We start from the raw sequence: 72,089 nt of genomic DNA, 5'->3' as shown, positions 1-72,089 counted from the left end.
TGTCGACGATGTCGCAGACACGTCGCCCCTTTTCCCCTGATGATGAACATACAAGACGCACTTGACAGATAAAAAGAAAAAAAAAAGTTGTTCAACTGGCAGAGCAAAATGAACGTTATAAGAGAGAAAATGGGAAAAAACAAGCTATTATTAGATTACTTGTACAAACATGAGAAATGGAAGGGGGGGAATGTGTTGTTGTTGTTGTATATCTACTGTGTTGTGTATTCCGGTTAGTGGTGGATATTCCAGGAAATGGGAGCGCAGTATTATCATTTGCCCATCGTCACTCTGTTTGTGCCTATACGTGTTATACGTTCACGTATCCGTAGTTATAGACATTCGCCCCCGTCTTTTTCTTTCTATCCTTTATTCTAAAATGTCAACTTTTGTGTGTCATGGGCTCCGAAAGTAGGCTAGAAGCTTCCGTCTTGGCTCCACTATAAGCAGAGCTCTGAGACTGCCATTGAATACGCCATAATCAAATCCACGTCAAGACATTACGAAATTCAAAGAATACTGCGAGCGAATGAATATACAAAAGGTGATGTGCTGCGGAGGAGGAGGCGAAACATTGGAGAGAATGGAGAAAGATAGGACTAAGATGTGTCGCGCTGCTCGGCCTCAGCTCTGTATATATTTATGTATATACACAGACACAAAGTGCTCGCGCCTGGACAAAAGAAAAGGCGACACGAAGGAGATGGGCGGCCATGGCACGTCTCCATCATGACCGAGCTGATTCCGCTGTCTGTATGAGATGCAATAACCCAGTCGTCATCTCGCTTGTCCTGTCCTATTCCTAGCGGATATACAATGTACTCTTGTATAACACACAAGAAAGAAGAAGCCGAGGTGACAGTCATCATCTTCTCACCTTATTCTCTCTGGCTGCGCATATAGTAGCCTATATACCTACACTATATATATCTAGATGCTTATCTCTCTCTCTCTACTTGTCGTCTAGAGCTCCGTCATCATTGACTAATACAAAGCAGCTATGGGCCAGCAGAAGCAGCAGCTACTGGGGCTCCTGATGTCGTTTTGTAGAGAGAGCAACTCGCCTTTTGTTCATGTCCATCCTATAGTATACGCCGGAGGAAAATGTCAAGTTAAAAACCAAATAGAAGGAAATCAAAAAAAGCCAAAGGAAAACAATTTGTCATCCTGCCGTCATGATTCCAGGGTACAACATCATGTGTCCTCTCTGTTATATACCTGGAAGCTTGTTTGATTTTATTTTTTTTCTACCTCCCTCTCCCTTCCAAACGTGTATTTGAATATATATAAAGATAGGCATCCCACCACACTTGTTGTTTGTTTATTTACAAAGAATCATCGTCCGGGGGTGCACAAATCAAACTAGAGATGTAACACGGCGGACATATTATCTAGATTTCCAGGAGAAAAGTGGACAAGAAAAACATTGTGTGTTGATTGTCATGTAAGCTGACGACACATGCAAGCAGGTTGGACAGCACACGTATATGACTTGCTGACGTGTGTTGGACACTTTCAAGAGTCTATCGTCGACAACCGGAGAGAACAGTTGAAATCTTTTTAAAGAAATGAAAAATAAAAGACGGCGCTAGAGACTATGTGTCGATGGCTGCTGCTGGGCGATATCTAAACTGTGTAGGTTTACATTTTCATTTTCATTTTTTTTCTTTTTAAAAGAGTCAACTGTCATCTGGTTGGCAGGAGCTGTACAAGAGAGAAGAGTGGGATCCGAGCCGAGTTTATAAAGAAGCTCTCCGTTCTTATAAAGCATCGCCAACAGTCCAACTTACAACAGCTAGAAACACACACACAGTAGATCTCTACTAATGGTGATGCCTGCTGCTGCTGCTGCTGCCTTTTCTTCTCTTTGGCCCATCAGAGACACCCCCATTCTATATCTTCCTCACAGAGCAGCGTCAGGGGACGTTAGAGGAAAAAGGGGAAAATAAAAAAAGTATAGCAAGCCTTCTCTCTCCTTGACAATCGCGCTCTAATCCGCTTACAGAGTCGAGAAGTAGACATCCATCAAGGCATATAGTGCGCGTGTATATACGAGCTAGCTGCGCGTCCTAGCTGCCCTATTGGCTGTGTCTCCCGTCACTGTTGTGTAGAGCTGGAAATATTCGAGCTGTATATGCCCTTTTTCTCGGTATAGGGCCTACAGTCTACATAAATATATACAGCCGAGATATTTGAGGCTGATTCCAGAAGATCCCACCGAAGTGACACGCAGCAGTAGTCCGATCTATAGTAAATGTACTAGCGCATGATTATTTCGAACGGCTGCTGCGCTCTTTTGTTGAGGCTGCATGGGAATGATGGCGATGTGATGATATGTACAAGTCATTCGGCCGTGCGCTATGACTCTCTAGCTTCTTTGGCTGCTGGGTGAGCTCCATATTATATTCTTCAATTCTTTAGCATCAGCCTTCTTATTTCAAAAGAGGAGAGAGAAAGTCTCTAATGATCGCCAAGGCTTATCGCTAAGCCAAGACAAGAACAAGACAAAGAAGGGCTAGATATATAGAAAAGAAGAAGATGAAGAAGAGCAGCTTTAGATTCTATTTCCCAGATATACTATATTTACTGTACGCGCTTTTTCTGCATTGTGTAGATGCATGTACGTATATAAGTATAAAACCTCTCATTGTTGATTCGTATATATATATTTTTTGATGTGGGATAAAGTATGAGACTCTGTGCGAGTATATCTGACAGGATATAACTATGGGAGAAATGAAAGAAATGCCTGAAAATTGACACCTGCCAAAGTAGAGAGAGAAAAAATAAATTCCCAAACCAGCTGTTGGCGATAATAACCGGAACAGAAAACGTGTCTTAATATTGTCGATTGATTTTTATCATCGTCATCATCACCATCGAAAGATGAAGGTGACTGATAAAAACATTCTAATAACTCTATCACTTTCTCTGGATGGACTATGGATATAAAAGGAAATCGCATTCGATACACGAATGGAGATATGAAAAATAGGTTAAGAGTTATCACGACAGCAGAGTTTATATCTTATTTGCCACTTTTGGCTATACGGGAGAATTATGCGACAAAAAAAAATTCGTGCTGTTATTTGTATATTCGTTTGATTGGTGGTGCTGCCGATGACCCGTCACCTTGTCAGTTTCAGTCCCGTATAGATGACTGTAATGTAGCGTGTATATATAATAGCATCATCATCATCGTCATCATCATCGCTAGATCATCATACAGCATATATACCTGGTGGTCAAGTGTGTGTGTGGTGTGTGTCTGCCGTGCTGCTCTCACCATGTCCTCCATCGTCACCGTCGTCCATCATATTATAGCACGTAGATATATCGTCAGACACGGTGACTTGGCAGGAAAAAGTTCAAGATGGCGCCGTATACAGGTAGATCGTCTATCCCTCGAGTGTTATATAGTAGACCCTGTGCGATGCCATACACGGTGGCTATAAGTGAACTCTGGTCAATGTGTCGTCCTATATGTTTAACCAGCAGCTAGCTTTCAGCTCTCGCAGGTCAGTTGAAGAGTTGATGTCTAGCTATAAATGTCTACCTTTTCCAGGCTCTCTTTATACTCTTTTCTGTAGGCTCTATCGAATATAATCACCCGTCAATTACGTTATCGTTTAGAGCTGGGGAGAAGAAAAAAAAAGAGAGAGAAAGTCCAAATAACCCGACGGGTGAGTGTGCAAGGCGCCTACACATCACATTCCCATCGTCTTATAGGCCTATACGCCTACAGGAGTTAGTCTGGCGTATATATATTGACCGCGAGTGCGAATAGACAGCTATAGCCAACACACACACACAGGAGCACTTGACTCTATCGTGCTGGCTCCCATTCACAAACAGCCATTAACTGAGTCTCGCCGTGGGTCCTATATATATTCCTTTAGACCTTCTCTCCCTCTATGTAGACTCAATGAGCTTTACTTTATTATTGTCGGACATTGTATTATATTTTAGTATAGGTAGCCCTGTTCACAGCGTCTGGGTGTATACACTAAACTGCAGAGCTCTATGTGTCGCGGCGGGAAAGGTAAATATAGAAACAGTGACCTGGTGGCTCCTAAGCGATGTAGATCAAATTCTCTCTCTTTTTTAAAAAATGTAAAAAGGGGAAAACAACATTTTGACAACAGGAACGGCGACCACCCTGATGGCTGTGTTATATTGACTCACAAGGTGGTATGATGGCTGTATGTACAAAAATGCGCGGTTATTACAAGCGAAAAAAAAAGCCAATTTTCAAGCGCATCTATAAATATACACAGCGCTTGTCTATAAACATGCCAGAGGCTCTTCTGTATATTTTTATTTTCAATAGAAATCCGATAATTGCCAATGTTCAATATTAGGCGGGAAAATCAATATCACATACATATGAGGAGGCGCATCAATATCAAACAGACTTTGACATAGCCCAAAGGTATATGGCGAATGTAGTAGTCAGATAATGAATCCCAAACGCGATTATGCAATATAGGTCTATTTTAGATCTGTCTCCTCCAATTGGATTTTGAATGTTTCACCATTTTTAAAATGTAGAGTCTTTTCGACTGTTTATTTCTGTCAAATATTATCGATTATTGATCAAATCACGATCGATAGGACTATACAAGTCTCATAACCTTGTCCATGATTACAAATTTAGACACACTGCGTATCCTGTTCGATGCGATCAGTGGTGACGGCGCCAGGTGAATTTACACATGAGACTTTAAGAGAAAAAAAGTAAAAAATAAGAGAAAATAAAAAGAAGGAGATAGAGAGAGAGTTGTGTTGGTGTTATTATGTGTATAGATCTCCTGGCACGCCGGCCCATCATCATCATCAGAGAGTCAAAGAGAGTGAGCGGTTGAGTTGAGTGAGAGACGAGCTTCCACAAGTCCTTGACTCTTTTCTTTCTTCCTTTCTTTCTTATATATATTTCTGACTCTCTCTATGTATATATACATGAACTATGCTGCTGGGCTCTTTACTCTCTCTCTCTCTCTCTCTCTCTCTCGGCTGAGCTCTCATCTTCAAGTGCGTTTCCAGCTACTAGTCTCGCTCTCCTGTTATTTGTTATTTGCTCGACGGCTCGACCAAGAACCCCCGAAGAAGAAGACTCTGTAGATATACTATACGTGTGTATATAGATAGCCTACCTGCTGCTGCTGCTGTACGCTGCTGCCCGGGGTCTCTTTTATAAAACAAATCGAGAGTCCCATCAAGATATAGTGACGCGGCCTTTTTTTTTTCTTTTTCTCTCCTTTTTTTTTCTTAAACTGTACGTCGTCCATCTATACTTAATTCTCTTTGATCTCTCGTCCATCTTCTTTCCCTGCTTTAGACATATGTGAGTCTTCATACATTCATTTTTCAAGATTAATCGTCAAAAGACATGGAGCCTTTTACTTTTATTTGCCGGAATCAACTGCTACTTTTGTATCCAATTTTATACAACTCCATGGGATCAAAATGATTTTCTCTCTACAATCCAGAACGTTTAACTTTAATTTCTTTTTGTATTACACGGAATGAAAGGCCCTGAACGAATCTAGGACGTCCAAAAAGAACAGTGAGCCGGAGAGCGTCTCTATAGAAACAAAAGAGAATACCATATAAGACGGGATCGAATAATCGATCATCAGTTCATCACGCGGGAGGGAGAGAGAAGTTTTATCCGTGTGTGTTGAGCTGTTGTGCGCAGGATATAAGCGTCGATGTTGCAGCGCAAAGATGGCTGCCATTCACGACGACCAATGATCGTCGGGCGACACCGCGCCCCTATACACACCACGTATCCATCTCTCTATCTATCTACCCGTCGTACATACTATATAGGAGCCAAGGAGCAGAAGCAGGAGCCATCATAGAACGGAGGCATCGAGTTCAGCTCCCTATTGACTGGATCGCGTCATCATCATGTATACACATGTATTACATAGAAAAAGAAGAAGGAAAAAAAAACCAGTCAAACATGATGAACGGGAGACACACAAAAAATAACCGGGACTGACTGCGGGCGCTCACGGGACTGACTTTTCCTATCCATCAGCAAAATAAAAAAAAGACTAGGAGAGAGAGAGCTATTAAAGGAGCTGTATACACAGCACATAGATAATATACACGTGGATGATATAAAAAAAAAGAAAAAAAGAGAAAAGTCGACTTGGATGGGTGTGATCAAGTGGGTCTGAAACGCAGCAAAGTAGAGGGAATACAGTACAAGCGGGAGGTGCTGGTGCGCTGTTAAGGGGGGGAGGGGGCTGCTGAAGAGTGAGGGGGGTGAGAGCAACGGCTGTGCACTATAGCAGAAACGGGATAATGAGGCATTCAAGTTGGCCTCTCCGGCACAATTCAATTCTCTCTCTCTCTCCCTCCCACCCATGTCGTTCGTTCGTTCCCTTCTCCCAAGCTATAGAGACTAGATAATATGCGATCGCTCGACGCTATTCGTCGAGCTGCGAACTGCAATTCCACGCCCTCCCACCAACCGCCGCCATATACCCTGGCAGCACACAAACGACATCACATCGGGAGATAACTGCATCTCTGTGTATAGAGACTAGTTTTCATTTGATGCTCCCAACCAGCAACCCATCCATCTGTATCTTTTCATCTGATCACTTTCCCCCAGTCATATAAAGTATAGAGTGGGACTCTCTTTACATGTATTTCTTTCCCCTCTCTTCTCCTACTTCAGTTCGCTATTATTCTATTCGATTTAAAATTCGCGCCAAAGTCGATTCCGAAATCAAATGTCGCCCGTCTTAATCATTTGTCAATGAATATCTTAACTCCAGTTGATTCAAAGGACGATAAACCATTTCGAATTCACTTCCTGTCGTATATTTATTTAGAACTATTGCCTCGGTGGCTTAGATATAGCATTGCGGTTCCTTATAAAAATTATATCCGCTGCAGTTTTTCCCTCAAAGTGCAAGTAGTAACACGTGTCGGCTGGATATTTCTCGATGGGAACGCTCGTTCCCGATGACTCGTCATCGCTTCAAAGTACCACACACACGGGGCTGTGCGAAGGGAATCTATATAAAACGTTGACAAGAGGAGGAAAATACCCCATATAGGTTTTTCCCTGCATAAGTCACCCGTCCACCGCAATGTGTAAAAAAGTTCTAAATTCGTCCCTTAAATTTCGAAAACTTAACGATTCGTCTATCTGCTGTGTGAATAGCCGTCTATTATTTAGACTACCGCGCATCTCTTGTTCGTCGTAATATCGACAAAAGAAAGAAGCCTACCACCATCGTCCTTTTATTGTGTATAGCGTGGCAACTCGGTCGTCGATGCTCACGCCGCCATGTCGTAAAACTCGTTATCACAATTTCATCTACTACCAAACCAAGCCCCCGAAAAGTCGTTTGCAATTTTCTCTCGCCTGCCTGCCCGCTTTATGTTTATTAATACCTTCGGCTCGATAGGAAACGCGGGAGGACGGGCTTTTTTATTACATGCACGTGTTATATGTAGTACTAGTTTTGTTCGGGGTTTTCCTAGTTACATACTCCTTTCCCTTTTTGTTCTTGTCTCTAGCTTTTCACGTCATAACAATCGATCTACCGCGAAGCCAGTTATAACAACGGTCACACAAGACTGCTGCCGAGGCAGAGCTATAAGAAAAATACTAGACAGTCGGAGAGGCAGCTAATAGGTGATGGAAACATATAAGAGTCTCATCAAAGAGGCGCTGCTGTCATCTACGCAGGAAATAAAAATATAAAAAAAGCCCTTTTTATTTCTGTTATGACTGCTAAGTATAGGGTGGTGCGCTGGGTCCTCTCTCTCGAAATATTATAAGAGTTTGATGGAAAGGTGCACAGACTCGTCGTTATGGACAGGGCCGATTATCTGAAACGCGCTGATGCCCCTTTTTTTTATTCTTTCTTTTATATGTGTAACGATGTCGCCGTATAAGTGGTAAGAGACCAGTCGATTCGCCATCATGATTAACGAACGAGACATCAGTCAGAAGGTTTCATTGGCCGCCTAGTATATAGTAACCTCTTACACATTATCATACCGTCAGCTGCTGATGCTTTTGAATATTAACGCCATTGACATATTAGTCTGATGGTGTAACAAGTCACCTAAAGAGGTGAGAGCCAGCTCGTCCAATTAGCGCTAGTGCTCCCCAATGCCCTATATATAGGTATTCCATATTTTTCCATGCTAATGACCAAGCGCATCAGATAACGACGTCCACGAATTAAATCGAAAGAAACAGAATTTCAAAAAAAAAAGGGCGCGGAACTGCTGGCACCAATCAAAAAGAGCCCCGTCGTGATTTGAGGCTAACGAGCGGTGACGCGTTGGCAGTACCATTCATCATCATTCAAATCCGACTATATAACATCAGTCACACATATAGAAAAAAAAAAGAATATCTAGGCGGCTATACACCAGGGTCGATACTGTACATCGCGGACATCTCACCGGTAAAAGCCAAAAGGGGATGACTTAAGGATTGAATTATTCATTCAATTACTATACTCGGGGGCCGACAGGCCATGCTGTGAAGGGGAGAGAGTCAAATTCTCCGTGATGATGATGTAGTCCACCTAAATAAGTATATGGCGCTGCCATTCTATAAGATAGAGAGAGAGTCAGTTATATAAAGCCTCATTAGCCAGGCATGGACTATATATGCAAATTTTCCGAACGACACGACGACGTCTTCTTATACATGGTGACTCTTCTTTCTCTTGATCTCATCTGCATCAGCACGCCCTTCAGCAGCAATAGAATATAACGACGTCGCCCTATGCAGCTCCTTCTTTTCGGATCGTGACTCGGCTTCGTAACATTTCGCCCGAGCTTCTATTCTGAATTATAGAAAAGATCGTATACATATATAGGCTATGCCAGTACTATATGCATTAAGTATGCGCGAGCAGAGTAGATATAAAGGAGAAGAGTTGATGGCCAGGAGAAATCTAGATGCGGGCCCTTATTATTATTCGAGCAAAGTTTTTGGAGGCGGTAAAACCCAAATCCCCGGATGAACGAACGCTGACGTATTGACATCATGGGTTATTTCTTATATATGTTTATAGTCGACGTAGATATATGCGCTGTCCATAATTTATTCCTATAGTCTATCAATAATGACGCTGGTTGTTCATCCAAGCCATTACAGGCTCCAACTGCACTTTTGCGGGCATCACCGGAGTAATAATAACCACGCCCTAAATGCTGACATAACCTCTCTCGTTCCAATGGGGGGAAAGACCAAAAGGGCGATCAACTGATGTATCAGAAATGACGCTCTCCTTTATCTCTAAAAATAAACTAGGAAAGAACTACGATTGATCTCAAAAGTTATACTTGTATTCATCTTTAAGTACTACACTGGTCGACCGCAAAAGTTTTGATTCACAAACTTGGTAAATGTGAAAATTGTCAATGAAAGCGTAGAACTTGATACGAAGTACGAACAAATATAGCTTCAAGCATTAGAGATTAGAGGTCAGCACACATAGAAAGATTGACTATGTACACACATATAGGCCTATACAACCGTGCTTAATGGATTTGAGCTTTAAGACACATGTCCGTACATAGCTCAGGATAAACCATCAGTCAACTCAAACTCTTTCATTTTTAAATGCCGGAAGTGAGATTGGCATCTTCCATGTCCATTTTATTTTAAAAGAAGAAAAAAAAATAAACATTTTTCCAACATCTTTTCTATTGTCTTGTGTTGGCTGCCGTTGATGGAAAGTTGACGACTCGACTCCTGCCAGCAGAAAAAAAAAAGTTTATTTACGCTGAAGATCGGCAATTATCAACCGTCTGCAGGTTGTGTAGTATAGCGCTGAACACTATACTGTCTGTGCACTTAAAAGTCAAAGGTATAGTAGACTTATATCTATAAGAAATAAGAGACTGTACATACAGCCCAGCAAGAAAGAGAGGGGGGAAAAAAAGAGTCTAAAGTGATTTGCTAGACAATAGCGCGCTGCTGGATGTACTGTATAGTATGTAGCTGAGCAAATACAGCGCACAGACGACATCGTCAAGAACTCAAGTGCGTGCTGTCTCTATAGGGAAGCGCCCGGCTTGTCGCCGGCCGTCATTATGTCCGTGTTGAACAAAGCGATTCCAGGTGTCAAACAGCAGTCACTACACACATATGTATACACACCGTCGGCTATATCTGCGTCTATGTACCGGTATATATATGTAGCCATCTTTCTCTCTGTATCAAAAGCGTAGAGAGTGGACTGGTGTGGCAGTTGTTAACCCTCCTTTCTCTTCTTTTTTTTCTTGGCTTTTGGCTTCTCTTTTTGTTGTTGTCTCTCCTCATCTGCTGCGCTAGCTGCATGGCCTCCCTGTTTTCTTCGTTTTTCTCATATTTTGTGTGAAGTGAGGAGGACCCCATTCGTCTGAAGAGTGTATAGCTCTGCTATTAGGAGCAGGAGTCATCAGCACAGCGCGGAGGTGTGTGTGTGCGATGAGGGCGGGAGGAGAGCAAAGAGGAGAGGAGCAGTTCAGACTTGGCGCCACGTCACTCACATCAGCCAACGTGTCCATATAGGCTCTCATCTCTCATCCACAGCAGCAGCAGAACACCGAAAAATATATATCGGCACGCATCAGATGTTGTCGGGACGGACGAACGTGCGAGAACAACTATATGTCTCGACACTTTATATTATGCAGGGGAGCTTCTATGCCATATATTTTCGGCAAAAAGACCCTCTTCTATTTCTGTTCTTTTTGCAGCTGGGCTACGATAACCATCGCAGATATTTTTGACCAGAAAAAAAGAAGTGTTTTTCTTTTCTCTGTAATAGAACACACCAGTGAATGTATGTGGCGCATCGATTCATTTCCAATAATATAAACTGCGACGCTCTGATGAAATGGAATAAAGAGTTGATCATCATCTTCATTTCCTTTCACTTTCTTATTGTACTTCTATATATACAGAGATACAACTGATTTTCTCGGAATAGACCGACCGGTGTGGATATAGACTTTGGTCTATTTATATCGCGAAAAGACCCCCATAATATGGTTCTGGTTATTTTCGTGTACAGCGGATTCAAACGGCTCTTATTTGCCACCGGTGGGTAGGCAATAAAAAACACGTGTTATGACTAGCTTCTTTTTAGACCTTTTCTCTTTTTTCTTTTTGTTTCCAATTTGGTTTTGATTGATTTCCAGATAAAACCGTTACCGGTACATCGGCTTCTCGGTATGCCATGATGATCCAGCTAGCTACTATACTGCTGTATACTACATTATTTTTGAGCGAACCACGCGCTGCTATGTATTTTGACAAAGAGTATAATTTACTTTGGAAAAACCCGAAATGGGGGTTGCAGAAATCCTTAAAGGGATCAATTTTCCGCAATAAAATGAATTTTTCTCCCACGTATAGTTTTTCGTTTCCTGCATTCGCACCCAACGACACCAATAAAAAAATATTTATTTCCCATGGAAATCATCTCAGTGGTTCCCTATAAATTTGATTTACAAGTTCTTTATTAATCCGCAGCCTTAACTTCGTACGTAATTCTACATATTGCCAAAAAGCTTCAAGGTTCAAAAAAGTAAAAAGTTTCTAAAATAAATAAAAATCCTTCCATATTATCTACCTAGTTTCTGTCTATCATCTTAGCATAGTCTCATCTCTCTAAGTAAAAAAAGAAGATACACGAAGAAGATGCAGCACACAGCACACACACGTGTATAATAATCTCTAAAAAAAAGACGTCGAATATGATTAAGAACATAGGCGTCCTCCGTCAACTCGCGCCGAGATAATCACGATGACGACGAGAAAAAAATGAACAAAAAAATACGACGCAGCCGAGCGTGCCGCGATCAGCATCAAGAGCATAGCGCCCGGCCACCAGACACACATCATCACAGTATAGAGACAGGTTGGAATCATCAGAAATATAAGGAGAAGAAGTGATGTTGCTTCCTAAGTGCTTATAGCACAGCAGCTCCCGGGTACTATATAGCAGCACATAGAGATACATAGTGCCCTGTGTGATGTACACGTATATATACATAAATGTGCATCATGCGTCGGTAATGGCCGTTGCTCATCATCGAGTCAACCCGGGTTGGAGTGTGTGGGCGTGACTATACACTCTCCCAGTCTCTTTTCTCTTTCGTTTTTTGAGTATATTTCAAAGCAGTTGGGAGCTCGGGCCATCCATCCATCCATCCATCCAGCCCACCACTATACAAGCGCGTATAGTAACACTGACTTAGATGATTATCATTTAATGATCCCCCCATCAGCTCTACTCCGGTGAAATATATGAAAAAAAAGGATATACATAGTAGCAGCGGGGGGAGCAGCAGAGAAACAAAAAACGGCTGACTTCTCTCTTCACCATTTTCTTCTTTTTTTGATGGCCATCCATATCTTTCGTGATGCCCAGCGCTCCGCCTTATTTCGTTCTTTTTTTCTTTGACTTTCATCCATAGAGCAGGTCCACCTCTTTTCCCAGTCGAAATGAGGGACGGTCAAATAGGGCAGAGTCGCTAGGGGTGAGTGCTGGAGGTTCAAACGAGTCCAGCAGTAGAGGGGTACACAGGCCGATGTGGACGGGTAGATCCGTGTAGACTCTAATATGGATGTGCAGCTCGTCCAGATGATGATGCGTTGGGGTCGAGCCTCTTGACTGTCGACGGCGACGGTGGTCGACACTTGAAAATTTCGTCGCGCGCGCCACTTTTGTGTGGGATATACGCGGACGACGACGAATGAAGAAGGGATAGCATTTAAATTAAGTTGAATAAGTCAGCTAAAAGTCAATTTGATTTCAAAAAGCAGCAGCTGCAAACAGCAATTATTTGTAATTATTTGATAGTCAATCAAATGTCGCGCAGTTCCATGGCTGCTTGATCCCCGCCAGGAAACTCAACTCGGGTTTTCATTTGTTAAGCAAATTAGTCGTTCCGCTCTCTCGACAGTTTTTGAAAACACAAAAAGAAAAGGATTCGGGTTTCGATCGTGACATATCTCGTCTTATATAATCCGCCTGCCTTGAATAACCGATGCTGCTATGGCTCTTTCCCTTTTCCGTCCAATATTTAATCCGAAAGTTACATCAATCGACTCTTGTTTCATTACTTTTTAAAAATTCATATGCAATTCATATAAAACTATATATATACTCTCAGCCATATAACCTTGGGTCTGAAATCACGTAAGATCTCCAATCTGATTCATCTTGCCATATTCATTCTTGACGTGATTTTGACGTGAAAGCTTGAAAGTCGTCTGATTGTCATCATTGAAACGTTGAGTCATATAACGCCCCAATGAAATCGATTGGAAAACCCATCCAATAAAAATATACAAATTCTGCTCATTTCAAGCCTTATTTTTGTGTTTGAAAAATGCAAATCTCGTCATAACACTACTACAACTTGTCCACCAACACACACATTATCAGGAAAGAAAAGAAAAAAGGAGGAGCAATCGATTGTAAAAGAGCCAGCACGTCTATAATCCATCAAAAAAATATATATCTTGATTCCTATTGGGTTATATGGAACATAAAAGTCGAAGAAAAATAAAAGGGCCCGGCTGACAGCTGATCGTCAAAAGTTGAAAAACTCAAGTATTAGACAGTTTTTTTTTCTTATTTTGTTATTCTATATAACAATAACGAACGAAAGAAAAAAAAATACGTGGCCTTTTATGTCTAATCTATCTGCGATGGCGGACGTCGACGTACGTGTAGACTGTAGGGCTCTCTTCATTCTCTCTCGGCGATCGTTGTCTATCGCGCCAGGGGATCGTTGGAGATATATTTATTCCAGGCGTGTTGCTGATGCTGTCTGGGGGAAAAGAGAAAAAAAAGCGGAAAAAAGACACATCAGCATTGTCAGACGTGAGGGCCAGCACCTACATAAGAACACAAGGATCTGAAAGAAGAAGATGCTCCTGCCGCGGGAGCCGCCTATAAGCTTTACAGCTGGGCACGTGCGCCCGATGGTGTACCCCGATAGCGCCACAACCAGACACCGGCCAGAGCCCAGCAGCTAAATGGTCAAAGACGATAAAACATTCTTCTACTTCTTCTTCTCCTTTCCCGACGCATGTAATATGCCAACAATTTTTCTAGAAGGGCATCCGTCAATCTCGTCTCGACCAGCAGCAGCAACCAACAAACCGAGAATAATAATCAGCCCTACCGAATAATAATAAGACCTGAGATAAAGCACCGCCCATTTGGCTCTCCATCGCGGCACAGCAATACTTTACCTTTTTTTCCTTTTTGATCCGGATCAAACGTTATCAACCGGAGCCGATCGACTAGCTCCGATATATCCGACCGCGCGCATACCGCCGCTGATGGGTCAAAACAAGTCCACCCCATCTCTTTCGAAAATAAGAAAAGACGGAAAAACAGTTTGAATGTCTTTCTTCTGTGTAATAATCACAAATTCAAATGGAATTTTTGGACGCCAATTTGTCTGATCCGAACGTGTAGAGAACTCAAGCGAGAATAGATCCGCGGAGCTCGACAGATGGCATTGCTTGATGGTTTTTATTTCAAAATCCCCAATTGATGGAAATCACACAATCCAGAAAAACGGTTGGATAATATAGTAATAAGGTCACATGTTTCAAAATTGGCAGATCCGGGTAATTATCACAAATCTGTTGCAGAGCTGCTGCTCCAATTGGGTTGATAATAATGGTCCAGCATAGAGAGCACGGCCAGAGTTTCTAATCGAATGAGGATTTCCGGCACTATGTAATAAGTATTGGGGTTCCCGCCGTTATATATTTTTCTTGGGAAATATCGAATGAATAATCAAAAGAAAAAGGATGAGCGGTTATGCGATGCATAGATATTTTATATAGGGCACGTGCGTTTTATTCATGTTCTGCCATCTCCGCCGTTGCCCTGTCGGATATGAGCCAAACGCATATTATACGAAATATATGTCCATACGGAGCAGCATCTCCATGGCCATCATCATTATATCCATCATGAGCGGAAGCAGAGGATCGGATGACCCGTTCCCTTTTAGACTCTCTCATTCTATCCTGTTGCCTCTGAATTTTTACTCTTTTTTTCTTCTTCTCATTCCTGATCATCTCTCTCTCTACTCTGCTGCGTGTGTGTATAGCCGTTTGTGTGTGTGTGTGTCTATCCAGTGCGGAAGTACATGCTGTCCGTTTCCGACGGAGAGACGAGCTAGACAGAGAGAAAAGAGAGACAGAACAGGATATCACTGATCATTTCATCGAGACGAATAATAATATGTGTCGCAGAACGAGACAAATACCACGCGCCGTATAGAAAATATGGCGGCCCGGATCGGATGTCATCCGCCAGCGGAAATTAGTGACGTAAAAAAAAATATCTCTCAATCAAATCTTGACAAATAAAATAAATTCATTCATACAGAAGAGAGAGCGCTCCCTTGTCATATATGTTGTGTCCTCGTTCCTATTCACTCTATTTCAAATTATATTTGGCATCTCCTTGTATGGCCTGGTCTTTTTTCTTATTTCTTTCTAGATAAAGGGCGAGCGCTATATTTAAACGATATAATAAATAGACAATCGTAACAATGGAATTGGAATCGTTTTCTCCTCTTTTTCTCAATGATACAGCATCCAAACGAGCAATAAAAGCCTTAAGAAAATACACCCCAGTCATCGGTTGTTGAGATAGAGAGACCGTTATCTTCAACTCTTCAAATTTGTTTGATGTTGATTTCGGTCAATTATAGGAGAAAACTTGATCTATTCTTTGTATGTATATAAATCGCCCTCAAGGGGGAGGAGAGTGGTATTATACAGCCATAATAATATTGAATAATATATCCACTGCCAAAAAAAAATAAGAAAAAAAAAACCCGCGAGATAGAATCTAATAATAAACACACAAGAAAGAAAATCATTTAGTCGCGATGGCGACGTAATGGTCGGTATTCATTTTCGATATATTGTTGGTTTCGATTGTGCGACTTTTGACTGGTTGCTTGGTGTCGTGATTTTTTTCAATGCGCACCGTCGGAGGAGAGGCGCCAGTCACGACCACCGCGATTCCTGGAAATGAGCAGCTCGGGCCCATACCAAAATATACAACAGAGAGACACTGGCCGGCGACGGAGGCTCGACCAAAAAAAAAAAAAAAGAAAAGAAAAAAGAAGCGGGCGGAATGATGGTTCAATCATCGGCTGATTATGGCGTCACGCTCCGCGCGTTCCCTCGTATATATCCTCATAATAAAAGACGGCGCACAGACGATCGACGATAGAGAGAGAGAGAACCCCCGAAACGTTTTGGAAAGGCATAAAGGAAGAATAACAATCGCCCACACTTGTGGGTGTATAAATACGAGGAGGAGAATTCATGGAAACGAGCGAGTCAAAGTGTCAGAAAATAGGAGGAAGAAAATATCTCACGGCGCGTGGGCGCAGCCAAGAAAAAGAAGAAAAAAAGAAGAAAGAAGAAAGAGAAGAGAGGTCACTTGGGTCAAAAACGTCTCTCTCGGCGCGGCCTTATAATATCGGAACGAGCCGTGTCGAGGGGCGAAGGATGATCCGAAACACCTGACTTTTAATAGCCCAAAAAGAAGAAGAAAAAACGGGGAAAGACTTATTGTGGAGAGAAGCTGCTGAGGATAAGAAGGCCCTCCTGGTGTCAGTGCAGCAGCGCAACGGCGGCTTGTGATGCTGTTATAGGCCGGAAAAAAAAGATCTACACACGGACCCATCAGGGACCCTGCTGCTGTGTCTCTATTATATTATAAAGTCTTGCTGATGAATATGCCGTATGCGAAAAAATAAAGGCGCATTCCGGCGGATCAATCCATGTATACAGCCACTATACATCAGAGGACTCGTTATTGTAATAAAGACATTACACAGTATACACCGGGATGTATATATTTTATGGCGTTAAGTGCTGGCCAGCTGAAATGTGGAATTTGTGCAGCGTCAGATATAAATTCGTTGATATTTTATAAGCCTCCAGCCCAGCAGCTCACCTCTTTACTTCGAGTTCATCTATGTGTTTGCTGGAAATGGGCTCTCTATTATAATATAAATCCTCTGCGAGATATTACTATAATAGACCGTCCAGGATTTTTGATTTCTTATTTTTCTGCGGAAAGCAAAACAGACAAATAGTGAAACTATAATTGGTTGGTATTGACTCGTTTCCGTGTACTCGCGCTGGAGCTCCTTTTATTCGCTTCACACGAGTTGCACTCGAGAGCGACAAACAACAAACAAACCACCAAAAACAGCTCAGCACCCAACCTCATCTGATATATAAAGACATCAAATAATAATAAGCTTGGCGGAGTCAAGTATACCATAGATAGAAATACTACAGTTTTCCTTGGAAATTCCATAACTCGCCTTCTCCTTATACATTTCCGCGTCTCTATTTGATTTTTATTCTATTGAGATAAGAGTGTAGATATAGCGCCCGTAGCGCGGGTGTCGGTTCAAAACGCCGGCCAGCCCGACTCGTCGTCGTGTCAAAACAGACTCGAACCGGAGGAATGTTATTTTTCTAAAGCATTATTGCTGATGCTCATCCTGCTGCTGCTGTGACTGGCGTCGATATGTACATCTCGAGTGATGTGAAAAGGAGGAAAAAGTGGCGTCGCCGTCTCTTTACTTTCTATACACTCCCCCCCTGGCGGGTGTTGATTTTACCAAGACAAACAGAAAAAGAAAAGAGAGATAAGAAAACTGGTGCGAAAGGGCACGTCGGCTTACATAACAGCGTTGGCAAACGCGGTACATATACACACAACGGCGTGAGCAGTTATACACAGTTCCCGTACATATCCCAAGAAGTTAATGCGTCATGTATGTATAGAGTAGAGGCCTATATACTCTACTATACATGTTGTTGTCTCTCATTGATCTGCTGGGGAAGAGCGACGCAGTGGAGGGGAGACAACTCAACTTGAAGAGTTGCACATGCTGCTGCTGCTGCTGCTGCTGACGTCGGCGTCGGCGTCGACGTAATACATCGCGCCGAAAAAAATATAACCCCGCAGCCCGAAAAAACATTTGGCTCTTTTTCGTTCCTCATTTCTTTTTTCTTCCGCTGTTGTTGGTGTTGTTGTTTCACGGTCGAGACAAGACAAACAACACGCCGTCCATTTTGTTTTGTCCTTTTCCTCTCTGGGCGCCTTAAGTTTCACGAGCTCTTATAGTATAGAGTTTATAAAGGAGATGACTCCCGCGTTCGTTCTGTTATGGCGACTCGGTTTTCTCAGAGAGACAAAAGTCGCAGTGATTCTTACACGTGGAAGAGAGAGAGAAAGGCGGTTCGTGAAATTCGACACTCGTGGCTTCTAATACGTACTGGCGGGGGTATTAATATTATACCAGCAACGGACTGGATGTTATTGTTAAATTTTTAAAAAGAAAAGAAGTCTATAAAAACGGACAGAGAAAAAATAAATGAAAATAAAAAAGCAAGTTAAATGGGAGAAATTGAAGAATCCATTTGAGATGATTACAGGGGACGATATAAGCCAAGGGTGATGGAGAACCACAGAGTTTTCCGAGCTATACGGTCTCCTCTCTGATAAATAGAAAAAGAGAAACCAGAGAAGCGGCCAGCAGCAATTGAAGCCGATCCTGAGCAGCAACAGCGACGGCCGTCCATTTGGCGCAATCGATATATATTACAGCAGCGCCCGTCGATGGGGATCTATGTACTCTGTCTGCTGCTGCGGTGGTGGTGGTGGTGGTCTCGGTTTATATATCTATAGTAGACTATATTACTCGTCCTCCTTCTACATAGAAGAAAGAAATCTATAGTCAGTCATGTCTGCTCTATCATTTTCTTGTCGGTCTCGTCTCCCATCTCCCAATTGATCCAATTCTATCCGCTATTGTGTGTCAACCAATTTCATCTTTTTTTCTTTTTCTTTTTTCTTTTCTTTACAGACAGGACCGCAAAATCTATAAACGCATTACCCCAACAGGCAGAGAGATAAAAAAGACTTTTTTTTATTTTATTTTCTGCTGCTGGGGTGGAAAGAGAAATTTCCTTCTTATTGATACATTACCATAATTTTTTGATTCAACAATCGGGAAATGTGTGCGCGCACCCCCCGACCACCGTCTGCCATCGCTCGGGCATTATGCGAAGTGTAAACGGAACCATCCAGCTCCTCTTCTCCAGCACCATATCTGTATATATATAGTAGTTAGGTAGGTATATATAAATGCGAGTTATGAAGTTGAAGTTCCATGGCGAGTCGGTCGCAGGAGGGGGGTCGGTCTGGGGCGTGCCAAAGTTTTGGGTTTCTTCCCTCTACATTTTCTTTTTTCTCGTGCCGAGTCCGGGAAGAAAAAACAAAACTCAAACAGCAGAAATGCTGCCATCAACGAGAAGATATTTAACCACTGGCTGGCAGCCTCTGCAGCAGCAGCGTGAACTATGTCTCTCGGATTAGTCACGCCGGAGGATTTATAATATCCATATCTCCCCCAGAAAATCATCGGTGATGAAACGCATTCTTTCAATATGGCCACAGCAGCAGCGCAGTCTCTCTTCGGTTGTGTCGTCATTCATCAAAAAGGAGCGAATATAATCATATGGAAAAAAGGAAGAGTCTGTTCGATCCTATACACAAATTTCTATAATCTACGGTACTAGACGTCGATTCCTATTATGTGCAAGAGGTCAAACACAGCCGGAGCTGTCGTGATTTCACTATTTTTTTCGGGTAGACATCTAAACCGAGGCGGGAGATTCTCATTCCGACTGGTTGATGGCTGAAGGGGATCGGATGACATCGCGTGTGTGTACTGCCCAGCCGGGATTCAACTCACCTCAGCGTGAAAAGCGAAAAAGAAAATCAAATTCCGCGATTGTGGGGGCTGATTCGGTTGGGTTCAATCACCATTCGATACGGACGATTACAATCTCTTGCCATCACGCTTTTGATTATATAATATCTAACCCAAGCGCAACTTCTTCAGATTTCTTTTTTTTTCTTTACATCCAGCCGGAGCAGTGGCATCCGCACGGCGCGGATCATTTCTCTTCAAAAATGGGATACAACAGAAAAGAAAAGGTACACAAGTTGGGGGTGGAATTTTTAATAGCTGATGGTCGTCCCCAATAAGATGATCGAGGAACAGACACCAGCGGGGGTTGCATGGGCAACTGGGGGGGATCCAAACGGATCCATTGATATTGTAGTACGTCTCAATGGTCTAGAAAATAATGCATTGGGAATAATGCGCAAGTTATCATCTCCTTCAAGTCTTATATTCTCATCCGAGTAGGTAGATATCGACCGATGCGCGCACTCCCCGCACAGCTCCAAAGTCCCAGGTTCTACCCCCGCAGGTGGCCGCCAGGCTTATATCAGCCTGGCAAATGAGCGGCCAATGACACAGGCACATTTATACCTACACCGTTTTTTTCTTTTCCTTTTGAACTGTTGACGTCGGTTGGCCCATTCTTTTGTACGAAAACAAGCACTTGGGCTCTACAGGCCATCGAAGCAAATGGATAAACGAATATCAACAGGCGTGAAATACAAAAAAAAAAGAAAAAAAACCCTGTGTAACAAATTTGGCTATTATGCGGCCAGTGGAGCCAGCGGTCGATAAAAGATGATCACGCAGGGCGGGCATGGGTCTAAACTTATGGCGATTATAGACATGTGTAGCTGTTTGCTGCTGCTGGTGTCCAGCCCGATATTACCGAACATTCAGAGCGACCGGAGAACAGCAATTATTATAGTGAGGTACATAATAGAGCCGAGTCCAGTTGAGATATTCACACTGTCTATATACCTATATATATTGCCGCTAACAGGTAGATGTATACAGAACTGCTGCTTGTGCATATCTCTGATATTTAAAGGTGTAATAATCGAGGCGCACAAAAAAGGCCCAGCTTGCCAGCTTGTCCAGTCTCTCTCCCTCCTTCCCCACTCTTATCTTTTGTTGGCCGCGTCCAGCCTCTTTCAGTCCGTCTGGATATTTACGACGACGTGTTGATAGGATGAGAGTCTCTCCAGCCTCCACGCACCTTCCGTCTACTTGTCTGTGTGTGTGTGTGTGTGTGTATCCAATCCTTTGAGCTCAGCCTCAATCATGACAACAGCAACAACAACAACAACAATACAGTTAAAGGGCCAACAACTTCTTTCCCACCTCCTCTTAGTCAGTCCTTAGCATGTCTCGATTATTTTTTTGGGTTCTCCTTTTACTATATACAGATGGGAATTTTGCGGCGCGCGAGACTTAGCTCTGCCGTGTGTGCGTCTGTTTTTCTTTATTCCATCGGCGTCAGGAGCTTGCGGGTTGCGCGCGGGTTCTCAATAGCCCCGTGTCACGCGGGACTTGATGCTGGCCAAGAATTAAGGAAGAATATAATAAAAAGAAACGAAAATTAAGGGGGAGGTGGTGAACACATGCAAGGAGGGTTCTCTCATCTAAAGTGGAGAATAATATATAAAAGAAAAAAAACAAGTTTGTATTTTTCTTGAAAAATATTTTTTTTTTTATATTTATATTTTTTTTTCGAACAAAAGTTAGACTGATGATCCGGCGCAATCGATACGATGATCCAGCACATTCTTCTTTTTCTTCTTTCTTTCTTTCTTTTCTGTTTTTCTCCCCTCGTGCAACATAAACTGATTTGATTCTTTTGCCATCCAATGTTGACTTATTCCTATGCGCAACTATTTCAAAATGATCTCGAGTTCACGGCGGGAGAAGATCTTCTAGAGACTCCGGTAGACATTTTTCACGAGAACTCTATGCCCTATCATCGTGCAACTCGGATTCGAGCAGTCGAGATAACATCAATGTACATTTTCCCTTCTATTTACAGTAACACAGAATCTGTGGGGAGAGAAATCTATAGTTGGAACTAATCAGCATGGGTATAGTCCTGAACGCGCCAGATTCAAATCCGTCCGTACAATTCTTATAATAGCGCAGAGTTCTGGGAACATACAAGATTTGCAATTGATTAGGAAAATAAAGTATTGATATTTTTAAAAAAATAAAAGGCTGGCAGGTGTCTGCCGTGTTCAATACCCATAATCGACACGCGTCTATAAAAATTTGTTTTGCTGTGTAACATCAAATATATTAAATGTCAGGTATCAAAAAAGCTGCTGACTGAATTTTTTTGTTGGTCTTTTTCCCTTTTTTGGTTTTCCATCCGCTTCTTCTTCTTTTCTTTTTTGTTGCTTAGCTTCAGGGACACATTTTGATTAGCCACCTGACAATTTCTCAATCTTCTTTCTTCTTCCTCCTTGTTGTATTTTTCGTTTTCTTATCTCTTTTGTAAACTCGGCGTGTGAAATCATTGGAAGGAAGGTGGAAAGAAAAAAATAAAAACTAAAAGAGAACGAGGGAGGTGTTATGTATAGCGGTCGGGTGGGTGGGGTGAGGAGTTGGGCCGTGAGGTGGTTCTCTATTCGGCGCGGTGATGTCGGTAATAAATTAACGATGATGCCTATAGTGTGTGTGTTGCGCGCGGCTACTAATCAACGGCTATTATTTACTCCTTCTCGGCTGATGGAAATAACCATCAAGAAGCTACCACTCTATAATGCTGCACTGCCACTACCAGCAACTCTAGTATATTCCTTATTAGTATATTCCCGATTTTCTTTTATTTTTCCGACTGGCGGACGTGAGACGCCATTCCGTAAAACAAAAAAGTTTTCTTCTTTCTATATATATTCATCTCGTTCGTATTATTTCCCATTGATTGGAATCATCAAATCAACGAGTGTGTAATACTTATCTATACTCCCCGTTTTGTTGTCGTAAATATATAGACCATGTTGTTGTTGTTGTTGTTGTTGTTATAATGGGAAAACAGGACTATGAGAGGAAGGAAGGAGAAAAAAAAGGGGGAGGCAACTGGCTGATGACACCTGGGCTGGTGTAATTAACACCCCCGAGAGAGTAAATCATCACCCAGCGCCAGCCACAGGTGTCGGTTTGTATGTTGCGCGTGTAATCATATCTGCATTAAAAAGGTGGATGAGAAGAAGAGGAACATATGAAGAAGAAGAAGAGAGTCTCTCGGGTAACGCCAGGGAACATCTTTACAAATATAAAAAAGGGACGACGACTATTACAAAGAGAGTCACTTTTCATCGCGTATAGGACGAAACAACCCCAAAAATATCATCTAAAAAGAAATGAAGAGATAGAATCAGCCTGGGAATCAAGGAAAAGAAAAATGAGGAGACCTAAAATACATTTATTTAAAAAAAAAAGAAAAGAATAAGGATCAAATAAAAAGAATAACCTATCTGGCAATCCCTGGCGGCGCTAATTGAGACCCTTAAATACACAGTCAGCACCGACGTGTTGTTGGGTTGGCTGCTGTTCGTCGTCTAATATTGACTTGTTTCCTGGCTATATACCATGCACAGTACTGTGTGTGTGTATATTATGTTGAACGCTATTATATGCTGGCCTTATGGCTGTATTAGGAGTCAGAAAAAGGACGGGCAATACATTATTAAAGGGGCCGGGCGAGAAGACGAGAGAGAAGAACGGAACAACACACACCTGATATTATGTGTGCAGACATCCCGCTGTTGTTGCGCCATCCAATGTGATCACACCGAAAAAGAACAAAAGACGGCCGAAGTAGTAGTAGTAGTAACTATACTCCGGGATTTTTCCTTGGCAATACAATAAGAAAACGGCTCGTTACCCCGACACAACCAGCTTACAAAGATGACGACCAATTTACGCGGTAACTATGAAACCTCCTCCTTCCTTCCGTCCTTCCCACATTAGCCGCGTCAGGGGCCCCAGCACCAGCAACAACCCAGCGGCCGCTCGTCTCCTGTTTCATCCTCGTCGTAAATACTCACCGGACCCAATTATTATATCCGAAGCTTATTATATATCGCTCTATAATGTTATATAACCTATACGTACGTACGAAAAAAAGCACCCAAAAACACCTGGGTATAATATTTTGATTCGCATTCGCGTCGACATTTGAAGAATTTACGATCGGCTCCTCGGGAAAATCTTGTGGAATTTTTGGTTTCGTCTTGGGTTCATCAAACAAAGAAATGTGTTTTTTCTTTTTAAATCCAGCCGAGTGGATATAAAAACACTAGGGCCAGCAAGTTTAAATGGACAGGAAAGAATGCTGAGGCTGGGAAAAAAGGGGAAAAAATCGAGACCATTATTTAAATGATATGACCGAATTAGGATGAAAAGGATTATTAGGTTCACGCGGGGGGATATCAGCAGAGAGAGAGAGAGAAGATATGAAGAGATGAGGGGTTGATATATTTTTCGTGGAAATTTGTCTGAGCCCCTGTCGTGAGCCGACAAAGTTATCTCCCGACTCTGTTTCACGCCACTGTGGCTGGCTGGGCTTCCGCTGCTGCTCTTATAACCCGCGCGTCTGACCGCACGCACATCGCATTATGCAATAGAGGGAGAACAACTCTCCTGTTACACGCATTGGCGGTTTTATAGCTCCACATATTAAGGATGAGCCATAGAGGAGAGATAGTTCATTACAAGTCGTCTGTATTCCAGCGACCTGCCACCTTTGACTGCATATCATCGGCTTGTAATATTATCAAGAATAAAAGAAGAAAGAAAAAGCGATTTATATTAAACGGACTGGCGTGTGGAGCCGGCGGAAAAAAGAAAAGAGTTATACACAAAATATAGCCGATAGGGCAATATATATACATTTATAAGATTTTTTTTTTTTGTTCCCCAGCCGGCGGGAGTTCCGCCTGTGTATCTGTTATGATGAACAGGCAGCCGCCTCTGTGATTAGCCATTAACACTCCTTCGCAGCAGCGGGTCCGCGCGGCACACACACACACACAACCAGCGCGCGCGCCTTCTTCATCCTCTCTGATGGTATGAGCTAAAACATATTACCTTCATTCCCGGCTTGTTCGATTTAAAATAAAAGATATCTCCTCTGCTCCGAAAGAGAGAGATAGAAGGGGGGACCGTTTATAATGAAGAAAAAGAAGAAAAATGGAAAAGAAAGAAAAAAGATCTTTTTATTTTATTTTATTTTTCTTGAATAAGCCGCCTGATGGGCGTGCTGTTATTGAACTGCTCACACTATTAGATGTAGCCCAGCCGCACAGACACACACAAAAAAGAGAAGATATATAAAGTGTGTCTGTGTGTATAGAAAAGTTTTCATCCCTCCTTTTGCTTATTTCCAAACACAAAAGCACCTGTTGAAATAACACACCGAGAAAAAGAGTTGCTGATGCTGATGTTATTTCTTTGACCTGCAGATTGCAGCAGCCGAAAAGGTGTATAGAAATAGCTGCTGCTGGGCGACGAATGAAATAATGTCAAAAGCTGATGATGCTGGCTATTTCATTTTTTGCAGACTGTAAATAAATACAATCGTGTGACGGCTTATTATACTTATTTTGCTTATTTATTCTTAGACACATTCCTTTGATTCGCCAACTGGAATTTTAATGAAAAAATTTCTTTTCCCCATTTTGTGTTGAAATTTCCACTAAAGTTGGTCCATTATTTTGAGGTTTCAAAAAAAAAAAAGTTCAGTAGTTTCTTATCCGACCGATATAATAGTTAAATACCTGCGTATATATATAGGAAGTAATACATTATATTTAAGGTCTAAAACTTGGGATACCTTTTGTGTCAGGGGGGAAACCAAACGGTTTAATAGACGCGTCCATCCTAGTGGAATGCCATTATTCGTTATAATCATGTTTATTTTGGTTGCTGCTGTGTCTAAGCCCCGATATGGGATTATGAGCCGGTCCGAAAAAGGAAGAGGAAAGAAAAAAGGTGCTGACCTGCTGGTCTGCTGGTGGTGGTGGTGGACTATGGGAAGGAGAGAGACATATAAAAATATCCTGTAAATAACACTGTTTATTAGACGGAAGAAAATAGCTGGACAGCACACAGAAGGAGCTCTAGCAGCTACAGCACAACCCATCCAGCCACACCACAGCAACAACAAGCGGACCGCCGAGGGAAATTCGATCCCATCGAACCGAAGGGTATTGAATGGCGGCAGAATATATATATATATATATAATATAGCTGCCTCCTCCGTGCGTGGCTGAAGCGAGAAAGGTAAGAAAAATTGGAAGAAGAAAAAAGGGGGCGGCCGCGCTATATCTAAACATTTTTTCTTCTTCTTTTATCTATTATAATATAGACGACGACATTAAATTGCTTCTCTTTTTCCTTGGGATCCGATGATGACGGATTAGGTTCGCTTGATCGAGCGCTCGCGCCACAAGCTTCTTGACGTTGATTATCATATCCTACGGGAGGGGATGATTAGGAAACAACGGGCGACACACACAACCAACACAACACAAAATGGAAACCCCGACTAGATATTTATAGAGTCGCTAAACGCATCAAGTGTCGTCAGGCGACACAATCCAGCGCGCTGAACCAGAAGCACACCGACGACGGGCATTATTGCCCGCATATCAAGCAGGTACACACACACTGGGGCTGGCTGGGCAAAAGAAAAAAGAAAAAACCAGCATCATCATTCGAAAGGGGCGCCATTACCATAATGATTATCACCGCGCGCCGTCATCGCGCCATCCAAACTGATTTACGACGGAATACATATTATAGAAGTCTACCGAAAATAAAAATAAAAAAAAGTGGTTTGGTTTGGCTGCTGCTGATGATGTGGCCCGTCGAATCGACTCCGGGCCGTGACCGTCACGCGGAAACCACAGCAGCAGCTATAGTGAACATTAAGCGGGGGGAAATATAATATAAAACGTTGCTGCTGCTGCTGTGATCGAGTTCTAGATTATATAATAACTTTATGTTTTTTGGTGTGTTCCAGACCTCACACAGAGCGATGTGCATAGATCTCACCTTTGCTCTCGGCTGTACCTCGCCAAAAGAAAATGTGGTAGTGGTGGTTATGATTATTACAGAGAGAAAAACGACGACGACGTAGGCAGAATCCATTATCAAAGTCCATTATTATTTTCCCCTCGTGTCGTATAGGCTCCAGAAAATTGAGTCTTGTGTATATCATCAAGTGCGACGTGTATATACGCAATTTGGTACGGCCCAAGAGGCCTCTCTCCCCGATATATACGTATATATGTTATCGTTAGGTACCTCTAATACGAGTAATAAGGTCTGACATTGTTTTTTTTGTTTTTATTTCGGGTGGTAAAAGCACAGCCATTAACTGCTTTTCCAATCACCATTTCGCTGACTTATGTACACATGATGTTAACAAGTTTTCCCGTGTTTATTAACTTTGACCTTTTCTTGTATTTATCTAAGCAATTCCCATTTTTGTAGAAACGAGTGTAAACTCTGATTTGATTGACTGTCTAAACATTAGCGAATCTATTCTTTCCACGAAAGTATGACGTCAATCAATAGAAACCGGAAACTATTGTCTACCTAATGGGGAAGACAAGGTGCTTCCGTGGTGCCTTATTATTGCGTACAGCCATCAATCCCCCCCCCCCCCTTCACAGCAGAAAAATAAAGAAGCGCGGCAATTCGAAAATGACTGTATTTATAGGTGGCGCGGTAATATCTAAGGTTATACGATACATCGAGTGATGGCACATGATGAGCGCCGACTCATTATCCTGGAAGCCCAGAAAAAGGCAATCAGTATGGTATAGGTCTAGATGTATACGTACAGTAGACGGCAAATGGTTTCCAAGTCATCCGATTATTTAGCCGCTCGTTTCTATATGTAAGCCTAAATAGTATCGTCTGCTGATGTACAGAGAGAGAGAGAAGGTTCTCAAACCTGGAATATAATATCGCGTGAGAATGATGTGCTGCAATGTCTTCATCATGAAAAGCGGCGGGGCCGTTTGCTGCCGTGTTTTCTCGATTCGTTCCGCGTCTTCTGCTGTTTGGATGAGCGGGAGGGACTAGATAGGGAGGCAGCCGGCCACTTTCCAACTTTTTCCAGGTGCCCTCTCAGCTCTCCAATTTGCCGCCGTTTTCATTTCCTTTATGGCCGTTCTTTATAGACCAGTGCCAGCCAGATAATATTCGGGACCCTTTATACTCCTCGTCCACACATATATCTCTCTCGTTCACCTCCTCCCTCTTCTCTCCCCCCCCCCTTAATAAAAATCCGGCTATACGTGTGTTGATTACACACTGGCAGCCACTCGGCTATATATGGCACCCATTACGAGCCGATGAAATGGCGTATAACTATATCATACCAACTATACACAACCAGCAACTCGGACGTTATATTTTCACGTATATACCTTTTTCTCTTCTCTCCCGGCGCCGGGAATAAGAAGAAGAAGAAGAAAAAAAAGTAATCACGAGCGTACACACACACACATTCATTCAAAGCCACAAAAAGGGAAAAAAAAAAAAGAAACAAGTTTCTTATTATTATTATATCTTTTTGTTTTTTTGGTGCTAGCTGTGTGTTACGAATTCCATTATATTATAAGAGGTAGACGATTGTCGTTGAAACGACGAGTAATCACCGCGATCATTACTTCCCATTTCTCTTTCTCGTAGAGTTTAGATTTTTAGTCACTTGCGCTAGACACGACATCATCACGGCATATAGCCTTTCGCTTATCATTAGGTGGATGAAGCCGCTGCAATATTGGATCCATTGCAAAGGGGCAAAGAAAAAATAAGAAATATAAAAAAGGGATCCCCCATATTTCATTTGTTTCTTCATTAGTCAGTTTTCTGTCTTCTTACGCAGGTAGCGCTTTTTTCTTACCTGCGTAATGACTTCCTCTATATTTAAGCCAACGGGAAAATACAAGGGAAAATATAAAAGCCACGACAGAAAACAAATGAATCCAATAATGCGACGACACATTTTTTTTTTCCTTTCACACCACCAGATAGCTGCGCTGGATAAGAAATAAGAAAAAGCGGATTGAATTGTCCGCATTTTTTGTTTTTTCTCCTGTGTAAATTAGAAAGAAGAGAAGCCGTGCGGAATAAAAATGGATCCTTTTATTTATACGGTAGTTTTATGATGAACCACTTCTTTTTTTTTCTGGGGAAGGGAGGGTGTTTGCGGTGATCAAAACGATTTGTTGTGCCCAGGGTCCCTGGGTTTTCTCTCTCCTTGACGGTCCCTGGCCCTTTTTCTTTCCGTGTCCGTCGGTCGCGCTGCGGCGAGCCGATAAATGAGCCGCGGTTTGTCTTGTATTATATACGTTACATTATTCTTTTAAGCTCTGTAGCTATATTTCCCCCCTTTAATTTCTTGTTTGGTGTGCATTCTTTTGGCAGGTCGAACTGTTGGGCTGCCTTCCCCGACGGCCATGGCAAGCACACGATTAAAACCGCACACACACACACACACAAATATATAAATGACCATTCACGATGGTCGCATTTTCCTCCAAGGAACGAAACGAAATAAAAGAAACTCGCCATAGTCAAGGTATATATTTGGATAACAAATCGACACTCCACCTGCTGCACAAATAACACACAGACATAACATTTCTTTTTGTTTAAAGAAATATTTCGCTGGCAGCTATATACGCCGCCGACATTCTCGATTGCTTATTACTTACAAAAAGGAAATTAAAGGAAAAATAAAAATAAATAAAAAAACAAAAAAAGAAACTTATTTTTTTGACACTATGAATGATGAGAGGTTCTCGCGATAGTCCCGGCGCCTAATCATTTCCGATGTGTCCAGTAAGTGGAATTTTTTTTCCCTTTCGTCTCGGTGGTTATTGTGTGTGAGTTACAACAAATGGGCAATGCCATATAGCCAAAGAGATGTATGAAGATGGACAATACATTTACGTACAACTGCGCTAGAGTGAATTTATACAGATAGACACGCAACTCTTTTCTCTAGAAAAATAAACGATACAACAAAGATTATTATATAGAAAGTGAGAAAACGGAGCCGAAATATTTGATGATAATGTCGGTCGACGTCACGTCCGTTGTCAGCAGTGTCCATAGCTATTATAGTTTGGTAAAAAAAAATAAAAAAAGGAAAGTATATATGGACTCGTGTATATTATAGATAGAATAACAACAGTCGGGCCCATTCCCACGAATGTTGATGACGGGCTCTTGTTGTCTATAATATACAGTTTCATCGACAGCACTCGTCGTCCTACAGCAGTCTATAATATATATCTATATATATTTTCGCTCAATATCTTTCTTCTTTTTTATTTTGTTTTCGGTTGGCAACATAATGCCCACTGTATATACATAGTGACGGGAAAAATAGCCTCGAATGGTTATGTTGTATTTGTACATCTTGTTCTTTTTTTTACCCATCAAGAGAAAACATTATTATTTCTCATTACGGTCCATTAGGCCGAGGAGGGGGGAGAACAACTCTGTCGACTAATCAAGCGTGCGATATGCGCTCCCTGCAACATGATCCTCCGCTGTCAATCTCCGGTTCCATTTATAGCAAGCAGCAGCGTTCAATCATTTTTAAAACGGATAGAAAATCGGGATCCATCAAGCCTTATATAGCTCTTTTATATATATGCATACTTAGAGTGTTGTGTAGATGAAATGCGCATCCCAACATACCGTACGTACAGCCGAGGCATCTGTTTATTTAGCTGCTAGCCTGCCACATTTATAGTATAGAATCGAGTTGAGAGTAAGAGACAAGAGGGAAAAAAGCTTCTGGTAATCCGATCACCTGGGAGCTGAATTCAAGCCAACCAACCCATCAACACAATCCGCATTCTATGTCTCCCTCTTTTGCTTTTTTCCTTAGCTTCCTCCTCGTCGCCCAGCTAAAATATCCATCCCAGCCAAATGTCTAAATGTGTTCGTTCCATCAGTTGTGTACCTACAAGATCCGATGGATGACAATCAATCGACTATAACTGGCCGTTAAGATTGCTGCAACGACTAAATCATTTGAATATTACAGCATCAGCGCTGTTTTGGTTTGAATGGAGAATTTCGTTACTTTTATAATTGACGTTTCCCCTTTAAAAGACAAGTTATTAAAAACGAGTACATGTGTGTACAAGTGTTGAAGAGCCCCGACACCCGAAGGGACTCTCTGCCAAAAGACTTCGTATGGGGTTGGAAAAACACGCAGCAAGCGGCCGTCCGTCCGTCCGTCCCCCTCCCTCTCTCGTTCATTTTTAGTGCAAGCACATCACTCCAGCCGAGGGTAAATAAAAAAGACTCTCTCTTCTTCTTCTCCTTCTTCTTCTTTTTGATTTGCCCCCCTCTCTCTCTCGACTGGTTTCGCTAAACGACAAAAGGATCCATCCACCGGAGAGATATGGGGCTCATGTCGAAGGGCCTGTTGTTCCATCATTTCCCCCCTTTTTTCTCTCCTTCTATATAGCGGCTCTTAGCGTCTCTACGAGGGGATAGAAAAACTCACCAAATGAACTGTACAACTACTACTACACTTAATATCTAGCAGCCAAAGTACTACTACAACACAAGGGATTATCAAATGTGCACACCCTTTCCAGCATATCCCTTAGAGTTGATACATAAGGCGATAGGCTCTCTCTCCCTCTGCTTTTTTTTCTTCTTCTTGCTATATATAGAGACTCTATCAAGATGATGTGTGTAGGTAGAGAGAGACGTACACCTTAATTAGTCTTGAAGAAAAAGAAGTGAGCAAGCTGCTGCCGTGGATAAACACTTCCGCTCCCTGGCTTGCTGGCTCTTGTCAGAGCCCAGCAGGCCCTGATAAACACTTGTTACTTTACTTATAATATGTAGACCCACACACACACACACAGGCCTATATATCCTCCAACCTATAGTGCACTTTATACTCTCTTTTCTTGTATGTATATTTTCTCGCCCTCTCCCTATTGATATACACTGAGCAGCTTAAGAGCTGCCAGCTCGACATCCTCTTCAACACCAATATCTTTCAAACGCTTATTATTGCACACACACACACACACACACGGAGAGAGGGCTATATAAGTCTGTATAAATAGAGAGAAAAAGGAGATAATATACCGGGGGCCCCCACTATACCTATGGGATTGTGGAAAAAAAAACCTTATATTCCTCCGCCTTCCAATTGCCATTCACACAGGCGAGTTTCTTGTAGTAGATATGAATTAAGAAAATAAAAGAGCGCTAGACACAACAGCCAAAAGACCAGGTGTGAACTATACATGTATGTATACTGCAGCCCTTTACTTTTGTGTATTTTCCCTCGTCTTTGATTCAAATCCATACAAACGCGTATAGATGTGTTGGTTTGTTATTCTTTTCTTGGCAAATCCTGAGCGCGGCCATCAATTCGCGCCGATTTTTTTTTTTTTTTTTCTTTTCAAAAGATTTAACAGAACATATTGTTTGAATCCGGCCAATATATAATCGGATCGATTCTTTTTTCCTCTTAGAATTCGAAAGTTACGAGACGAAAGCCTTGGAATGCATTTTCCAGCACATGTATTTAAAAAGACTGGGGCGCTGCATCAGCTTTATTATCTCGACGCGGCCTTTTGTTAGGAAGTTGTACGGACGTTTGAAACCGATCCGGAGCAGCACATCCACTTTGATACCCGATGACCATTTTATAAATGGATGGCAAGAAACGAGCTCTGCTCTCTGCTCTCTGCTCTAGATGAAAAGGAAGAAGAAAGGACGGACAAAGAGGATCGTTTAACAGGAGAGTTTGAAGAGACACACAACGGTGCCGTAACTTTATCCGACCGATATGAGAAGCGCTTCAGATGGTCAGGAACTCGAGCAATGCGCCACTATATAACATCGTCCCCCCTTCTTTGACTATACACTATACTGTGACGTCTTTTTCTTGTGCAAACGGGACGGCCATCAAGGGATATCAAATCCTATCAAAGACTTTTATTTGGCGAGATCTTAAACATCGGTTTCGTCATTCACACAAATTCCGCATACCACGACAACGGAATAAATTCGAAACGTCTTGACGTTTATAGACGGTAGTGGTGGTGTTGAAAATATGCGGGGGATAAAAATTGGGGAAAAAATATATACACACAGCCGATAATATTTATCCCCCCGTATGTGTGTCTATTCCCACGGTGTAGCATTGCCCAGCCAGTGTGTGTGTGTGTGTTGATATCTTTTTATATTTTGGGGTGGAAAAAAAAACAGGGAAAAGTAACAAAATGTTAGAGGCCCCCCTTATGTTCTTTGATGAAGGTATAAATATCCATAAACTGTGTGTGTGTGCATATCTAGATCAAATGTTCACAGTTGATTCAACAAGTAAAAGAGACGGCCCAGTTATAGAGGTATGCATGACCGTTCCACGGCTTAGACGGGATCCAGTTACCTGATGGGAAAAAATAGAAAAGGTAGTAGGGCACACTGCGATGAAACAACGGCCCATAGCCCAGAGTGCACTGCTCAACTTCTTACAAGAGATATGCCCCGGCCGTCAACAGCCTATTTATTATACTTGATACTATTTGATATGTAGCTACGGTGTACGTTTAATGTCTCAATCTCGTCAAGGTGGGATCAGGTGTCTTTATTTAGAATAATAAAAAGCTTCTCCGTCATCTTGACGGGTAACCGTTTTGACGAGTATTATCAGCAGTTTACCTGCTTCTCCAATCAACGGAATCGCTTGGAACTTCTGAAACAGAAAAAGGCCAAATAACCGAACCAAAATTCCAGCCGGGAAATAAACGGATGGAAATCCCATCATTCATCATATATCAACGGTTTTGCAATCCATCCAAAATGGCTACTTTTTGGGTGCTGGGCAACATAACGGGCGGGTGTCGTCGCTTTTTAGATTACGGCACAGTTTTATGTGCGCCATTTTCACGGGAGAAAAACAGTTCCACCCGTTTTGTTTTTTTCTGTCCTTTTACCTAATAAGACAATGGGTGTGTGTGTGTGATGTGGCATGTAATAAGGTGCAGAGTCTTCCGTTCTGGGTGGACGTGTATTCCGGCAGCCGACAGGGTGGTCGTCTCTCCTGCCAAATCACAGCAGTAGCTGGAAAAAACAAATAAATAAAAGAGAAAAGTCCGTTCTCATTAGAGATCAATCCATCATTGAACCAACAACACATAAGGCGCAGCAGTCCAGTAGCACCAAATTCTCCCCCACACAGTCTGGAATCGTTAGGGCGCGGCGGAGACAATCAACACAACAGACGTTGCTATTCGGCAAGAGATAACCCAGCAGACAGAGGAGACCATACACTAAAAAATAAATAAATCAATTTCCATAAAATTTTAATCTTGTTCTTATATCAATGAGTTGGAATATAAAATTGGGACGCACATATATATAATAGAGGTGTATAGATGATGGATCATGTTCGAATATGATTGTCACCGGATCAAAAGCGAGGCTTTTTGAAAAGGAGCCGCAAAATCCCGCCTCTTTCGATTATGTCAATTGATCGTAATGCACTTATGTGAGAATAAATATCGAATCAAAATGATCCGCCGTACTGTGTACACACATTATACAATTTATAGGGTGTACTACACACATACGGTTTTGGCCCTCTATAGAGATACTGTACGGCGTATTTAAAAAGAAAAAGATGAAGTTTCATCAGTGGATTATTTGGGGGGAGAGCACACAGCCAGCCAGAGCCCCCCCAACATCAACAGAAAAAGACTCAACGGAACTCTCTCTCTATGATGGTAAGAGGAGACTTTTGCTTTGGGGTATTTTTTTTTCCATTCGACCACATCATATTCATATAGATAGGGAGCTATACACAGCGATGGCTGGCGGGAGGATATTTAAAAATCCCCTTAAATCATTCTCCATTATGGTTATGATTGCAGACGTACGATATACATATAGTCTATTCATTATTTATACAGCGCGGGATAGGCTCCGCTTGTCCGTGATTGGATCCGATCAAAAAGGAAATATGCTCACGCATATTCCTCTTCACAGTTGCTGCTGTGCTCATTTCTTTCGATCTCGTCTGCTGTGTGCGCGTCTATTATTTAATAAATGAAGACGACATGAATCACTGGCCAGTAACTCCCTTTTTTTTCCTTATATCTTATATCTTTTCTCCCGCATTTGATGCGATCAAGTTCAACGAGAAATCCATGCGCTGTGGTCTCTGGCTCGACGTCTATGTAATTTGCATCCACCCAAAAAAGAAAAAGAAAAAAGAAAAAAAGTTCTTCTTCTCTTGCGGCTATAACATGTTGCCCTTCATTGGCAATTCCATCGTCGTCGCTTTTCTTCCATCTTCCACGCCACGTTATAGAACTTTTTTTCTTTTCCTTTCTTCCTCCCCTTTCAGCTATAAACTGATTGTTGCCGTGTTAACCACCGCAGCCAATCACTAAACCAGTCTGGTCTTTTGTGTACTCAGTGAACACCAGGAGAAAGAGAGAGAGAGACGAAGCATATATTCAGAATATATTTTGAGTTTTTCTTTTTTTTCAAAAAATAAATATGAAAAAAAAGGAGAATGCTTTTGATCAGTGCGGGCGAATACATTGAATCGATTCAGTTAAGATTATATTCAACGGGCGCGGGCGCGCGTGGAGAACTTGCATAATCGAATTCATATCGAGTCGTTGACGCGTGCACACACACTGCGGGACTCTATAATCAGAATGTCGACAGCGGCGGATGAACCAGCCAGGCGGCCATCCAGTGTACGTACGTAGATCTGTATATAAGCGGCGCGGCTGAATATTCGTTCGCCGATGAAAATACTCCCCCACAATTACATCATCAAAAAGTTCCACCCCAATAGACCCAATTTTTTTATTTATTTATTTATTTATTATTACATAACCCCCCGCCAAACCAGAACTCGTCACCCCCATGCCAAATATGAATCGCATTATTTTGTAGACAGCAGTAGCCTCAGTGAAAATTGCGCGGCATTTCGATCTGTTGAGCACACACAGACGCTAATAATAAAATACCAACGTCGGGCGATTACTTATTTATGTTGATACACACGGGATTATTTGCTGTGTATAGCGTCGAGGGTTTATATATTTAAAAATAATCCGTCATTCTCATTTTCCAATGAAAGTAAAAAAGACTGAAATTCAACCGATTTATGTTGTATTATATAAGGTTTATTGCGAGCTGCTTATCTTTTTTTTGTTCATTTTTTGGTTGTTTTGTCTTTCTTGATGTGTGAGTCAGTAGAGTGTCATTCAATCGTGTGATTTTTTTTTCTGTTCTTTAGGACTGTCTATATGAGGTCGTCGCCACAGTATTCAAACAAAAAGACAAATCGAATGTATAGTAATAAAAGGGTCATGATTGCAATAAATCCTAAAGACATTGAAACGTGCGCGTGACTATGAATAAATGATGAATATATAATATCAATCAAAATCGGGATAAAAACAACCAATTCTCTCATTTCTTTTTCTGTCTGAAAAAAGAACCAAAGGAAATGAAAAAATAGAAAACCAAAGGAACAAATGTGTTAAAATCGGCCGATGATTCGTCATCCCTGGCCATTTTTCAAACAAAATATTTTCGTCGGTTTCAATAAGCCAATCGAGAAATTTGAACGCCGAAAAAAAAGTTATCCCTCCCCTCTTTCTCTTTCGTTTATATCTGGACAGCTTTTTATGTAGCACACGTCAGAGTATAGCCCAACAGACTGCGTAGTGAATCGATGAAGCGCCGGATATGGGCGGATGCTGTCTATAGCTAGAGGCTGGCTATATAGAGGAGAGATAGGACAGGACAAACAGATAGGTCCAGCAGTCTCACACACACACACACACCCAAAAAAGGAAATTTTTTAAAAATCTCAAAATAACATTTTTTTTTTTGTCTTTTTTAAATCTTCTCGTATTGTATAAGTTGATCATTGAAAAAAAAAAGGTCATCACAAAAAACAAACCGAAAATTAAAAGGGAAGATTATAAACGGATATACACCATGGGTAGTTTGATAATTATAATATGTATGTAACCAAAACTGGACGATTGGTAGATGTGACCAAACCGTCCGTACTCTATAGCAAATAAAAAAATGAATAAAAAAAAATGAAAGAACACTCACGTACACACGAATGGGAGGGCGAGAAAAAGGAGAGGTGGAATAAATCAATGTCCATGTGTCATGTACAAAGCTCATCGAACGCGATGCAAATCGCCAATATAACCAGGTGGAGAGAGAGAGAGAAGGTAAAAAAAAAAGTAATAGACGCGGAGAGGTCGAAAGATAAAAACAAAACCACTGAAATATTATACACAGTTACACACAAGTAATTCAAAAAAAAAATAAAAATAAAAATGAAAGAATTATTTTTTTGTCTCTTTTTATATAAGGGCCAAGAAAATGCAGCAGCTCTAATAATTATTATAGTAAATATGTAAGTTTTATAGTTATACAATCGTCCACGCCAACAAATCATTCATTGCGCCAACAACAAACGTCTTTTTTCTATTTCTTTGTTTTTTGGGTTCAAGTGACGAATTTTAGTGGGGAAAACTGAATTAATTTCAAGCTAATTCAAAACGTGATTTCTTTTTTTCTTTTACTTTTTTTTACAGCAGACTTTTGACTTGGAACAATTGGAGATTTTTTCTAACTCTGAGTCCCAGTTTCGGCCACGATTTCGTGCTGGTGATGGACGATGGACGTCTTTTGCGGTGTTGGCGGCGTCGGTGGCGTCGGCGGCGTCGATCTTCCGCTGTGCTGACTGCTGTTGCTACTTCGACTGCTGTGGCTGCTCTCGCTGTGGTTCGATTTGTTGCTGGTGATGATGAGATCGCTTTTCAATTTCAGCGGCTCAATCGGACTGACGAGGCTCGACTGCGTCGTGGCCTGTTGCTGTTGTTGTTGTTGTTGTTGCTGTTGCTGCTGCTGCTGGTGGTGCTGCTGCTGGGCGGCGTGATGGTAGGCCGCCAGCTCGGCGGCCGCTGCCGCCGCAGCCATCGCCGCCGCGTGGTGGTGATGGCCCAGCGTCTCTGCCAGCGACATGTCGAACGACGTCGGTGGTTTACCTCCGCCGCCGCTGGAGCCGTTCGGCCGGTTGCTGTTGAATCGAGAAGAGACGCCGAACGGCGCCACGGCCGCCGCAAAAGGGTTGGACAAATTGCCGAAAGCTCCGAACGGAGTCAACGGCGCATTGCCCAGCGACGCCGCCAAATTGAAGTGAAGACCGGCCGCTGCTGCCATCAGAGAATTCGCACCTTTTAAATCAATTACAAAAGAAATTCGTCAATAAAACTGTCCGAAATCATTTTCCAATCTAACAAAATTTTGATAAAAAAAGGACGACGGCCTACCGAATGAAGGGTGGTGATGCGGGTGGTGTCCGAAGGTAAAGGCCGATGGGTGGTGATGGTGGTGATGGGATGGCGGCGGCGGTGCAATGAGGCCGGCCGAAGACAAGGCCATGGCGGCCGCGTGATGATGATGATCGCGATCTCTCGAGTGATGGTGAATGGAATCGGAGAGAAGTCCACCGGCCGACATGGCCAGCGCATTCGACTGTTGACCTCCGATGCTGGACTTGAGGATGGAGGCGGCGTCGCTGCCGCCGACGCCACCACCACCACCCGAACCGGGAGTGATGGACGCAGCTCCGGCGGAAGTCAAATCGCCCACCGGCGACGGGGGACCCGTCAGCGAGATGTCGGAATTGTCCGAATCGATGAGCGATTCAGCGCCGGGACTGAGAGGACCCGATCCGTTGGCGTCGTCCATCAGCAGATCGACGTCGTCGTCTGAATCGTTTCCGTTGGGACTGTGATCCGGTCGATGGCGTTTGTTGCTAGTCGGTCCGCCACCGGCCGAAGACCCTGACGAATAGTTGCAACTGTTGTGGTGTCCTCCGTGACCTCCCATCCGCCTGTGTGTCATTCAAACGGACAATCATTCGTTAGTTTAGTTTATTTGATGTCACAATAATTCATTTCAGCTTTATTATCACATTTTTCTTTAACAATATAAACTAGGCCTAGAATTTGATGGAGAATAAAATGAAATATAATGTTGATCTGTTAATCAGCACCCCAAATCTGCTCAGTAAAGAAGAAGCGGGCGTTACACATTATTGTACGGATGAAAGGCCTAGATCTATAGTGTACAGTCGGCCAGTATATATAACAACATGATATAATAGCATTCCTGGTGGGGTTTTTGATAGCTTATAGCCTCGGATCGGCTTCCGGCACGCAGGATTACATTCCGCTTCAGTGAGCCCTTCTCTATTTCCATCTAAAACATCCGTGAACTATCGAGTGCGTTGTGTTTGTACGTAGGCCAGCCCCGTACATGTCTATCAATTGTACATTAGCCTATATAGGCCGTCTAAATAAATCCGCATTATGATCGTCCAGGACGGCTGCTGCTGCTGCTCTGTATCAACTTGACTGGTTATAAAGCATTCCAGCGGCGAAATATATATCATCATCATCATCATCTGTGTGCCGTCTATAAACTTCATGTGTCAATATAATAATACACAGCAGCCGCGCTTGATCGGCTCTCTCAACTCAGCATGGCGTCTTATCACTTCCGCCCGGATGGCATTCGTCTAGTTTTTCAAGGAAAAGCCTTGGCCCTTCCCCCCCCCCTCTCTCTCTTATATTCCCAATCTTTTTTAGTTTTTCAGGGGGCCCCCCTGTAGATTTCTTTTTGTTATTTCCCAAAAAGAAAACACAGTCAAAGATAAAAGAAAAGGTGCTGTGCTGCTCTTTGATAACAACGAGCTCGTTCTCCTGGAAGATATACACACACACACACACACAGCCTAAATATATACAAAGTATCGCGAGCGGACGGGGGGTCATCCAGTGTACAGCGGCAACCCAATCTGCAGTTATATTTATACGCGTCGTGGCTGTACAGGTCCGGCATAAATATGTGCCGCTAAATACACCAGTGGAAGGATTTCCTTCTTCTTTTTTTTCTTTCTAGGCTTTGGGGTGGATAGGAAAATGTTTGATGATATCTGCCTGCGCCTTGCAATCAGTTCCGGACGAGCGAACCGATTATCCATCGAAACTGTCGCGAGTCAACTGTAGCCTACTACTACTACACCGCGTTCTAGATTATTATTATTGCGGATGCCAGGTGCTTGATGCAATCGAGTTGATGATTCGAATCAAACAGCAGATGGATCAGCAAAGGGAAAAGAAAAAAACAACTAGTATATCGCCGGATGGGAAACTATCGACCGTGTAACAGTTGACTAATATAATGCGCCTTCTGCTTCTGGTCCAATCAAGACAAAGTAACCAATCAACTGTCAACATCATTAGAGTCTTACGGAGCCCTGCGTTATTCTTGTGTGAAATATAACCGCAGTCGACAAAACAAAAAAATCTTCCGGGCCGGAATGATTCCCATGCATATACGACATTCCCCCTCGAAAAATGTTTGATAACGATAACAAATGATTGGGAAAGCGCTCGTGCTGTACAGTACAAAGCCAGTTCTATTTAGATATATATTATAAGCTGTGGATGCGCCATACTTTTGTTCTTTAATTCTTGTCGCCTAACGACTTCCTGAAGTTGCAATCATTTGCTTTTCTGAAAAGAAAAAAAAAACAACGCGATGCGGTTGCGTGAACGCAACAATTGACGTTTTACCGGTGAATTTTCTTGTTGTTCTTTTTTCATTCCACTTGATATAATTTCACAAGAATTTATCACTGTGAAGTGATTTATCATCATTTTGACTGTTTTAAAAAAAGAATTTCGAATGAAATTGTTACTAGGCCTAACATAATGCAAATCCTTTGGCTGTTATTTTTAGGATACGAAATCGAAAGTAACGTAGTAAAGCTAAAACTGATGGAATTGCGATTATCTCTCCTAGGAAAAATAAAATAAATAAAAACAGAGCAGCAGCAGCAGCAGCAAGCATTCAGATTGAATGATGCTGTCGATGGGTCCTACGGGCCTGGTAGAGAGGACGTGTGAAGGGGAGGGCACGACGATGACAATCAGCAGGAGGCCCTCACTAAATATAGAACCGTTTTTCCAATATGCAGCAGCAGCTCTAGCATCAGCGTGCGTCGAGCAAACGACCACATTGATACACACAATAGAGTTCTGAGCTTTAGATTTCTCTAGGATGCATCTCCTCTACCCCTCATCCAATGGTCCCCTTTATCCTTTCTTTTTCCATTTCCATGTGTGTGTGTACATGTACAATATGTACAAAAGCTACTCTCTTAAGTCCAAGCCTGCATCACAAATAAAAGAGGAAAAAGACCAGAAAAAGTGGTGGTCAAACGTGGCAAATCTGACAGCTCCCCGACCGATCAGCAGCAGCAATTAGCTGACAGTTGATGACTTATTTTATATACCCCTTTTTCTCTTCTTCTTTTTCTTCTTCTTTTATTTTTTCAAAAGCAACACGCCTCCCACTCGACGGACACCTCCGCTTTTCCACAAGAGATCCTATAGTACATTTCAAAAGTGGTTTACCATGTTCGATGAATGAAATGGCAGCAGCTCTATAAGAGGCCTAAATAATCGGCTAGACCCTTGGCCCCTCCAGTCGAGCGTATACCTGTGTGCCCACTGTCTTAATTAGTCAGAACACCAGGTAGGATATAGATAAAGTTCACCACCGCACTAACTGGTGGATGGAACAAAAACGGCAGCAGTCAAATAGACGCAACTCCCTACAGCTAGCTATAGACTAAATATGGGATTTGTCTTTTCACAGCTTTTTCTTCTTCTAGCTAAAGGAATAAAACGTATAGTATACTTGGTCGGAAATGGGTCTCGGTAATAAATGAATGGGTAATTGAGAGTTGGCCACCCGACGGTGCGTTCCAATTACTTATCGTTTCATCCCTAATCTTTTCCCCTTTGTCTATATACCCCCCCCTTTCTTTCTTCTATAGTGTATAATAACTCCCCCACCTGGAAAATAACGATCGATGTGAAATTGAGCTCTTGTAGGCTACCACAAATTCTACAAAAGAGGATCGTATCATGGCAATAATAAAGACGCGGGCCGCTCTCAAATCAAATCGCCGAAACACAGGAAAAGATCCGCTGATTATTAGAGAATCCTATACATAGTTATTTACCTAATAAGCAAGGAAGAAAACTATAAATACAGAAAGCCCATTTTTGTTTTAAATTTAGACATCAATATTTAGTCAGTTTTTTTCCGGTCTTATTTAAGCAAAACTCTTGGAAATTAGTTTTGTTTTTTACTAACCGGTTTTTAGCGGCGGCAGCCCGGTCTCTTTGGCGTCTGTTTTTGAACCAATTGCCGACCTGCGTGGGCGTGAGTCCCGTCGCCTGGGCCAGTTCCCGTTTCTTGGTGGGATTCGGGTAAGGATCCTGGAGGTACCACTCTCGGAGCAAGCTCCTGGTGCGCTCCTTGAAGCAGTGGGTCTTCTGCTCACCGTCCCAGATGGTCCTGGGCAGCGGGAACTTCTTGCGGACGCGGTACTTGTCGACGGGTCCGAGCGGTCGCCCGCGCAGCTTCTCAGCTTCCAGGTAGTGAGCCTCGAGCCACATGGCCTGCAGTTTGCCGTGCGAGTCTTTGGTGAACCGATGCGACTCGACGATGTGGTAGAGCTCGCGGTAGTTGCCCATGTGGTAGGCGACCAAGGCCCGGGCTCTCAGCACCGCCTCGGACTTGTTCAACTCGCCAATGTTCGGATGGGCCACCGGCAGCGACCAGAGGAACCGGCCCAGTCGCTCAATGTCGCCGCTCTCCTCCAGCGTCTCGCAAACGGTCGCCACTTGGCTGACGCTGAAATTCAGCGTCGGGAGCGCCGGTGGTGGCGGGATCAGTCCTCCTCCACCACCACCACCTCCTCCGCCAGCACCAGCACCTGCGCCACCTCCTGGAAAGAGCGGAGTCGGCATGAGTGGAAAAGTCGGTTGATCCGGCGGTGTTGCCGCTGAGCTCCTCGATCCGGCCGTTGGAGCTGATGTGGCTGACGAACCGGCCGCCAGAGCCATCGTCTGTTTACACTCGTCGAGACACTTTTTTTGTTTTCTCTTCTTCTTCTTTTACCGATGAATTTCGCCACGAAAATAAATGTCCGCTGGCGTGTCGTCCAATTCGCGTTTCCTGTTTTGGTTGATTTTAAATTCGCAATCAATTTAGAAAGACATGACACAAGGGGACGCACATAGAAGAGCGACACAGTTGGGATTGGGACACAGTTGCCAGCGCAGCGCAGCAGCACTCACAGGTGTGGATGGAACGACCGTCGGGGTGTAAGTGGGACCAGTCGATCCTCCTCCTCGGTGCCTAGTTTTGATGGGATGTAAAAGAGTCTCGAAGAAGAAGAAGGGAGGATAAAAGAGTGAGAAAGGCCAGAGTGGATGAGATCCCCCCCCCCCTTCCATCCCAACCATAAAAGCCATGAGACACACAGACGTACATCCAGCCCAGCTCCTCCCTCGCCAAAGGAAAGCGATACGAGTTGCGAGGAAGCGAGGGCGGAGCTAGTTGGTATCATGACTATATCGATAGCTTAGAGCGACACGAAGGAGTCAATGGCGGCCATTGTCCTACTCGCAGGCTTCTCATTGGCTCAACCTGCCTGCGACGGGGGAGGGATTTCTCTCCCCCCCTCTCTTTCTACCCATTCCATTCTCCCTCCGACTCCCTTTCTTATAGCTGCCTACGAACTGCTACTAGAGTCTATGATGATGCCAACGATCCGAGCACAGGGCCAGGAGCCCAGGACCTGGGCACCCTCCCATCTCGCTCGGGGTGGGTGAGCAAAGAAACTTGTGGGCCAATGGTATCATTCCGATCCCGCCGACTTGATATACACACACAGCACAGCCAGCAGCTAGCAGCTCCCAGTATATATATATACATATTTATGTATACTGTGCGCACCCTTTTTACTCTTTTTCTTTCTTTTTTAAACATACCATAGAATCTCCGCTTCTTCTTTCTTCTTTTTTTTATATGTATATACCCCCCCCCCCTCTTTCTATTATGCATTATCTTCCGGCTGCGTCTTTTTTTTTTTTACTTTTTTTTCACGACTAAAGCGCACGCGCCGGTTATCCTTTCTTTCAAATGCTTTCCATATTCAAATCCAGACGAAAAAAATTGTTTAATGCCACTGAAGCACTTGTTGGGATAATTTTTTCTATATTCAGTGTCAAACTTTGATTTTATTTGAATACCTAATTAATTCATCAAATTTAACACCAGATTTATTTTTAAGACTACAAAATGCATAGGTTTATCAATGTATAATGTAGAAATTGTAATCAATCAGAATAAGTTATTATTTCGAAGATGAAAATACGTATGAAAATATTCCTGATAGTGCCAGGGAAAAAAATGTCCGGCCAAACTGTCACTACGTAGGATACAGGCCTATTGTATACCACACCCTACACTATAGATGATGAACACGGAGGAGCGACAATTTCCCTTTATCATTCTTCGACACATATATAATAGAGACATTCCTCTTGATAGAAGAGGGTGAGAATAACTACGAGACCCGCCGTGTTGTGAAAGAGAAACGGTGTAAACCCAACACAACCAAATATACGAGTGTCGCTATAATAATAGTGCTCACTTCTTCCATCAATCTATATAGCACAACCATGTCCAAGAAGAAGAGAAGGATCTATCGGCTCGCGGTGGGGATTCTCTCACCCCATCCTCTTCTTTCTAAGGCATCCCCCATGGATCCTATACACGACTATCATACAGGAGCGCATATGGGACAGGAATAATAATAAAAAAAATACTTGAATTCATCCGCTTCCATCTCGCATTAACACCTCATCATCAGAAGGGCGTGTGAATTTGTCATTTCTAATGTATATAAACTTCTTGTGTTAAAAGAAAAATATAAAGGGAGATGATACATTGATTGTACGATGTAATATTATTATTACGAGATTGGTGAATAAAACATGAATAGGCCCTGTTTCCGTTATATAATACGTCAATACATCGCAGGCAACAACCTAAAAAATTCTTGAAATAGCCGAGGAAATAGCCAGCGGTTTTTGTTGTTGTTGTTGCTATCCGATTATTACGTTGCCTTGACGACGGAGATGCTCACCAAATTAATCTATATAGCACTCGTCTGACAGCGCAATAGGACAGCCTCCGGATATGTACTACATACTCTCGTAGCTGATAACAATGCGGCGGCCTCGCCTATATGCAATAAGCAGCTCGGCAATAGTCTCTCTCTCTTCTATATATGTGTTACGTATTTGATATAGAAAGTGAGTGACGCCATCAGCAGTTGCCATTGACACACACAACTATTAAGTGTACAGAGGGGACGACGACGACGTGAGAGAGACTGTTGCTGGTCGATCCCTATTCAATATAGCGTCTACGATGTTGTCGCCTCGTAATGAGTAACAACGAACGATCCATCGCGCCAACAATGCCACCCCGATGTGTATACCATCAATCGTTCCAACATTGGTCTCTCTCTCTTATATTTATTATTTCTTATACTATATCCTCGTCCTTTATATTTATATAAATAGAGAATCGAGAGAGAGCGTCGGCACAACACAGCCAGTGGTCGCGCTATTTCCTCGATCAAATGGTCTCTTCACCAGCGGCCTGTCCAATTTCCTGTCCTTGCCGCCCGGCTGCTGCCGGCTGAATACGCGTCGTCGCTTGTATCCCAATATTGACACAGAGCGACTGCTGCTAGCTGCTACTGCGGCCGCCGGCTCACTAATAGCCCGGACGAATCACTTTGGCCCCTCGAGAGATCCCCTGGACGACTTCTCTTCTCGTCCGCACACGGCCCCGCGAGCTGCTCGCGCGTAGATAGTCGACGCCGCTAATGAGTTCCGTTTCCACAACCACTCGGCTGTATAGAGTTGACACACACATGTTTCTTTTCAATAGAATCCGATGAGACTTGTTCAACTTTCAAATGTATATACAACCGCGTCACTCTTCTTTTTTAAAAAAAGTTTGTGGGCAGCATCGAGTGGATAGCCTACACACTGTTATCGTTTTCCATTTGTTGTTTAGCTGCTCTTGATTACAAAGACGCGGTCGTGTTGACTCCCACCCAGTACAGAATTACGGTGACAATCTGTGTCGTAGCAAAAAATCAAAACAAGAAATAGTCTTAAAAAAACAAAAACAAAGTAAAGAAATTTATTGATTCCTATCGTTGCTTTATTGTCGATGAAAAGAATCATCTTTTTATTCCCGAATTGAAATTTTCTTTAACACTTTCGGCTTGTCGGGCTACCGCTTCGAGTCTTCGACTGTTTTGGGATTTCTAAAATAGTCTGCTTTCGATCGTGCTGTATTTTCTAAATGTAAAATTATTAAAATTTCTTACTCAATTTCCACCTTTAGAAATACACTCTCATTCATTTTCCCTATACTTAGATCTACTTACTAAGTAAAGACTAAAGACCATGGAAGAAGTCATTAAATTAAATTACTTAATTTTAAGATAGGTATCTTCTCATATGGAGGACAGAACCTTATGACGTTAATTTACCATAAAAAAACATAACAATGGCATGCAGTGTACATGCCAGTTGAATTAAACATATGCAGATTATTATTTTTATCATTGACAACGACTTAAACACGGGTCTTCCGCGTCGGACCGATGTCATTTACCACTAGACCAACTGGATTGTTAATTTTACAATTGGAATGAGAAATATGGTAAGATACAAAGAAAAATGACTGCACCGGCCGGCCATCTCAAGCAGAACCAAAATTGAAGACACCTGATTACATTTAAAAAAATCAATTCATGGTATAGTGGCTAGCGTAGGAAACTAACAATGCCAAGGTTCGAATCCGGACGCTGAGTAGATAGTAATCTTATATCGTTATTTTGATGAATATTCGTGAGTAGAGCGGATTCTAAAATTAGTCGTAGCCATACTACTATTAAGGAATCAACTCATGCTTAAAAGTATCATCCCCGTTTGGTGAAGAAAATAGTGCAAAAATAAATGTAAAATTGAAAAAAATAAAACCCCCAAATTGTGATTCTATAAATTTTTGTAATGAATCCGATAGTAAAAAAAGCTGAATTTCGACATTCGTTTAATGCAGTTTATTGTCTTTGCCAACGGTAACATCACGATATTCATTTTTCTGGGGACAAGGATTATTCCACGGGTACAAGTACTTGGGTAAAAGAGGAAAGCATCGAGCAGATCCTGTTCCTGGCGGCTCCTTGGGATAGAAACAGCATCGGTACCGTTTCTCGGCTGGCTTGTGCGTTTTCACCCAGGACTCCATTTGGTCCATCCATTCCGGAAGGGAGAAATCCAAGTGGGGCTCATCGTGATCGACGCTGCGTTTCCTCTTGACAATCGCCAACGACGGAAACAGCAGGTTGATGAGGACTATCAATGGGGTGAAGATGATGCCCAAGGTGGAGAGGACGGCCAGGACCAGATAACCGGCCATTTCCAATACCGAATTCGCCGACGCCAGGTCCAGCCATTTCCTTTCCCAGCTGACAAATGACCGAATCAAGGTCGACATTGCCTCCGTCTGTCCTCTCTGCAAAGTCATGTTCTGTTGCGAGGGGTGGGCCGTTGGTGAACCGACGAACGTTCTCCTGACACGCTCTTCCTGCAAAATAAAATTGTATGAACGTTAGTTCCACTGCAGAAAAGCATATTATTGCCAATAAGTTAAAGTGTGTATACAATTTTACCACAAGCAAAGTTGTTCTGCTGACATGTTCTGACGGCTTTTGGCAACGTATCGATGCAACAAACAAGATAAGGAAAACGCAGAAATGCATTTTTTGACACGTACGTGACTGTTTGGTAACCACTTTCATCACGTTATTTTGACACAAACTTCTCAACTTGGCAGACGACATTGAAACCAGGTGAAATTCGTGTGGGCCGTACCAAAGGTGATAGAAAGTCGTCCTCTCCGCCCCTTTTTAATGTGTGTTTTGATCTTAAATGTGTATTTTATTGTATTATCCGACAAACTTCACAAACATTTGCCTAAGATCGGCGATGAAAGCCGTGACTCTTTATGTTTACGCAATTCAAGTCCCACGCCATTATTTATTAAGAATATGGAAATAAGCGATAGTAAGCGTTCACGTATTACTGCTGGTCTTAGGCCTAGCCCGCCTAGGCCTCATATCAAAATCATAGAGAATTCAATAAAAATGGATTTTTCCGTTTAACATCCCCATCTACAGTCGTCCGTCAAACACAATGCGCCGTAATGTCAAAACTGTCACTAGATGGCCGAGTGTTGACATGAAAAGGTAAATAAAATCGTCAAGTCATCCGTAAACAGAAATTGGAGTGCAAGTTTTCGTCACGAACTCACGTTTCCAAATAACAATTAATTCGTTTGAAATGTGACATTTATCATTAGATTCCAAATCCTGTCTTCTCTAATGAAATGAGTGCTTCACGGCAATGGCGATACAGGATGTTTTTGGGGTTGATGATTGTTTACATGGCAACTGCTTGCATTGTGGCTTGCGCTTTGCTGTGGACCACTGTAACACAATACAAAGTTGAAAATATCAGTGACACCACAGAAAATCAGTTTCTAGTCCCGATTTGTGGCATCAAAAAGGATTTATATAGTGACCCCCATATGAATTGTGATTTACTTGATCACTTAAGCTACGAGAAGTTTGTTGCCAACGGGTGGACAAAAATTGTGTACAGTGCCAAGTTAAATAACCAACCAATAGCAATCAAAACAGTCAATTTAAAAGGAAAAGATATAACTGATTGTGCCAAAACCAAGTCTATACTGTTGTGCCATAATCGAGCTGCTGAAAAATTAGTCAAAGAAATAAATTTATTGAAGGAGCTTAAGCATGAAACCATAATTCAGATGAAACATTATTGTGCCAAAACATCAGAAGACAATTTGTGCATGAAGTATGCAGTGATTGCTACAGAACTAGGCGATCCTCTGACCAACCTTAAACTTCTGCAAATGACATGGGATCAGAGAAGAAAGATTATTCAAGACCTTGCAAATTTAGTTAATTACGCCCAACATAGTCCTGTTGGTGTTTTAGGCCTAGCAGATCTGAGAAGGCCTCAATTTGTACTCATTAATGGTAATATGAAACTGACCGATCTTGACGATATCATTGTCGGTGAGCCCAGATGCGTAACGAACGCGGATTGCTCAAGTACGGTATTTTATTTAACATAGCACAAGTTCACATAAAAAAAATCTTGAGTAATAAATTCACATTTCATATTAGATTTGAACATTACCATTCAATGTATTTCAAGCCATTGTGGAGGATACAACTCAAAATTGAACATTCAAAAGTCCTTCCAAGAATTTGGATCATACATTTTCCTGATGGAAGGAGTTCCCAGAGAGAAAAAAGTGGACCTGGATAGGCTGCGTCAATTGTGGAAAGGAAACAATGTGACAACCGAGCAATTGTTGGCAGATGCTCTACTTCTTTGATGCTTCTCATTTCTTTCCCTTGCCAGGTTTTACTATTGATGTTCTGTACAAAAAATTATAAATTAAAATCATACATCTTTCTAGAATAATTGATAGGAGACTTACGGTGCCATTTTCCCGCTGAGGACCACGTATGGACTTTGTAATTCTTTTTGCTTGTCTTGTAATTTTTTTAGCGTGTTCAGAGGTGTGTCAGTTGAGGACATTCGATTCATCAGCTGAATTCATGAACAAATTGCAAAAAGGGCATAAACAATCTTGTGTACAAATAAAAAATAACTATATAAAATACGGTACCATTTTATCCTCATCTTTTTTGGCCCTCTTTTCAGACTTAAGTTTACCGGATCCTTTACCATGAAACTTGTGTGATAAGTGTCTAGAAAATGCAACAAGTTTTAGAAATTTGGTTACAAAGTACGTCATTATACAATAATGACACTTCAAAAAAAAAAACAAGCATATACCGGAAAGCTTCTTTAGTCGACATTGCCTTGCCATTATCGTCGATGTACTCAAGTTTTGGCAAAGGTTTGTAGCCTTCTTTGTCTTTAAATTCTACAACCGGGCCATCAAAACGATTTCTTCTTGAATATTTGTCGTCCTCGCTGAAATAACAAAATAAAATAAGAATAACTGAATATCGTATAAACAAAACACAAAATAATTGTACGCTGCTTTATCTTCTATGGTGTAGCGCTGCGCCTGCAGCTCTTGGGCGGACTTAGAAATAACTATCCTCTTCTTCTCTTCTTTCTCCAGATAGCCTTTGCTCATAGCCAATTTCAAAGCTGCAGCCATTCCCGAGCCGACATCAGGTTCCTCGTCCAGGATAACAGTAGCGTTATCTATTTTACAGAGAGAAAAGAAAAAAATGCAAACACTGACAACAATAAAAGTGACGAGAACACAGTATACATACCCTTTTCATTACGATCGACATCCATGCTGTCGTCGGAACCTTGATCGTTTTCACGTTCCAGAACATTCCATCCACCGCGTTCTTGAAGACGCTCAGCCTCCCTTTTTCGCTCTTCTTTTTCTTGATTTCTTCTGCGTTCTTCTGCCAACTGTCGCTCGAAATCCTATTGCCAAAACAGAAACGCAATTAATTAAAGTCAAAACCAAAAAAAAAAAAACATTCATGCAATGAATTACCATTAACTCATCTTCGTCTTCATCACGATTGCCTGCCATACCATAGGTTGGTATGTCACCAAGAGTACGACAGAATTCTGCTGTGGCATTCAGTATGATACTACTCTTCAGAGGATCCTCTTCCATACCTTCCGTTTCTTCCAAAGGCTCGCGTTTTAATGACCGCGTAATCATGTTCATGTCCCACTGATCAGCCTTCCTTTCTTTTAGTTTATTAGCTTTTAATAGTGCCTGACGTATTTCTTTTTGGGATTCGTCTACAGTAATCTTGAATCCGCTTAAATCTGGCGTTGGATAAACAAGACATAATAAGTAATAATAAAACAATATACTAGTCAAACTAAAATACCTTCTGTGACCTCTTCATCCATTCTCTTCTTTCGAGATCTCGATCCCAAGTCTGACGAAGTTGTTTCTTGCGTTTCTTGAATAAGATCGTCAGCTTTTAAAATGCCGTCGCCTTTGGATCGAACCTTTTTGACGCGACGTTTAACTTTTTTGAAGGAAACCATTTCTTCTGCTGTATAATATTCAGATGCAATTTGGAGCGGTCGCGATTCCAGTGATTCAATTTTCTTCTGTTGCATTTTGAGTTTGTCTTTCATCAACTTTTGGGCTTTCATTTTGGCTTCTTCATCTCCAATTTTACCTAGAATTTTAACATAAATATTTTTGTAAAGATCAACAAAACAAATCTAATATTTTACCTAGGACAAAGCTATCATGTTTTTCTCCTTCTATTTCTGTGTCATATTTAGCAAGCAAGAGCTTTGGTTTGGGAAGGCCCAATTCATCAACTTCTTCCTCTTCATAGGGCTGATATCCCGGTCTCTGTTTCTTGATTTCATTGTTCTTTTTGTAGCGTTCTATATCAACAAGGTTGACATTCACCAAAACATCCCCTTCCTCTTGCAAGATGTTTTGATCTTTAAGAGTCAATACTACTTCTTTCCCTTCAGCTATCATTTCCTAACAAAATAAAGCAACATCAACACAGGTATTCAAATAAAAGTATACGTTGTCGGTGACTTACCCGGTCATGTTCTACTTTTATTCCTCGTAAGTCTCTACTTGTGTATGCTTTTGCTTTTTGTTTAATCAGTTCAGTAGTTACCATATCTCCTACACCAAATGCTTCATCCATTTCTTCAAGCATTTTTGCTCTTTTATTAGCTTCTTCCTTTTCTTTCTGAATCCTTCTTGATTTTTCAACCCAGCTAACAGCATTGTCATCATCATCAGCTGTTGTATGAGCAAGAGTGCGCACTTGTGCAAGCTTTTGTTCTATTTGCCTCTTTTCTCGTCTTTCATCTAGTTTTCGTCTCAACTCTTCTGTGGCTTTCTTTTCACGGAGGTTCTCTAGAGAAATACCACATTTAAATTGTACAAGTAAAGACATTTAAATGAAATCATTACCTGCTGGGACATGAACATCCTTTTTCTCAGTACTGGCTTCAACATTTGAATTTTCTCCTCCAATCTCCAATGGCTTCAAACCAAGTTCAGCTCTTATTCTGTTGGTTTCCTCAATCGAAATGGAAGTATCATTGGTTGAATTAGCAACTGGTCTTTCATCATTCCCTTTTCCTTAAAAAAAATTATTGGTTACTAGTTACTAATAAACATAATTTTGAATACATACCTGTCAACAGTTCTTCGCTCTGAATGTTGAGACTTATATCTTCCTTTATTTGTTTGGATTTGACGGAGGCATAACTTTTTGAATGTGATCTTGACGGAGACCTAGATGGGGAACGATGTCTTCTTTTTCGAAAATTATTATGATCGCGACTTTCTTTTCGGTCCATGTCTCCTTAAGAACTGAAAGAAAGTAGTTTAACTTAGGTGGGAAGTTTTGATTTCTTTAAACATAAAATTTTTTTCAATAGAATTCCTTAAAATATCAAACAATAAAAGTAGGGTACCAGAATCTGTATTCACTTAATGATCTTGCAACAATTTTACTTCAGAACTTGAGAACTGAGAAGCAGACTTCAGCTTTTGCAATATTTATTTTGATGCCGTTGGGTGTTGGTAAATTGCTAAATGCGGGATTGGAAAGCGGGGACAAATACAAATCCATTGATTCCGCAACAGATGGCGTGTTAATCCTCCTATTGAATAAAACTTAAAAAAAGAAAACAGAAGATAAATTTATCCGTAAATCAATAAAGGAAAAACATAATGAAAACATTAAGGCCAGTATAGTTTTTAACTATTTGTTTTACATGTGAAGACTTGTGCGGCAAAACCAAAAGTCCAAAACGAACAATGTCGTTGTCGATTTTTGTTTATACTAAGGGTTCCAAGATTCCGCACCAGGTTCGCTAGTGAGGTAGGCTGATCGCCTCAAAGACTATAGATGTTATTCCAATGAAAAAGTAGTAGTCGAACAAAAAGTCCTGCGCAGTTTACGCCGATGCGCACCACTGCGGCCGATAGCAGAACCAGAGCAATAGATGCCTGGTCGGTTCTCGGCTGTGTTGGCTTCCCTATCCCGGTTTTAGGGTAAACGTATCCCCGATTTTCAGACATTTTAGGGCGGAGCTTGTCAGAATTGTGAAGTAGAAACTGGAAACAGAGCCATCTAGGCTCTCAAAAGTAGCTAAGCGTAGTAGCTGACACACTCACTAGAGCGCTCATTCCAGTTTCCAAATCGGACCACGTTTACCCTGAATATAGGGTCTGTTGGGGTGACCACCCCCTCTCGATTTTCGCAGCGCTAGGTGGCTTATAGGATGAAGCCCGGCATGGCCGAAAAACGAAGAAATTTTTAGAAATTTTTTCAAAAATTTCAATCGTTAATATCTCGGCTTCTGAGCCGAGCATCGAAAAAACATGAAAATTGTTTGAAGAGGTGGGCTATCCCATCATTATGAAACAATTCGAATATTTCCAGGTGCAGCAGTTGACGAGAAAACTGCTGCACAAAAAACGAAAAAAATTCCAAATTTCGGCTACCCCCTCTCAGTTTTTTTAAAAAAATCTCCCAAATTACAAAAGCTAGGCGATTGCGGTTTTCAGCAATCGACTTAGCGAAAAATTTTGCACAAAACCCATCTATTTGTTAATTTTTAGAACCCCTAGCGACGATTTCCGCTAAATCAAAAACGGCCTCTTTGAGTGGCGAATCGCTTGTTGAATCGTTAGGAATATTGCTCAATTCCAGTTCGAAGTTGCCTAATTCCAGTTACGACAAAAACAGCAAGATAGAGTTGCATTTTGGTTCGGAGAAATAAACTGGTAATACTGTGTTGTTTTTTGGTGGTATATCTTCGTTCCATCCAAATATTTCTCTGTGCAGAGTGACTGGCAAGTTCGATTCAAGAACATACAACAACATCCTCAAAGAACATATTCTTCCTTTTTGCAAGATGAAATCAACTAGACATATTGGTGTAGTACATGACTGGTAATCTTATTTTCACATTACAAATTAAATTTCTTGTGTGTGTATGTTACCGAATATTGTTATCAACTGTTTATAGGTTCCCGGTTAACCGCAGCAAAGCTGCTATGAAATTTGTTACTGAACCAGAGGGTAACATTGTCATTCTTGATTTGCCTAAATAATTCGGGGACGCCATACCCGTTGAAACTGTTTGACTGAAAATGATCAATGAGTTCACTCGCGGATTTGTGACGGCTACTAGTGAAGAAGGTTTATTGTGAGAGGATTCTATGATTTGGCAAAAGGTGTGCCACGTAGAATACATTCATCAACTAATTTCAAACATTCCGCTATAACTTAAAAAATGTGTTGATTGCCATGGCTCAAAATTGGTAGATTAAGCTGTTGTGTTACTATTTTGGTTGATGCAATAAAAGCAGTTAATACAAACTTGATTTTGTTAGAAGTATAATTGTCTAACACAAGCAACAATAACTCCAGTGACTCCACAGACTAGGCTAAAACTTACATGAAATAAAAACTTGATACACAAAATCTTTTTTAGAATTAGTGCAAAGAAACCAAAGGTATTTTAGTTATTTGTACTCTAAAGGACACAACCACTTATTTTTTAAAATTTGTCAATCAAATCACTTTTCACTGCTTTTGAAATTCTTTGACGTAGTACTGGTGCATCATTCTTGCGCTGCGTCATTGCTGAAGCAAATGATTTCTTCCTCGACGTTGCTTAGATTCACATTTTCAGTCGCCGAGGGTTTCTTCTTCCTTTTATTTTGTGGCTTATCAGCAATCGTGGCTGAAGTTTGAGCCTCAACATTTTGGTCCCCCAATTTCTAAGACTAATTTTTTAGGAAGAAATTTGATAAGAACACATAACTACTATGAATATACATAATGAAAAACAATAATTAGCAGAATCGCACAAACCATTGCCTTCTTCCAAGCAGCCTCCTCTTGCTTCTGTTTTATCAGTTGTTTATTTTAATGTGCCTCTTTGATCTTTTTAAATTCCAGTTCACTGGTTAAATTACGCGCTCCTGCAATCGTTTGTTTGGTAGTTGGATTCTCGGCCCAGTCTGAGAAACCTTAGGGATTGGTAGAATATCGCAAGGGTGAAAGTGACGCGGTCTTGATTCATCACTGACTGTGTGCTTTAAAGAATGTGCTGGTATTCAAAAGGGGTGCCCTATGGAGTTGAGCAAGTTGATGCCATATTCGAATACCGCTCGACCAAATACGCCATTGAGACAGCAGTAGTAGGAGAGGGGATGGGGGTCCCAGAAGTGGAAGATGATGGCTGTTGCTGTTGAAAGAACTCAAGTGAAGTAGAGGTAGTTTATGCCGCAGTAAAAAACGACTCAAACGCTTGTGGGAAAGCAGTAGTAGGAGAGGGAGTTTGTGTCCCACAAATGGAAGGATGATGGCTGTTGCTGTTGCAATAAGTCAAGAGGAGTATAGGTAGTTGATGCCACTGTCAAAGACCGCTTGTACGCTTGTGGGAAAGCAGTAGTAGGGCAAGGAGATTGAATCGCCAGAAGAGGAAGATGACGGCTGATGTCCAATAAGCGGACTGAAAATGATAGATGCGATTGGAGAGGATCTGCGCGTAGTGTATATTAGAGAATAACGAGTGAGTACTGGAGAGAGTAATTGTACCGTCAAGCGAGAACATCCAGGAATATTGTCGCGTACGGTTTAACACAGACGTCGATCAGCAGACAATTCTGGGAAATTACGATAAGGGGACGACTGACGACGATGACATAAGGTCACCTTGGTTCCCTCTACTTTAAAGACGACCCCCTTTAGACTTAAGGTAGACGAGTTTGGCCCTGACTGGTGTGTGGGTCTCCCGTTTTGACTGGTGTTGGGCACTGTCGTCGGTCTGTAGTGACGGCAGTGCATGTGCTTTGGCGGAGGCTGGGCTCGTGCAATCGTGGAGCCAGCTCCGTGAAACTGCAGCACTGGTCGGCCACAGCAACGTGAAGCCCGCATTGACCTGCCCGTGACAATATTATGTTCCTAGATGTTTCTGTTGTGGTTAAAGCAGTTCTGATTTGATGTAGAGTAGAAGCGGATGCTAAAAAAATGTAAATTAATGAATAAATGAATGCTGTAATAAATGAAGGAATGAAAGAAGGACAAAGAGCTCACCAGGTAAGTTAGTAGCCTTTGATAAGGCAAATGTTTTCTCAGGGATTGCCTTACGATCTAATGGAAAGATTCCTGTGGCTGCAAATGCTTTAATGATGTTCGGTTAAATGCTTTCTTTATTGGCTCCTCTGATATTAGTGGAATATGATAGATTGTAATACGAAGCTCTGGATGAATTCACAATCAAAAGTCATGTGCGTCTTATAGGAAAAGTTTGAACCGACCATAAACACACCTATCCAAAGGCTGAGATGAATGAGAGGTGTGTGGAGGTAACGTCATAAGGATTATGCCTTGTTCTATAGCGTAAATCACAATCGAATAGCCAATGTGTGATCCATGATTGTCCAAAAATACGAGAACTTTATTTTAGGTAAGCAAACTATCTGCTTCCTAAAGTGCTTTAAAAAGATGAGAAACGACTCTTCGCCCATCCAACCCGAAGGATTTTCTAACGCAAGCCAGCCAAAGGGAACTTTGTCTTAAATTTTGGAGAAACGTTTACCAGGGGGTAACGAAAACACCTGGATAGGATTTACCGGAGGTACTGATAAAGGACACATTGCTTCCTCATTCACCACTTTTGCGACCATAACCCTACACAAAATTAATCGAATTGTGTACAGTTTAATGGCATTCATAAGATTGAAATAGCAAAATACCCAGTGTGTTCCTGCTTGAGAGACACCTTTATTTGAATCCAGGACTGTAGGGTCACATTTTTTCATCAACCTCGATAATTTCATCAGCTGTGAAGTTGTGCTTTTCATAAAGTTCTTGGAGTTTGCCATAGATCTTGTCCATAACTACATGTTCAACGCTGCTGCTATAGCTTGGCTAGTATTTTCAAGTTTTTCATGGATAATCGAGGATTACGTTTCATAAAAATGCCAAACCAAACCCGACCACATAATTCTTCTTCTACACATTTGTAGGCATTTTTAGGCCATTATATTGGCAGTAGGAATAGACAAAGCTTTTTCAACATCTTTGGAGAGAGGCCAAAACCTTTTTCTTGAGTGGCAATTTAAAAGTCAGCAAGTTCTTCTTCCAGCTGCGGTGAACACTTTTTTACCATGGCTTTTTAAGTGGATCGTTAGGTTATGGTAGTGAATCGCACTTGCTGTAGTAATCTTTAAGCATTGTTTTGGCAGTACCAGTTTAAGTGGCAACCTTTCTGAATGACGTTGTAGAAAGATTTTAAATAATGAATTGCATTCTTCAGTGTTTCTTCTGTTGGAGGTGGATTGATTTTATTACTCTTATTCGCTGTATTACCGTATTCGCTTGGCACAAAAAACACATTACAAATTACAAAAGGCAGAAGTGTGGGGCTTATAGCGTTTGGGGTACATTCGGAACAACAAATGAAGGAAGAAACTGGATTCACAGAACACCAGAAAACTACTATAACATGGGAAACCGGAATTGTAGAACAAATTCTTGTAAAATATTACAACAACATTGACTTTAATCATGGACCCAAATGTGTTGAAAGTCTCATGTAAATAGTTCTTGGTACCCTGTTATTGAAAATGAAGCTACAGTAAATGGAGTAGTTCAAACAATGGATGAAGTGGTAGGTAAATTTGATATCGCTGGAGGTATAAAGGAAAATGAGAAGGATTTTATCGGAGAAATCCATATTCCTGGGACAGGACGTTGTGTGGATATCACATTCGACCCAGTTTTTTCGTATAACCCACACGCATATGGAGACGAAACAGTAACTTATCATCCTGATCCTGGTCATATTTACTATAACAAATATTTAGAAAATAATGATAGGTGTCAAGATGCACAACGTAATGATAGTAGAGAAATTAGACTTATGGGAAATTATTGTGAGTATTGAGAATCAAGGTTGATAAAATGGAAGATAATCCCACAGCTATTCAAAAATGGTTGAAATATAAAAAGAGCAACAAAAAATTGCAGATGTAATTATGGAATTAATGGTATTACGTAACGATACTGAAGAATACGACGTCTACGTTTCATCCAATTTCCCAGAAGAAAAACTTAAACCACATATGCAAAATATAAAAGACATTTTGTTTTCTAGAACATATAATATTACATGACGATTGTCTTCGTTAATGTACTTCCCCATATATATTGACTATCATAATGCGTGTTACCGTTCGTTAAGTACCACACTTTGTTAACGAAATAAATGGTAATGTCAATCCCAATTTTGTCGAATGTATCATTTACAATGTACAAATTAATCATAGCATTCAATGAAATTTGGATGAAAACCACACGGGTGAATGTCCAAAGTGAAGGAAGTTACAGGAAGTGGTCAATCACGATTACATATTTTAGTGCACATTCTAAATATGCAACTGGAAGTTAGCAACATACAAAGCCATTTGATTAAGAAATAACATGGGAAACGGGATAAATTCAAGTTTATCATCTTGGAATTTCGGGATGGAGACAATGCACTTTCACAGGTTCAATACAGTGAACTGTATGTAATTGATGAATGCTAGTAGCTGTAAAAGGAAATGGATGTTTAAATGTTGATAATGATTATTAACATAAAACCTAGGTTTCTTAGATATGATGAAGAAATAAATTTTCCCAGCGAAGGAAAATCAATTCATTTTGAAAAGAATTGGCCCAAGGACAAATATGATTGGGGCTATATGTACTAGGTGAATCATTACAACAGCTTGATGGTCAAGTATGCACAAATGCCGTTGTGTGACCTTGGGCAGACAATGCAAGATTTCAAGTGATTGAAATAGAAATAACTAATGACTGAAGGTTATTGAATCGTCTTTTTCTAATTAGATGAATTGAAAATCAGAATATTGAACTGGACGCAAAGTTATGGTAGCAATAGCGAATCTTGTTCCACCTGGAATAAATTTTTTTCTAACCATTTCAGAAGCTTGTAAACCGTTCACTGGAAAACTAAATTCACAGTTTACACAAGTTTTAAAGCTTTGAAATACACAGTATTAGACTTTTAACAAAACATAAAATATACATACATATTTTTTTGGTTATTGATTTTTAGTTATTACAGTAACTTTTTCGTGTGTAATTGATAACATTGTAAATTCGCATATTTTTTGCTTAATTTGCGTGATTTTTGCTTAATTTGGCTTTAATTGGCAAATTTTGCTTAAAAAAATATTTGCTAAAATAAACCTCTTTCGGGCAAGTTGTTCGAAATTTTTTTTTTAGTGTTGAACGCTTCAGCTTTCTCTTCTGACCTATAGCTTTTGAATCCCAAGGATCGTAATAACCGAGAACTGGGAAATAATTCTCTACCACAAACAGAAGAATTCTTTTGCCAGTTGAAACAAAATTTTTTAGTTTTCCGTCTTTAAATGTAATTTATTCCACTGTCTGTTCTTCGGAGGTTGTTTGGAAACAAAGCACTTTTCACCTTTTAGAGAGGCGTTAGCTATTTTGACGGCCTTCATTATCTTGGCTGAAATGAAAAGGTGCTTGAAAAAAAAAAACTGAAGTGGGTCAACCTGAAGTAGTTCTACATTGCATATTCAAAATTAAACAATCTTCAGATTCATTTGCCTGGTTAGGTACATTCCGCGAATCAACATCTCCATACCCATCTTTTTTAGCCCCTCGAAAACTGTAATATGGATATTCCTCCCGTTAAGGTCGAGATTACTTGTGTAATGACACAAAATACAATTACGGTATCGTAATCTGCACCACACTATTCATGTAACGCTCTAGTCGTGTAAATATTTTCTCGTTTACTGGGAAATCTACAGCTAAAGTTTAGTTAACGCGACCACCAACCATTTTCCATAGAGCTATACTGACATCAGCAGAGAGGAGATTGATTAACTTCAAGTCCAAGATAAAAATCTGATTTTCTGCTACTCTACGCGAATTTGTTTCTGAAATTACACTGACAAAAAAAAAACTTCTTACAGCCATGCAAGTGGTCACTTAAGATTTTTACAGACGCAGTTCGCCCTTAACCAAAGCCGGCTCCTACCAGCTTCGTCTTCAGCAAGACATCCTCCTCGCGCCTCTGAAATAAACAAATGATTAATTTTAACTGAAGAGAAGAAAGCACAGCACTGCCAATGGTTACTTTAGGAAGATCTAGTAGATAATCAACTACAGGAATGGAAACGTTGCCGAGAGTAATTGTTTCGACACGAGGCTTGGATGTTTACTTTCCACGGCCGTTGCTTGTACTCCATTTAAAAAAATGGTCTTCCCCATCAAATACTAATAAACAAGATTTATAGTCACACTTCCACAAAGATTGCTTCTGGATACAACACATAATACACATTTTTGCAACTGTAAAATGCAAATTCAAAATATTAGTTAGTTTTCTCGGATGGAGTACGCATCGAAATAATCACTTTTAGATTGTCTTACTTTGAAGGCTAACATCAACTAGTGTAATCAAGATTGAAGGATTCTTTAAAGAAAAATATCATGGGTTAGCCAATCTTGACAAAGAACAACTAACCGAGATTATTGAGTCTTAAGATGAACCCGTTACATAAAGGATACTTTTCACTAATCCTAAGGTGGCACTGAAAGTTTTTTTAGCCACAATATTACCCTTCCTTACTAGAGACGATTTAATAAATATTGATTGGGTTCATACTCAGCAATAACATTGAATTTGGTTGCGGGCAGTCTCCATCCTTCCCTCAATAGGGAGTCATCAACGAAGAAGTTAAGGAACATTTTTAAAATGTGACAGTGTACTCTTTTTTAAGGCTTTGATTCATCTTCTTCTTTCCCCCCAAGAATCATCACGATATTGTACAAAATGGGACCAAAAATCTGAACAGCGATTTTATTTTTTAAGTTTGTTTTTTGTATCAACCACCATTAAAGCAGTACGTAGAGAAATACATTAACATGGAAAATATTATATTATTGCCAATAGATGCAGTAAAAATGTATTTGATATGGGTTTAGGTGATGTTAGAATAGCGGAATTCACCAAGAAATCACGTCGCATCCCCATCACAAATTGTATTTGGTCAACATATCCATTCCTCGTACCTGCTTATCATTAAAAATTTTGGAGAAAACTATTTGGTATAATTCACCAGAATTTGACAGCTATCTATATTTCAATTATTTTTTAGGCGCCCAACGGAGTATTCTCGGTGGTCAAGCCGGTTGACTGTTCATTCCACCTGACAGTCCTTTTGCATGAACATCAAGGTAAAAGAACTTGGCCTTCGTAGAGAAGAGACAGCCAGACGCACAAAGACTGTGGAGAGCTTCTTAGTCTATTCAAGCTGACTGCTCAAAAAATCCACGAGAGATTCGGAAGAATTCAGAGCAATTCTACTGGGCTACTTCTGTACACATATAAATAATAACTACATAAATAGCACTGTTTGGCCCCCTTCCCATTGGGTACTTTTTATGCAGAACATTCGTGCCAACAACAATGTAGAGGGGACGCGTAATCACCTCAAAGCTGCTGCTTGTAAGCTTAGTCATCTTTGTTATCGACCTTTTTATAATTTGTATTTTAAATTATGTTGTAGGACCTGATAACATTTTTATTGAAAAGGAAAGAGGAGGCTCAAAAAATCGAATTGAACTTCTGTCCAGAAACAAACCTTGAAAAAATCAAGTCAAAATGCTGAGTGTAAACAACACGCAATTTATGAGCATTGGACTTCTTACAATCGGAATGGTAATCCATTTTATCGAAAATATTGCTGGTCTGCCATAACACGTGACTAGCAGACTAATATAAAAATTCAGTCCACAATAAAAAACCAATCAGGCTATGAATCAAGAAAAACTTGTAGCAGCCATCAACCTCCACTACGGTGTGCACAAGTCGACAAGCCGCACGACTTTTTGCTCTGCGGACACCCATTTTCAATTTTACAATTAATCGATTTCATTTTAGTCGATAACTCATTACCAAGAAAAACTTTACCTTAATCTATCTATAAATCTATCTATTAGAGGTTTTTTTTTAGAAATTCCCTGTAAAAAAAGAAACTTAATAAAATGCAAAAACTGGGAGTGGGCAGAAATAAAATCATTCAAATGCACAATCCCCCCTCCCAAAGTATCTGATTTATTATCAGTTTGGCAATTTTATTGAGTTTGAATTTATGAAAATAAATTGTCAGAGTAAATTTGGGCGTAAAAAAATTTCAAATTGATCACAAAGATATAGCATAGGAAGCTCAGGCAGCAACCTAGAATTTCATAATGGCGAAGTTTTCATTTTTTAGGTAGTGTTATGATCTGGGTTTTCGTGTTCGAAAAATGACTGGATACTAGGAAAAAGACTAAATTATGACTCAAGCGACGTAGAGTGAACGACCATGGATCGTCTTCCTCGTGATGCAAGAGGAAAAAAGGGAATAAAAGGCAATGCAGGCCACGGTGGCGTAGGCAACGGTCGATAAGGAAAGCTAAAGTGAGTACGTTAGGTGAAACTGATAGAGATTCTATACGACAGGATGTCGTGCATAACATTTGGTGTCAGAAGTGAAATCAAGGGCCTAAGAACAATCAAGGGAAATCTAGACTTCCCGTGTTAAACCTTGGCGCTGGGGATTCGTTTAGTATTGATGACAAGTATGGGTTTGAAAAAGGGTAATACAATAGATTTTCTTGGCAATATACAGCCCTTTTATTGACAAAAAAAGAAAGGCTACCGTGAAAATACAAATGCAGAGAATAGGGGGAGGGGGTCTATCGTAAAGATAGCAACAGTTTGGAAATAACTGAACGAAATGAGAAACGGGGTAGGCTACCGTTAAAATGCAAATGTACAGAAGAGGGGGAGGGAAGATCGGAGAGATAGCATTTGTTTGGAATTATTGGAATTTGTTTACACTTATTCAGTTTCACCACCCTCTCGATGAAATTCTATTTTTGCGGGGAGAATTTCAAATTTGTCCCAAATACTGGAATTAGCATGGGAAGCGGAGACAGAACCTTCTAATTTCCCGATAACAAATGTTCTGAATTTTTCAAGTAGGTAGTAAATGGGTCCATACTTTTCAAAAACCTCCTTCAACATATTGTCTGTCATGTCTTTAGCAAGATTTCTTACGTAAATGGACTTCGCCTCTGCTGCCAATTCATTTTTTTCTTTGTGAAATTCCTTTGGATCCCTGAAATAAAAATAAAATTTCATTCAGTTTTATATAGATTATTTGATTTTTTTTTTATTTATTGTTCTTACCGAGGGAACGTCCACTTAACCGAAATCTCTCTACCGCCATTTCAAAAGTCAACTATGACATGGTTATTAAAAAAAATAATGCTACCGCTGCTAAACTTCTCTTTATCTTCAGAAAATCGCTGATTTATTTTTCGATTGAGAAGTTGAAGATGGTAGAAGAGGTACCGACGCATCTCTTTCAGTCGGTTCATGCTTTTTTCAGCGGATATGTTCTGATCAGTCTATAAAAATGAAATTGATCAAACAATTAGTCATAGTTTATAAGTATGAAAAAACACATTTGCTTACCAAATCTTGTTCGGCAGTTCCCTGTGCCCATGCCAACTTATGTAGTAAGATGTTTATTTCCTTCCCTTAATGAAGTCTCAATGCCCAATGATTTGACGAATTAGATGTTCACCATTTCGAAGAAGTGATCCAATGGTTTGGGGATTGTAATGGATTGGTGACAGAAAACAAAAAGAAAAAAGAAAATCAATCTTAAAGAAAAACACAAATTTAAAATAATTCCCCCAGCACTGATAAAGTTAAGAGAGACTTACAGTGAAAATGTGTAAATCCAAGTTCCACCTTCATCAATTGATACCTTTTTGAATTTGCGCAATTTGGTCTCTTAATGATTTTAAATTTTTACCTTTCTGAAATCTCGACGAGTCGTTGTCGTGATGATGCAAGAGGAAAAAAGGGGATGAATGGCAGTACAGGGTACGGTAGCGGATGCAATAGTTGAGAAGGAGAGCTGGAGTGGGTACTTGAGGCGAAACTGATAGGGATTCGATACGAGAGGATGCAGCGCATAAAATTTGGTGTCAGAAGTTGGATCGAGGGCCTCAGAACGGTCAAGGGAAATCTAGACTGCCCGTGTTGAACCTTGGCGCTGGGGATTCACTTAGTATTGATGACCAGTATGGGTTTGGAAAAGAGTAGAGACAAGAGGTCATAGAACAATGGTGATTTCTATGTAAAAATGCTGAAATGGATAGTGAATTCGCAATTCAGCTGAGGCATCTCTTGCTGCAGGGAGAGAGCGGGATGGTGGCTGCGTGTGTACCGAGATCGTTAGTCGTGATTCAACGTCAGTGGCATGATGCTGTCCTTTGTTTTAGGGTCTATGATGGAAAATAATAAGATGATGTGATGATGAGGCATGTATGTGAAGATATGATGAAAACGGGGCGTGAAGAGGTAATGATGGATAGGAACAGGTGATGTGATAAATGAAAAAAAAAATGTGATAATGATGTTACGAAGGCGAAAATATGCGAAACGAGGGAGCTATAAGAACAAGTACAATATTCTGTAAAAGATTCTACGAATTACTACGGTTATGGGACTGGAAAACATTTGGGGATATGATCTAGGGTGGATTTTTTTTTTCGTTAGTTCGTCAGAGTCGCACTGGTTGGTAAGAGACTTTCTTAGATAGAACCATAGATGGTTCATGAAACTTGGAATTGCGGATCAGCTGACCGTTATTGATTTTCACAATCAAACTAAAATTGTTGTTGCGAAACTAAAAGAACTACAGATGTTTTCATTTGTTTTCAAAAGACGCTCTCATGGTATACCATTCATAAAATATGGGAAAATTAACATTATCCGAGTCTATGGAAAAAAGTACGGTAGTATGTAGCACTTTTACGGTAGTAGTTTGCACTTTTAGTTTGCACTTTTACGGTAGTAGGTAGTATGTACCAGGTGAACTTAATTCTTGACATAAAAAATCCAAACAGTACTTGAAAAATATAGAATAGTTATGAATATTCAAAATATCACAACAAAAAAATCTACAAAAATTTACAAACATATTGAGGAATGAAAGCAAATTAGAGGAAAATAAAAAAACTCAGTTTACAATGAAATCAGTACCGTTGCATGTATAATAAAAGGAAAAAATTTTGTTGTAAAAAGAACAATTGATATTTGGGAAGATAATAGTAACAGTAATCCCAGATATTCACGAAGTCATCTAGCTACACATTTTACAAAAAACTATACACTCTCAGAAAACATGACCAGTGAAAAAAGAGGAGGTTTTAAATAATATCATTAAAAATCTCACCAAAATGATCAATTTTGAAATAAAATAAAAAATCTTCCGCAAGTTGGGCAAAAATGGCTTATTCCGGCCAATATCCATGAAGCCGCTAACTGAATCATCAAGGTAGATAAAGCCCATCATTTCCAAATGGAGATTGATTATATCGAGAAAGGAAAACCGGTACTAGAAACATCGAAATTGGCATCGCGCAGTCCAACGTTAGACACACACTAAACGTTAGACACATGCAGAGTCATGCCGGTTATCTTGGATCCTACCATTCTACTCTCCACCATGTTGATACGAAGAAGTGCTCGAGGGGCTGGAACATGCGTCAGCTGAATAACTGAATTAACGCTTCACGGCTTGCGACAGCAGTATAATGTTCTACGGCCCCGCCCATCCATCCTGCGCATTATCCGTGATTGCTTCACGTGCAAATTTTGCAACGGCAATCCGCATCGTCCCTTGATGGGTCCTCTTCCTGAAAGCCGGCTTCAATCCCATCAACCGGCATTTTCTAATGTCGGAATCGATTTTTTTGGACCTTTTTCCCAAACCATCTTTCGTCGAAAGGTGAAGCGTTATGGCGTTATTTTTACGTTCCTCGACTGTCGTGCAGTGTATCTAAACGTCAACCACTCCATGGATTTCGCTTCCTTTATAATGGCATTCACCTGGTTCGTCGATCTACAAGTCCTTCCCACCGCGATGTCAGGTGTCACCGCATTAGTCAATGCCAGACCATTGACGCTTGTAAGCGTGGTTCCGTACGACCCGCAACCCCTCATTCCCAACCATTTCCAGACGGGACGGGTCAATTCGGATTTTCATGTTGACGATGCCGACGATTTAGGTGGTCTAAAAAATGGTGGTTAGAATCTAAAGTTCTCATCACCCACTTTTGGAACAGATGTCCGAAATAATGTGTCGGGAGAGAATTTTACTGACTTTATTCGAGACAAAAAAGCAGAATTGGGCCTTGGTGACAGAGAGGGTTTTTGTTGAAATTAGCAGATTAGTAAAGAACATTATTGTTGTATAATTTGTATTTATCCTCTTGTGTATGACTATACGACGATATACAATACATGTCCATGGTATAGAGTAGCTGTCAGAAGAGTAACAGTAGGTAGACAAAGACAATAGACAGAACCAACTTCATCCTCATATTCAGCGGCATCTAGAGGTCATTATAATACAACATAATTGGGAAAGCTCAAGATGGGTTCATTAAGATTTAAGTTCTGCGTTTGCATATAATTTCCAACAGTTTTGTGCGTAGGTAAATATTGGGTTGTTTGGTTAATGCAATTCAGGTGAGTAATCTATGTTTTGTCTGTAATTGACTAAGCGGAGACCAGTGCAAATTGATCCCAAATTTACAAATGCTACACAGGTCGTTTCTCATGAACATGTTTCCGTTGATTTGAAAGCGGAAGGTCCCCCTGGTAAAGAGGAAGTACCTTTTCCCAGGTGATCATTTGTGTGGGGTATTATGCTGATTGTAGGTTAATAATCTGGGTTTATTGTATTTGATTAGAGGGTTGGATTTTGGAGCAGTGCAAATTGATCAAAAGAATTCTGCGCGAAATGCTTCTACTGTGCCGATAACTCTTACGTGTTAGTCAGACAGATTCTTAATTAACAGCACATTTTAAAAGAACTCTACCAGGTTCAAATATTCCATTACAATCTTCCCACCCAATGAAAACCCTTAGGTAAGCTAAGACAGCATACTCAACCATCATGAAAAATGGTGCTACTTCAAATGTGTTAATTAATAAGATTTTACAATAACAGTTACAATCTGATAACAGTCAACAATATCAGCATCTTTCTTATAGATTATCATTCGAGTTCTATTGATTTATCAGATATTTATGGTTACACACCACCTATCAGTACTTCTTTTTCATATCGATATCTTTCTAAAAACATGTTAGTTAGTTTCAAAAAATTTCACAACTTGTAATTGTTATATAATTTCGATATAATTTATTTATTTCCATAAGATGATCAGTCTAGTGATCAAAATGGTCATTCTGAAAATGATTCCCCTTCACCAGTGTTGCCATATCCAAAAATCTCTTTCTTTCCTTGAACTGAAGTGGGAGAAAAAGAAAGGGTAAAGATTTTGGGGTATGGCAACACTGGTGAGGTGGAATTGAGGGGAAATGAACGGAAAAATTATAATCCTTGTTTTCAAATTCCATTTCATTACTGTAAATGAAACTTAAAAAATGTTATCTTATTGACCACAGATAGAGCTAATCCAGCTCTTTTTTAAGCACTTTCCCACCCTATAAAATAAGGTAGTTACAGAATAGCAGGTCTGCAAAGTAAGCCCATTCCCTACTAAGCCTCTCGGCCGTACGTATACTTACGCAACGCGATAAAAAGAACATATCGCGTTATTGAAAAATTCAAAAAACAAATTATATGAAACCACACCCTATAATTTACCTTAGGAAAAAATTTCATTTAAGTCCACCAAGAATTCTATACGGATACTTTCGGTACCCACTGTATATTTATATTTTTTAAATTTATAAATACAATTGTTTCGTCACACAAGTTACTTGGCTATCTTCTTTTTGTCAGAGTTCCGGCAATATTCTACTGGCTTTCTTTCCAAGATAGGATATACCACATAAAAAAAATTAGAAAAGACTTGGCAATTTTGATTACTACTTGATTAGTAAAAAGTAGTTTCTTTTCATTAAAGTTTACCTATTCACCAACATAGAGTAGCTTTGTACACCTTACGCCCAGAAAAATCTTATCTGTTTTCGTTAATTTAAATCCTGCAGAAAATCAGAGAAAGGAACTAAAGAACCCAAAATCAATGTTACTATTTTACTATTTTAACGTCTTCTACTTCACCAAATGGATCTCTTCCGTCATCTAAATCGGCTTTGGTAATCTAAATTGCCCATCACTCTCGCTCGTTCCGTCTCGAAAATGACCAATTTTGATTTCCCAATTTTTTAAAAATTCAAACCAGTTTTGTCTTTATCGTATGAAAATACAAAACAGAAGAAAACTGAAAGGTTTTTTCATCACCTTAATTCGAATTTTTAATGCTATTAAGTAATTGACATCAATTTTGAGATGACGGTCGATTTTAAACTGATTTTTGATAAAAGGCCATGGTAATCTGTGTGGACTCGATCGACTGTGTAATCCATTTCGCAATTGAATATTGCTGGTTCATGGTGCACTGTTTTTCTCACTCTGGGTTCTGAAAAATTTAGAACCCAAGTTATTGAAACCTACTGGTAGGTGGATGGTTTACTGTTGTGTCCCGAGTGGAATTCGGCGATCGTTAGATTATTTGAATGAAACTGATTAGACAGACGATTTGATTCCTCGAAGTGGAAGACTCTTGTAGGATTTTTTAAAGGCACCGTATATAAACCGGACGTGCAAAGTAAAGGGGATGAATAGGAAGGGATGTGTAGGAGGGATGACAAGATAGAGACTCTGAAAAGAAGAGCAGCAAATAGAATAATAGATAGAGACTTGAGGGACGGCGGGGAGCATAAGAAAGAAATTAAAAGCTAAAAAACCTTCCAAATAATTTGAAATTCAAAGAGGATAAAAAAAATTGAAAGAAAAGAAAAGACAAATGTTCTTTCTCTAATTTGAATTAAAAAAATAAAAATCGTTAACTTACACAGTTTGGTCTCCTTTAAACAATTCGTTAAACATTGAATAAGGGGCCGTCCATAAATGACGTCACAATTTTTTTTACTACTTTCGACCCCCCTCGTCGCTATTCGTCACAAATTTCTGACCCCCTTTGAAAATATAGTAACAACAGCTGATTCCTCCCCCCTTAAAAATTAAAACAAAAAGAGCTAAAATTAAGTTCAAAACGTGTCTTGTTTTTTGTTTTTGTTGAGTTGGCGTTAGTGTCGATTGTGTGACGTCACATTTTTGAAAACCCCCTGCCTCCCTTCGTCACACTTCATCACACTAGGCTTACCCCCCTCCCCCCCTTGGCGTGTGAAGTCTTTTATGGACGGCCCCTAAAGTTAAAGGAATGAAAACGCAGCAGTTTCCGTTATTACGATTTTTTTGGCACACCACCAATATCGTGGCAATGTATTCTCCAATTGATGCCCACCCAATAATACGGGAATAACTCTTGTTGTTTGTTTCCCCGGAAGGAAATGTTGATTTTTTCTTCGTCACCCATAAAAAGAATCACAGACTTTGGGTTATTTTGTAAAGCTTCAAGGATTTTTGTCTTTTGATCAAATTAGATCGGAGGATGTCGTCTTTGCGCCTGTTTCGTCTGCAACTGCATTTCTAGCACCTGGACTTTCTCTTCTTGCTTTCTTTTCTTTTCCCTTTCTTCGAACTTTTCCGTTTCTTACGCGATTCTTTCCCAATGCTCTTTTCTTTCTTTAACAATCTCTTAATCCTGAAAAAGTTGCTGCTACTGCTGTAGAACAATTTCATCCATTGAGAGTGTTTTAGAGAGAGATTCATCGTCTGTAGAGATCGATCCAGCGGCTACAAAGACTGAAACAGATGCTATAGAATTTTTTTCCAAGGCCAGAAGAGGGTGTTCCAGTATATTTAGACGTATAAATGTCAGAAGATTTCAATGTAGATGTGGCAGACTTTAATCCAAAAATAGGTGAACGATTAACAGTAGAATAATTTCTAGTATTGGGTTGGATGGGGTTTATCCGGCACCGGTAGACATGTTGTCTAAAAGATCTCCAAGTAGCTTCTAAAAATAACAAAATTTAAATTGTTGTTTTGAAATTATAAGTTATTCTACTTCTTGCCTTATAGTCATCTTTAAAAAATACAAAGTATTCATCTTCGCCAATCATTTTAGTTTCATCATGCAAATTGCAAATCTTATTTTTTTTTCCGTCAATGAATCGACGTATTCAAAATATTTCTGAATTTATTTTGCAAAGTGAGATTCATGTTCTTTGACATTATGGTTAGTAATGTTGCATTGGAATTGAACAATTTCAGATTTGAGCAAAATTCAAAAATTTTTTTTGAAAATTGATTAGTTTTTCCAGGGGTTGATTTCGTAATTTGATGATTGACCAAAAAGTCTAATGGTAGTTTAAAAGTGTTACCAAATTTGTACATCATCTAAACAAAAAATAATCAGCTAGAGTTCATAAATGAAAAATAAAACAAAAATAGCAACCTAGATGTTTAGCCATAAAGTTCCTCTTCTCAATTAGAGTATTTGCTATTTTATTCCTACGAAAGTAAGCGCCCATAGCGGAAGCCAAAGACATTCTTTGTACAATGGCTTTCGTTTCATCGTTAATTTTCTGCAATTAAACAGAAATGTCTAGATAAAGTTTCCGTGCTTAAAAGATAATTTTCTACAATTGCATAAAATAAACCGCGAATATCCTTATTTATTGTGATTTTGTTATCTCCTCAACTCCTCAATCTTGCCCATTCCCTAGTTTTTGAAAAACAACCAATTGTTTATGAATAAATTGTTTATGTATAAACAACCATGTCTTTTAGACATGGGGACAAACACCAAAACAATCTGTCCAGCAACAAACTGGAAAACTGTTTTTTTCTGAAAGGTTCTAGTCCTGTAATCTTACATATTAAAATAATAAAAAGAAAAATTGAGTCAAAAAAGCTTTCTTGAATATAGAATTTCCTTATTAGTTTTGGCAGACCCAGCTCGGCTGTTTAGATTGGGCCATTTTATCCCTATCGTCTGAAGCACCTGTCATAATAAAACTTATGCTGAAAAATTGTATGAAGATTCATCCAGGAATCATCAGCTAAATAGTGTGTTTTTTATCCAACAACTTGATGTGTACAACTATAATGTCCATGATCCAATTGATATATTAATGCTAATGTAACACCTCGATGAGACGACAACAGACATTGCACACATTATATAGAATACTAGAATAACTAGAGATGGATGTAAGTATTAGGTATCGAGGTTGGATTGTGGTGGTTAGTTACCGATTTACCTACAAATCATTCTGGGGTTTAATCTGGTCCGTATAAACAAAGAAATACTGAACACATAAGCAAACAACTTTCGGCATTTGTTGTTCACCATGAAAAAAAACAACAACAAAACCCTTTTGCCATCTAGTGTTGCAAACGACAATATTTCTAAATTTTAAGTAAGCGATATAGCTCCCCAATGCTGACATCAATTTTGACTGGATGGATCTATAAATTTTATTGTAAAATTTGGGGTCGAAATGAAGTGCTTTCAGCAAAAACCAGATTTTTTTTCATATTTTCTATGGACAACTTTTATCAAGTCGAATGGAAACTTTACGAGCATCACGAAAATCAAATTCTTCTCAAGCCATGAAGTCCAAAAAACTGCTTGTTCCAGTAACGATTCCAGTAGTCCAGTCAGTAACAATTTCTGTATTGCGCGCCCAAACAAATTTCATGAATTATTTTCGTGAAATATGGGCAGGAAAGAAAAAAAAGGTTCAAAAGTAAATTGAAGAAAACACAGAAAAGGAAACACACTATCGGCGAGCAGGAGAAAGTCAACAAAACTCGAGTATTGTTGCGTCGAATTGGAAACGAAAAAAGACAAAAAATTTCTAAGAGAAACTACAAACATTGTTTAAGGGTTTAACAAGTTAAATGACTTGACAAGAACTGGAATGTGGCTGCGAAAATGACGTTCCTCCACGAGCTGCACCGCTTGAAATAATGGACGTAGATTTTTCATACTTTTCACTGAGCAGAGCTACTCTAAATTGAGCTTTTCTTGACAGCGACTGCGAGACCAGATTTCTTCTGTTGGAAATTGG

General features: G+C 40.6%; 4 protein-coding genes and 1 long non-coding RNA gene across 6 annotated transcripts; 2 read left to right on the top strand and 3 right to left on the bottom strand.

The window, feature by feature from the left end:
• Positions 1-36,018: 36,018 nt before the first annotated feature.
• Positions 36,019-43,147, bottom strand: LOC124205008 (protein Optix-like). Its single transcript, XM_046602283.1, has 3 exons — positions 42,106-43,147; positions 38,202-38,767; positions 36,019-38,105 (listed from the first exon to the last, which is right to left on the bottom strand). Exons 1-3 carry the CDS (start codon positions 42,858-42,860, stop codon positions 37,498-37,500), a joined length of 1,929 nt encoding a protein of 642 aa, XP_046458239.1. The 5' UTR covers positions 42,861-43,147; the 3' UTR covers positions 36,019-37,497.
• Positions 43,148-46,940: 3,793 nt separating this feature from the next.
• Positions 46,941-47,943, bottom strand: LOC124205007. Its single transcript, XM_046602281.1, has 2 exons — positions 47,564-47,943; positions 46,941-47,478 (listed from the first exon to the last, which is right to left on the bottom strand). Exons 1-2 carry the CDS (start codon positions 47,732-47,734, stop codon positions 46,942-46,944), a joined length of 708 nt encoding a protein of 235 aa, XP_046458237.1. The 5' UTR covers positions 47,735-47,943; the 3' UTR covers position 46,941.
• A 172-nt stretch (positions 47,944-48,115) lies between these two features.
• On the top strand, positions 48,116-49,614 carry LOC124205006 (extracellular tyrosine-protein kinase PKDCC-like). Its single transcript, XM_046602280.1, has 3 exons — positions 48,116-49,033; positions 49,109-49,349; positions 49,408-49,614. The coding sequence occupies exons 1-2, from the start codon at positions 48,280-48,282 to the stop codon at positions 49,321-49,323; spliced, it is 969 nt and encodes a 322-aa protein (XP_046458236.1). The 5' UTR covers positions 48,116-48,279; the 3' UTR covers positions 49,324-49,349; positions 49,408-49,614.
• LOC124205005 (U4/U6.U5 tri-snRNP-associated protein 1-like) lies at positions 49,105-52,735 on the bottom strand. Of its 2 annotated transcripts, XM_046602278.1 has the most exons (14): positions 52,710-52,735; positions 52,407-52,608; positions 52,124-52,302; positions 51,898-52,068; positions 51,515-51,840; positions 51,189-51,450; positions 50,831-51,130; positions 50,482-50,765; positions 50,246-50,408; positions 49,997-50,171; positions 49,791-49,931; positions 49,621-49,702; positions 49,429-49,541; positions 49,105-49,366 (listed from the first exon to the last, which is right to left on the bottom strand). In XM_046602278.1, exons 3-14 carry the CDS (start codon positions 52,287-52,289, stop codon positions 49,330-49,332), a joined length of 2,220 nt encoding a protein of 739 aa, XP_046458234.1. In that variant the 5' UTR covers positions 52,290-52,302; positions 52,407-52,608; positions 52,710-52,735; the 3' UTR covers positions 49,105-49,329. The 2 variants fall into 2 exon arrangements, with proteins under 2 accessions (XP_046458234.1, XP_046458235.1); XM_046602279.1 differs by lacking the exons at positions 52,407-52,608; positions 52,710-52,735 and having other exon boundaries at positions 52,124-52,325.
• Positions 52,736-53,624: 889 nt separating this feature from the next.
• On the top strand, positions 53,625-54,839 carry LOC124205002. The gene is made up of 3 exons (XR_006879183.1): positions 53,625-53,724; positions 53,786-53,893; positions 53,970-54,839. It is a non-coding gene; the product is annotated as an uncharacterized LOC124205002 (long non-coding RNA).
• The last annotated feature ends 17,250 nt before the right edge of the window (positions 54,840-72,089 follow it).

Source organism: Daphnia pulex, chromosome 10 (assembly GCF_021134715.1).
Source record: "Daphnia pulex isolate KAP4 chromosome 10, ASM2113471v1".
Classification (NCBI taxonomy): Eukaryota; Metazoa; Arthropoda; class Branchiopoda; order Diplostraca; family Daphniidae; genus Daphnia; species Daphnia pulex.
Note: the sequence above shows the minus strand (reverse complement) of the source record. Positions and strands in the feature narration are given on the sequence as shown.

Coding starts and splice junctions, on each gene's coding strand:
- LOC124205008 (XM_046602283.1), bottom strand. CDS start 42,860: ATGGCTCTGGCGGCCGGTTCGTCAGCCACATCAGCTCCAACGGCCGGA. Junction 38,768..42,105: donor GCTGCCGCCGCTAAAAACCG/GTTAGTAAAAAA, acceptor AATGACACACAG/GCGGATGGGAGGTCACGGAG. Junction 38,106..38,201: donor GCATCACCACCCTTCATTCG/GTAGGCCGTCGT, acceptor TTGATTTAAAAG/GTGCGAATTCTCTGATGGCA.
- LOC124205007 (XM_046602281.1), bottom strand. CDS start 47,734: ATGTCGTCTGCCAAGTTGAGAAGTTTGTGTCAAAATAACGTGATGAAA. Junction 47,479..47,563: donor GCAGAACAACTTTGCTTGTG/GTAAAATTGTAT, acceptor TTTATTTTGCAG/GAAGAGCGTGTCAGGAGAAC.
- LOC124205006 (XM_046602280.1), top strand. CDS start 48,280: ATGAGTGCTTCACGGCAATGGCGATACAGGATGTTTTTGGGGTTGATG. Junction 49,034..49,108: donor AACGAACGCGGATTGCTCAA/GTACGGTATTTT, acceptor ATTTCATATTAG/ATTTGAACATTACCATTCAA.
- LOC124205005 (XM_046602278.1), bottom strand. CDS start 52,289: ATGGACCGAAAAGAAAGTCGCGATCATAATAATTTTCGAAAAAGAAGA. Junction 51,451..51,514: donor TAAAAGTAGAACATGACCGG/GTAAGTCACCGA, acceptor TTATTTTGTTAG/GAAATGATAGCTGAAGGGAA. Junction 49,367..49,428: donor CTCAGCGGGAAAATGGCACC/GTAAGTCTCCTA, acceptor TTTTTTGTACAG/AACATCAATAGTAAAACCTG.